The sequence below is a fragment of the Musca autumnalis genome, unplaced genomic scaffold (genome assembly GCF_047663935.1).
Source record: "Musca autumnalis isolate F117 unplaced genomic scaffold, ASM4766393v1 scaffold_3, whole genome shotgun sequence".
NCBI classification, from domain to species: Eukaryota; Metazoa; Arthropoda; class Insecta; order Diptera; family Muscidae; genus Musca; species Musca autumnalis.
Genome location: NW_027411866.1, coordinates 250,591,445 through 250,663,533, shown reverse-complemented (window position 1 = coordinate 250,663,533; position 72,089 = coordinate 250,591,445). Strand labels below are relative to the sequence as shown.

Genomic DNA, 72,089 nt, shown 5'->3' with positions numbered 1-72,089 from the left:
TTGCACGGTCAATGAGGACGCCCCTACCAGAATTAGAGGAGAGTGTCACAGTTCGCCTGACATAACCATCGTGTCACCTGGTCTGACAAATGACGTTACCTGGCAACCCGTCATTTCCCTTGGATCAGACCATCTCCCCATAATTGTCTCCATTAGCAGACCACCCGACTTCATCACCTCTGAACGCCGCACGTTCGTCAATCATAAAAAAGCTGATTGGCCGAGTTTCAGAGAGTTCACCAATCACCGCTTCAGAGAATTGCCCAATCCTTCTGATGTTCGGGTAGCGGAAAGGACGTTCCGGGACATCATCACTGCTGCAGCCGCTTGCCATATCCCTGCTGGTCGAATACCCGAAGTAAGACCAAATTTACCAGCAGAGGCAACGGGATTAGCAAATGAGCGTGATGAGCTTCGTCGTATCAACCCCAATGACCCCAGAGTCAGGGAGCTGACACTGGAAGTTAACAGGCTGCTCGGCGAGCATAAGCGGAACAAATGGTTAAATCATCTGAAGAGCTGCAATATTGGAGCCGGTATAGGTGAATTGTGGGCAACGGTTAAGTCACTCTCGAACCCTGGAAGAAGGGAAGATAGGACCTCAGTCACGTTTGGCGACGTTACGTTGACTGACCCGAAGAGGTGCGCAAGTAATTTCAATCGGCAGTTTGTCGAGCATCCCGAGAGTGACAGGGCGAAGAGAAGAGTATTACGTCGCATCAGATCTCTTCCTGCCGAGGATGAACCACCACAATTTACAATGGATGATGTTGCCAATGCCATCAGGAACGCTAAATCATCCAAAGCGTTGGGCCCTGATGGAATCTCCATGGTAATGTTGAAGCAGCTGGATGAGCCGGGAGTCGAGTATCTCACCAAAGTCTTCAACTTGTCGCCAGCCCCCCTCGTTGTTCCCGAAGTCTGGAAAATAGGCAGGGTGGTCCCACTACGGAAGCCAGGCAAGGATGCCAGCAAAAGTGAATCGTACAGACCGATTTCGCTTTTGTCGCCCGTAGCAAAGACACTTGAGGCCTTGCTCCTTCCTCCCCAGTATCAGAAATAGCCATCAAGTTGCGGATAATCCGCATGGATTCCGTAAGCAGCACAGCACGACGACTGCGCTGCACGCCATTACCACACATATTTGTCAAGGACTCAACCAGAGACGGCCGTGCGATAGAACAGTGATGGTGGCGCTTGACTTATCAAAAGCCTTTGATACAGTCAGGCACTCCACGCTATTTGAGGACATTGAGCAGACAACCCTCCGGCCAAGCTTGAAACGTTGGATAGTCAACTATATGTGTGGACGCCAGTCGTATGTGGAATTCAGTAATAAGAAGTCCAAACCCCGTAGAGTGAAACAGGGAGTTCCCCATGGTGGGGTGATATCTCCGGAACTGTTTAACCTCTACCTCTACTGTATTCCACCCCCTCCAGACGGCATTGAGATCGTGACGTATGCGGATGATTGCACGATCCTGGCGTCGGGTACCTATCCTGATGACATCTGTGAGAGACTGAACAACTATTTAACCGATCTTACCACCTTTTTCCATTCGAGGAATATGCAGATTTCCCCCACAAAATGTACAGCCACTCTGCTCACCACATGGACAGCGCAGTTTGGACGTGAGTTGAATGTCGTGGTCGACGGTAGCAGAATTCCGACCACAAACGGCCCTAAAATTTTAGGGGTCACATTCGACACTACATTCACGTCGTGCGCACACGCCACAGCTATCTGCGACAAGTTGAAAAGTAGGAACAAGGTCCTCAAGTCCCTGGCCGGCAGCACTTGGGGTGCAGATAAAGAAACCTTGTTGGCCACGTATAACGCAATAGGTCGGTCTGTAGTAAGCTATGCGGCTCCAGTCTGGTCCCCGAGATTGTGTGATTCGAACTGGAAAAAGATTCAAACTTGCCAGAATGCCGCCCTGAGAACAGCGACAGGGTGCCTCCTCAAATCTTCAGTGGACCATCTACATGAGGAGGCAAAAATTCTTCCTGTAAAGCAACACAATGAGATGCTTTCGTTGCAGTACCTGCTTGGATGTTATCGTGTGAGCCATCCCAATCACCATCTTGTGGGTAGGCCCGGCCCATTCAGGGAGATCAGGAAGGATATCCATGCTCTAGAGGGAGAGGTCCAACGATACAGGAGAGAACCCCTAGATCAACAAGCATATCAAGCAGGATTAAATAGCATTCACACGGACGAAGTTGCCAAGACCTTAAGCAATTATAGTGTGAATAAAGTACTCAGAGTACATCCTCCATCTGAGGAGCGTCAGCTGCCACGAGAAACCAGAGTAGTTTTGGCTCGGGATATTGCAGTCGCCTAAATTCTTATTGGGCGGAAATCGACCGCGCCGTGCAGGACATCTGCCCAGTATGCGGCATGGGCGCGCACCACACACAACACCTTTTTAACTGCCCCACCAAACCTACCCATCTAACTCCAGTGGATCTGTGGCTACATCCCATCGAAGCAGCCACTTTTCTGGAACTGGAGATAGACCCAGAGCCAGATTGAACAGAGGAACGAACATATGAACATAACAAAAACACTGTTACAACAACAACACGATTTTCGGTATTTTAAAGGTTTTAGCTTAATTGTCACTCTGAAATGGCTGAAATATGGTACTTAGTCTTCGTTGGGTGTATAAAACTTTCCTCCAGAATTTTGTCGGTATAGGTCCACGCCTTCATAACGGTACCTCCCGATTTCCAGTATTTTGAAGGTTGTGGTCTTAATATTCCGCGGATATGGCTGAAATTTGGTACTTAGTGTTCATTTGGGGTATTAAACATTCCGTATGAAATTTGTCGGTATATGTCCACGCTTACATACAGCCCCCATATAACGGTACCTCCCGATTTTCAGTATTTTGAAGATAGTGGCCTCAATATTACACCGAAATGGCTGAAAGTTAGTATTTAGTCTTCATTTGGGATATTAAACATTCCATATGAAATATTTCGGTATAGGTCCACGCCTTCATGTAGCCCCCATAGAGCGGTACTTCCCGATGTTCGGTATTTTTAAGGTTAAGTCCTCAATTTTGTACCGAAATGGCTGAAATTTGGTATTTAGTCTTCGTGAGGGGCACAACACTTTCCCCGGAAATTCGTCAGTACAGGTCCACGCCTTAATATAGCCCCCACAGAACGGTACCACCCGATTTTCGGTATTTTGAAGGTTATGGCCACAATAATCCATCGAAATGGCTAACATTTGGTATGACATTTAGTATTTAGTCTTCGTTGGTGGTATATATAAAACTTTCACCTAAAATTTGTCCGTACAGGTCGACGCCTTCATATAGCCCCCATAGAACGGTACCTCCCGATTTTCGTTATTTTTAAGGTTGTGTCCACAACAACCCCCCGAAATGACTAAAATTTGGTAATCATCGATACTTGAGGTCAAAAATCATTATTTCGGTGAAGCACATTTTTGTTCGTATCAAAGTGTACGAGCATATACCCTCGTAATATTTACAATCCATTACGAGCCCGCACTCCCTTGGAAAACGTGCCAACATACCAATCTGAAAGCAATAAATCAATCTAATCTAATTGAAAGACATACTCGTTGCTAAATTGTTTTATTTCGCCAAGATATGAAGATCGGATTGGATTTAGTGCTGCTACGGAATATGTTGAAATATCAACATTTTTCACTCAGAAGCCCTGAAGCTTATTGTTGTGTATTTAAATTGAAAAGTAAGCACGCGTTTGATAATGTTTAAATAATAATGCTTTATTTAATAAAATATATAACAACAAAGAAGAATATAAATCGAATAAAAATGGAGTCGAACGTTTTGATCTGTTTGATGGTTGAAATCGAAGTGAAGAAGTTAATTATAACTAGTAAGCAAAATGGCAGTTACTAAAACTGTAGCGAATAGTTATTAGTACAAAAGATACATTGATGGAAAGAGAGAATTTATAGAATAGAAAAAGAGTTGCCATGTGTATGAAATAACTATTGAAATACACCACACTTATCAAAGGTATATAAACGGTTGTAGCCAAAGATTCTAAATGAAATTTCAATAATTTTCATGATAGTGGTAATTGATTTTTAATTTATTACTCTAATCTAAATTTCGTCAAAGTTTAGAGTAGTCATAGACATGTTGTGCACCTGCTACATACCTACATGATTCAAACAATGCACTTCAATTTTTTTATTAGAGATAAGATTATATGATAAATATGTATTAAATTGAATTGAACAAAGACATTTGTTAATGATAGAAAAATCTAGGGGTATTGGCTGTAGAGACCATATTCGGTTCATTAAACTCTGTGAATACATTTTTGGATTTATAGGCAGGCTCGGTATTTTAGTTAAACAAGTCCATTATCTAAAATAACAAGTCAATATGCATCGAATACACCGATTTGTAAGTGTCGGTAGCTTTGAATTAAAGGTTATTGTTGCCAAACCAGGATCGTACAGCTAAGTACGTAGGGATACCACATTCGACTTGAATATCTTCGTTTTTGAATTCGTAAAGTTCGTTGACACGTTAATGTCTTTTTGTAAGATACTCAACTCCTGGCCTATCCAGCTAATTCAGCATTACCATGATCTGATCCCAGCGCTTAAGATTGCCTTGCGGATGGCATACGCAACATCAGCTATCGTTGTTGTTGTTGTTGTAACAGTGTTTTTGTTATGTTTATATATTCGTTCCTCTGTTCAATCTGGCTATGGGTCTATCTCCAGTTCCAGAAAAGTGTCTGCTTCGATGGGTTGTAGCCACAGATCCACTGGAGTTAGATGGGTAGGTTTGGCGGGGCAGTTAAAAAGGTGTTGTGTGTCGTGCGGGCCCATGCCGCATACTGGGCATATGTCTTGCACGGCGCGATCGATTTCCGCCCAATACGAATTTAGGCGACTGCAATATCCCGAGCGTAGTTGAGCCAAAACTACTCCGGTTTGTCGTGGCAGCTGACGCTCCTCAGCTGCGATAGATGGAGGATGTACTCCGAGTACTTTATTCACACTATAATTGCTTAAGGCCTTGGCAAGTGCGTCCGTGTGAATTCTATTCAATCCTGCTTGATATGCTTGTTGATCTAGGGGTTCTCTCCTGTATCGTTGGACCTCTCCCTCTAGAGCATGGATATCCTTCCTGATCTCCCTGAATGGGCCGGGCCTACCCACCAGATGGTGATTGGGATGGCTCACACGATAACATCCAAGCAGGTACTGCAACGAAAGCATCTCATTGTGTTGCTTTACAGGAAGAATTTTTGCCTCCTCATGTAGATGGTCCACTGAAGATTTGAGGAGGCACCCTGTCACAGTTCTCAGGGCTGCATTCTGGCAAGTTTGAATCTTTTTCCAGTTCGAATCACACAATCTAGGGGACCAGACTGGAGCCGCATAGCTTACCACAGACCGACCTATAGCGTTATACGTGACCAACAAGGTTTCTTTATCTGCACCCCAAGTGCTGCCGGCCAGGGACTTGAGGACCTTGTTCCTACTTTTCAACATGTCGCAGATAGCTGTGGCGTGAGCGCACGACGTGAATGTAGTGTCGAATGTGACCTCTAAAATTTTAGGGCAGTTTGTGGTCGGAATTCTGCTACCGTCGACCACGACATTCAACTCACGTCCAAACTGCGCTGTCCATGTGGTGAACAGAGTGGCTGTAGATTTTGTGGGGGAAATCTGCATATTCTTCGAATGGAGAAAGGTGGTAAGATCGGTTAAATAGTTGTTCGAGGGTTGTCTGCTCAATGTCCTCAAACAGCGTGGAGTGCCTGACTGTATCAACGGCTTTTGATAAGTCAAGAGCCACCATCACTGTTCTATCGCACGGCCGTCTCTGGTTGAGTCCTTTACAGATATACATATGTGGTAATGGCGTGCAGCCCTGTTGTCGTGCTGTGCTGCTTACGGAATCCATGTTGATGATCGGCAACTTAATAGCTATTTCTGATACTGGGGAGGATCAAGGCCTCAAGTGTCTTTGCTACGGGCGACAAAAGCAAAATCGGTCTGTACGATTCACTTTTGCTGGCATCCTTGCCTGGCTTCCGTAGTGGGACCACCCTGCCCATTTTCCAGACTTCGGGAACAACGAGGGTGGCTAGCGACAAGTTGAAGACTTTGGTGAGATACTCGACTGCCGGCTCATCCAGCTGCTTCAACATTACCATGGAGATTCCATCAGGGCCCAACGCTTTGGATGATTTAGCGTTTCTGATGGCATTGGCAACATCATCCATTATAAATTGTGGTGGTTCATCCTCGGCAGGAAGAGATCTGATGCGACGTAATACTCTTCTCTTCGCCCTGTCACTCTCGGGATGCTCGACAAACTGTCGATTGAAATTACTTGCGCACCTCTTCGGGCCCGTCAATGTAACGTCGCCAAACGTGACTGAGGTCCTATCTTCCCTTCTTCCAGGGTTCGAGAGTGAATTAACCGTTGCCCACAATTCACCTATACCGGCTCCAATGTTGCAGCTCTTCAGATGATTTAACCATTTGTTCCGCTTATGCTCGCCGACCAACATGTTAACTTCCAGTGTCAGCTCCCTGACTCTGGGGTCATTGGGGTTGATACGACGAAGCTCATCACGCTCATTTGCTAATCCCGTTGTCTCTGCTGGTAAATTTGGTCTGCAGCAGTGATGATGTCCCGGAACGTCCTTTCCGCTACCCGAACATCAGAAGGATTGGGCAATTCTCTGAAGCGGTGATTGGTGAACTCTCTGAAACTCGGCCAATCAGCTTTTTTATGATTGACGATCGTGCGGCGTTCAGAGGTGATGAAGTCGGGTGGTCTGCTAATGGAGACAATTATGGGGAGATGGTCTGATCCAAGGGAAATGACGGGTTGCCAGGTAACGTCATTTGTCAGACCAGGTGACACGATGGTTATGTCAGGCGAACTGTGACACTCTCCTCTAATTCTGGTAGGGGCGTCCTCATTGACCGTGCAAAACGTAGAGCTATCAATCTGCTCAGCCAGCGCTGTACCTCTCTGGTCGTTTCCGAGGGCCGAATGCCACATCTCATGATGCGCATTAAAATCCCCCAGGACCAGACGATTATGACCTTGCAATAGCGGGCTAATATCAGGCCTATAATCAGGGATATAGCTATTTCTCGGCGGGATGTATACAGTCAGCAACTCTATCTCGGCAGCTCCACACCTGACTGCTACCCCCATACATTCCATGTACGGGTCATTAGAGACAGGCTCAAGCGAGATAGGTCTTCTGGTGCGATCTTTCCTCAGAACATTGTAACCATCACAATGCTCTAAGCTGTGGTTGTTGTTCAGCTTGGTTTCCTGCACCGCCGCGACCTTGATGTTCTTCCGACTCATAAAATCTACTATCTCCTCGATCTTACCTCGGAGTCCATTGCAATTCAATTGCAAAAAGGCTGAATTTCCGGAGATTGGGACAACAACGGCTGGTGTTAAACGGCTGCGTGTGCGGCTGCTGTTGGGGGACTGCGAGGAAGTCGCTTATTTTGATGATGAGGACAACTCACTGTGGGTTGTGTTCACGCAGCATGCAGCAACATAGTCCCTGTCGTAGTCCCTACCGTGGACGAGTCCAGAGCAACCTCTTAGATGCACCCACTCCTGACATCTATTGCATCTCACCGAAGGTTGGATGTGGGTGAAGATGCGGATGTGACAAACTGAGCACAGATATATTGGTCCTGGGTTTTCCTCCGTCCCGGCTCGGACCAATAGAATTCGGAGCAAGCATTCCGGGATATGCTGCTCCCAATACAGAAAAACGAAACAAAGACAAACATGTACACACTGAGGTGGCAACCGCTGGCCGGAAGATTGGTTTTGTGTTGTTCCGGGTCAATCCGGTACGAAAGAACCCGCTGCCGTGGGATTGATCAGCTATCGTAAACAGAGATAGTGTCTGCTCGGAATCTTACACCTTAGACGTTCATTTAAAAAAAATACTTTCAAAAGGCCAGCCTTAGGAGTGGATTTTAAAAAATATTTTTTCAAAAGTTCAACTATTGTTCAACTATTTTCTCTTCATCCTATCACTATTAACTTGTCAATTAAAACAGCTTGCGCACCTCTTCGGGCCCGTCAAAAAGACTTTGCCAAATGTAAATAAAGTCCTTTATTCTTCACACATTTTACTTGCTTGGCCACCATGTTAGTGATTTTAAGATATATTTCTCTAAATTAATTTTTCCCTCCATGTTTACAGGAGATTTATCCGTTCGAATTTGGGACATTGAAAAGAGTGACAATTATGTATTGAAAATGGATTTGCCCAGTGCAAAGACTTCGACGGTTGGAGATTATCAAACAGCATCGTCATCATCATCGACAATGAACTACTTCAATCAGGAAGGTTTTGAGGGTGCTAGTTCTGTGCTAAACCATGTGGGTGGTGGTGCCGTGAGACATTTGAAGAGTACCGCCACGCATAATACCAATGAATATTTTACCTGTATCACGTATATCAATGATAATCAGACCTTAAATGCTGGTACAAATTTGGGTAATCTTTATACATGGAAACGCAATGTGGGTTATAAAACATCGGCACCTGAGGATATTTGGAAGTTGACAAATATTTCTTATCTGCGTGGTTCCATAAAACAATGTCTTTGGGGTTTTAATGAGCTGGCGAAACCATGTCTGCTGGTCAATTGTGTATCCAATGTGTATGTGCTGAAGGTATGTTTGGGAAGGTGGTATTTTTGAAAAAAGGGGTTTGTGTTTAATATTAATTACTTGCAGGAACAACCATTGATATCCTTTCACAGTCGAGAATTGTGGGCCATACAACAAAGTGCCAGGAATATTTATCTTGAATATCACGACAAGCGTAATTGTACGGTACAAGCTGAGTTTTGTGTTACCTCCTTGGCATTGGATATATCTAATATGGCCTTGAGTAATGGACGTAGTATATCCACATATATCATAGACAAAGAAATTGTGGATGCTGCGGAAACCTCCTCAAGCGATAGTCTCAAAACTGATCAAAATTCCAATCAACTTGTGGTGACGTTGCTGCAAACCTTCAGTGCAGATTGCCTGGCTTTGGGTGTACGCCAACAAAATGTTTTTTGCCTTACCACCAATGATGTGACCATATTTTCAATCGGTGGTGTTGTCTTGCACAAGATTATGTCCAGCAGTACAGAGGGTAAAATAATTGGCATGGATTTAACCGGTTCCTATTTGTCGATCTTTACAATGAATGGCTATATCAAATGTTATGATGTATCGAGGCATGACCCAAGGATTTTATTTCCAGCCAAATCGGCATATGATCTTTTTGAAGATTTTGGAGAAGTTATTATGGTAAAATGTAATTCGGATGGTACACACTTGTCATTGCTGATTGCCAATCGTAGCTTTGTTCCCCAAGCCATTTTATATTGTTGGGATTTTGAAAGGAATCATTTAATGGAATTTGATTTGCGCCAAGATGACAAACTGGAGGGAGAGTCTTTGGATTCATGTACACCCGTATCATTGTGGTGGGATGCTGAGGAACCTAGACTGTTGGCAATGGAAATAAAATCGATGAAGCAACAACAACAGCAGCAGCAAGAGAAAAGTCGAGGAAAAGTGAATGAAACAAAAGCTGGGCAACAACAATATGTTGAGACGGCTGTTTGGGTGTTCTTTTATTCCGATAATAACAAGCTGAATGTTCTGGAAACCAAGGATCTGGCATCGGGGGAGCAGCTGGTTAATATATGCATTCCTTGTGTGGTAAGTTCAAAATGTACCACAATTTAAAGAAAATACGGGAAGAATGAACAAACTTTTCCCTTGCGTTTTTGGGAGAGAGGAATGTAGGAGTTGGGATCAAATTGTCTTACATTTTTGTATAGAACTTTCCATGTCTTATAATTTGTACTTCTTTTCATTCCTCCCTCAGATAACCCTGGATATAAGTGTAATGCGAGAAACCCCTTTGCGTGACTTTAGCGACCTAAAGGACTGTGACACTTCGACACGCCGCATGGTTTTGAATTTCAGCATGCATGTGGCCGAGGGAAATATGGATCTGGCCTATCGTAGCATACGGTCAATCCAATCAAAAGCGGTTTGGTCCAATTTGGCAAAAATGTGTATTGAAAGTCAACGTTTAGATGTGGCTAAAGTTTGCCTTGGTCACCTGGGTAAAGCACGTTCAGTGCGGGCGGTACGTGAAGCTTTAGAAGATGATGATTTAGAAATAGAAGCCAAAACCGCGGTATTGGCTACTGAATTAAATATGCCCGACAAGGCAAGAGAGTTATTGGAGAAATGTGGACGTTATGACCTGTTGAATAAACATCTTCAGGCCACGGGTAAAATGGATGAAGCTTTAAAAATAGCTGAAACTCATGATCGTATACATTTGAAAAATACCTATTATCACAAGGCCAAAGAGCTGGCAGAACAAGGTGATATTGCTGGTGCTTTAGAGTATTTTGAAAAGACCCAAAATCCAGTACAAAATATAACACGATTGCTCTTGGATAATCCCATAGCTTTGAAGGTAAGATGGAGAGAGAAGGAGGCTTTATGATGGCAACATATTAAAACTTTCGTTTCAGCGTTACATGCATAATACCACCGATCCGAACATGCTGAAATGGTGGGGTCAATATGTAGAAAGTTCCGGAGATATGGATGGTGCTTTAGCAATTTATCAGAAAGCCGATGATTGGTATTCTCAGGTAAATACATAATAAGATAACTAATAATAGGATTGATGATTTCAGAGCTGTTTTATATAAATAATTTTTATATAAATAATGTTCCACATTGGTGGATAAAATTACCCACATCGGTGGATAACATTGTCCCCGTTAGTTGATAAAATTATCCGCGTTGGTGGATGAAACGTTGTTGTTGTTGTAGCGACATGAAACCTACGTTGAAGCATAGGTTTGATGGATAAAATTATCCACATTGGTGGATAAAATTATTCACGTTCGAGGATAAAATTGTCCACGTTAGTGAATTAAATTATCCACGTTGGTGAATTAAATTATCCTCGTTGTTGGATAAATAATCCACGTTTGTGGATAAAATCATCCACGTTGATGGTTAAAATTATCCACATTGGTGGAAAAAATTATCCACTTTGGTGGATAAAATAATCCACGTTATTGGGTAAAATTATCCGCGGTAGCGGATAAAATGATACACGTTGAAGTAAAAAATTATCCACTTTGGTGGATAAAATTATCCACATTGGTGAATAAAATTATCCAAGTTGGTGGATAAGGATATCCACGTTGGTGGATAAGGATATCCACGTTGGTGGATAGTGGTAGATAAAATTATTCACATTGGTGGATAAAATTATTCACGTTGGTGGATAAAATTATCAACGTTGGTGAATAAAATTGTCAACGTTGGTGAATAAAATTATCCACGATGGTGGATAAAATTATCCACATTGGTGGACAAAATTGTCCACATTGGAGGATAAAATTATCCACGGTGGTGGATAAAATTGTCCACATTGGAGGATAAAATTATCCACGGTGGTGGATAAAATTGTCCACATTGGTGAATAAAATTATCCACGTTGGTGAAAACAATTATCCACGTTGGTGAATAAAATTATCCACGTTGGTGGATAAAATTATCCACGTTGGTGGACAAAATTATCCACGTTGGCGGATAACATTATCCACGTTGGTGGATAAGGATATCCACGTTGGTGGACAAAATTGTCCACGTTAGTAGACAAAATTATTCACATTAGTGGATAAAATTATTCACATTGGTAGATAAAATTATTCACGTTGGTGGACAAAATTATCCACGTTGGTGGTTAAAATTGTCCACATTGGAGGATAAAATTATCCACATTGGAGGATAAAATTATCCACGGTGGTGGATAAAATTTTCCACATTGGTGAATAAAATTATCCACGTTGGTGAAAACAATTATCCACATTGGTGAATAAAATTATCCACGTTGGTGAAAAAATTATTCACGTTGGTGAATAAAATTATCCACATTGGTGGATAAAATTGTCCACGTTGGTGGATAAAATTATCCACGTTGGTGGATAAAATTATCCACGTTGGTGGATAAAATTGAATACTTTGATGGATAAAATTATCCACGTTGGTGGATGAAATTATCCACGTTGGTGCATAAGATTGCCCACGTTGGTGGTTAAAATTGTCCACATTGGTGGATAAAATTGTCCACATTGGTGAAAACAATTATCCACGTTGGTGAATAAAATTATCCACATTGGTGGATAAAATTGTCCACTTTGGTGGATAAAATTATCCACGTTGGTGGATAAAATTATCCACGTTGGTGGATAAAATTATCCACGTTGGTGGATAAAATTATCCACGTTGGTGGATAAAATTATCCACGTTGGTGGATAAAATTATCCACGTTGGTGGACAAAATTATCCACGTTGGCGGATAAAATTATCCACATTGGTGGACAAAATTGTCCACATTGGAGGATAAAATTATCCACATTGGTGAATAAAATTATCCACGTTGGTGAAAACAATTATCCACATTGGTGAATAAAATTATCCACGTTGGTGAAAAAATTATTCACGTTGGTGAATAAAATTCTCCACATTGGTGGATAAAATTGTCCACGTTGGTGGATAAAATTATCCACGTTGGTGGATAAAATTGAACATTTTGATGGATAAAATTATCCACGTTGGTGGATGAAATTATCCACGTTGGTGCATAAGATTGCCCACGTTGGTGGTTAAAATTGTCCACATTGGAGGATAAAATTATCCACGGTGGTGGATAAAATTGTCCACATTGGTGAAAACAATTATCCACGTTGGTGAATAAAATTATCCACATTGGTGGATAAAATTGTCCACTTTGGTGGATAAAATTATGCACGTTGGTGGATAAAATTTAACACTTTGGTGGATAAAATTATCCACGTTGGTAAAAAAATTTTCCACGTTGGTGGATAAAATTATCAACGTTGGTGAATAAAATTATCAACGTTGGTGAATAAAATTATCCACGATGGTGGATAAAATTATCCACATTGGTGGACAAAATTGTCCACATTGGAGGATAAAATTATCCACGGTGGTGGATAAAATTGTCCACATTGGTGAATAAAATTATCCACGTTGGTGAAAACAATTATCCACATTGGTGAATAAAATTATCCACGTTGGTGAAAAAATTATTCACGTTGGTGAATAAAATTATCAACATTGGTGGATAAAATTGTCCACGTTGGTGGATAAAATTATCCACGTTGGTGGATAAAATTGAACACTTTGATGGATAAAATTATCCACGTTGGTGGATGAAATTATCTACGTTGGTGCATAAGATTGCCCACGTTGGTGGTTAAAATTGTCCACATTGGAGGATAAAATTATCCACGGTGGTGGATAAAATTGTCCACATTGGTGAAAACAATTATCCACGTTGGTGAATAAAATTATCCACATTGGTGGATAAAATTGTCCACTTTGGTGGATAAAATTATCCACGTTGGTGGATAAAATTTAACACTTTGGTGGATAAAATTATCCACGTTGGTGGATAAAATTATCCACGTTGGTGGATAAAATTATCCACGTTGGTGGACAAAATTATCCACGTTGGCGGATAAAATTATCCACGTTGGTGGATAAGGATATCCACGTTGGTGGACAAAATTTTCCACGTTGGTAGATAAAATTATTCACATTAGTGGATAAAATTGTCCACGTTGTTGGATAAAATGATTCACATTGGTGGATCAAATTATCCACGTTGGTGAATAAAATTGGTGGATAAAATTATCCACAATGGTACAAAAAATTGTCCACATGTTTGTGGATAAAAAATATAATGACACACCCAATCCTCTAATTTCTACTCTACCTCTTTACCTCACTTTCAGGTCAAAATTCTTTGCTACTTGGGTAAAATATCCAAAGCCGATACCATTGCCCGACAATCAGGTGATCGTGCCGCCTGCTACCACTTGGCTCGTCACTATGAGAATGTTGGAAAGTTTCAAGATGCCATCATGTTTTACACACGCGCCCAAACATTTAGCAATGCCATACGTATTTGCAAAGAAAATGATTTTCAAGATGAACTCTGGACTGTGGCCAGTTCATCGCGAAATCGTGATAAGGCTGTGGCTGCAGCCTATTTCGAAGAGGTGGGATCTTTTAAACGTGCCGTCGAACTGTACCATCGAGCTGGAATGTTACACAAAGCTGTCGACATGGCCTTTGAATCAGAACAACCGGATATTTTAGAAGTGATAGCTGCGGAATTAACCACCGATTCTGATCCTGAGCTAATACATCGTTGTGCTGAATTCTTTATGGGGGTGGAACAACATCAAAAGGCGGCTCATTTACTGGCCAAGACAAAGCAGTTGAAAAAGGCCATACAAATATGCGCGGAGAAGGGTGTACCCATCACTGAAGATTTGGCAGAAATGCTAACTCCCGTAAAGGGTGAACTGGATGAAGATTCTCGCATTTATATATTGTCACAATTGGGAGAATTGCTACAGCAACAGGGAGATTATCATACAGCTACGAAAAAGTTTACCCAGGCTGGAGATAAAGTGCGAGCAATGAAAAGTCTCTTGAAATCGGGAAATACCGAAAAGATAATATTCTTTGCAAATATGTCGCGGCAACATGAAGTCTATATAATGGCTGCTAATTATTTGCAAGCTTTAAATTGGCAGGATGATAATAACATATTGAAGCACATTGTCACATTTTATTCGAAAGGTCAAGCCTTTGACTCGTTGGCTAACTTCTATGCAATTTGTGCACAAATTGAAATCGATGAATACCATAACTATGAAAAGGCCTTAAAGGCAATGCAGGAGGCCCACGCATGTCTGGTCAAATTGGGTGGTCATAGCCAACAGGCCATTAATAATTTACAAAGGACCATGGCCGATGTAAAGAGTATTTTGGAAATACAAAATGCATTACAAAATGGTGATAATCAAATGGCCATATCGGGTTGTCGCAATATGTTGAGTAAGTTCGCCATTGAAGTTAAATTTAAAAGTACTTGTTTACTTATTGTTTAATTTATCTTTTAGTTAAACCAGAAATGCCACCTATACGCCAATCGGATATTATTGCCTTGCTGATAAGAGCCCTTACAAACACCAAACAATACAATGAAGCTGCCAAGGCACTGAAAGAATTATCTGTTCGAGATCCAGGTTGGTGCTCATCGGGAATTTTAGAAAAATCATTGGTACAACGAATTGCAAAGGAATGTAATTTGGATTTTGATTTGATATGGAAACCAACACAGTCATATGCCATGGACAATGATGATGACAGTGATCAAGAAGAAATACAAGAAGTTTTACGTTAAAAGAGCAGTGGATGGATGTATTTGCAAATCTAGTCATTTTTATGTGATGTTTATTATTTATATAATAAAATACATATGTATTGTATATAAAATTCTTCTTCAGTTCGAAAGTAATTTTTTCCTCTTAGATTTGGGATAATTGTACGAGCGATTTGAAATTTCCATTGTACAACCCCATAAAAAATTTCCCATAAAAGTTATAGGTATATTGGGTTAATCGGGGCAACGAGACCGACTAAACATTTCAACGAAATTCAACTTAAGCCATTTATTGATTGTGATGATATATATACATACATACGAGACAAAAAAACATGTAAGTCAATAGAAGTTGTTCCCTTCCAAATACTAACATGTCGTTTGAACTCGCCACTACAACAGAAAGTGTAGTGCTGGCTGAGCAGATTGATAGCTCTAAGTTTTGCACCGTCAATGAGGACACTCCTATCAGAATTGGCACAGAGTGACGCTGTTCGCCACATATAATCATCGTGTCACCTGATCAGACAAATGACATCATGGGAAAGCTAATTGGCCTAGTTTCAGAGAGTTCACTATTCACCGCTTCAGAGATCTGCCCAACCCTTGTTTTTGTGGTAGCAGAATGAACGTTCCGAGACATCATCACTGCTGCATCTGCTCGTCATATCCCTGCTGGCACTAAGTGAGACCAAACTCCCAGCAGAGACGACGGTATTAGCAAATGAGCGTTATGAGCTTCTTCGTGACAACCCCAGTGCCCTCCGGGCCAGGAAGCGGACACTGGAAGTTAACAGGTTGGTCAGTGAGCATAAGCTGAACCAGAGCCGGAATTAGTAAATTGCGTGCAACGGTTAACTCACTCTCGAACCTTGAAAAAAGGAAGATAGGACCACAGTCGCGTTTGTCGACGTTAAGCTGACTGATCCGGAGAGATTATTTCAATCGACAGTTTGTCCACAATCCCTAAACAGGAAATACACCCAGAGTCAGATTAAACAGAAAAACGAACATACAATCATATGCAAATATTTTTCATTCTTTGGAAGATACAAAGTTCTGCGTTGCACCTCAGACAAAAATGTTCATTATTACATTGCAATCAGTTTGCAAGGGTCAGACTTTTGGCGCTTTGGGGATTTTTTCCCGGACGCCACCGCATTGCTTGCACACTAAATACCTGGACGAGGCCAACCGAGTTCAAATTTTCAACGACATATCCCCGAGCATTTCCGTCATGTAAAACATCTCCACAAGCTGTGTCTAGTATATGATATTAAATGCACTTACCTCATTTAATTCTTTAATAAAAGTTTCCAATTAACACCAAAGTTTTAAAGTTTCTGTATGTCGAAAGAAGAATGTGTGCGAAAGAAACACGTTCGAACTCTTGTGTGTTTTTCAAATTTATTTAAGTTTTGAAGCAAAAGCAAATGTAAAATTATTTCGGAAACTAATGGTCTGTTCCTTTACTTTTGAAAATGGTAAAACCGGCAGAAGTAGCAAAAGTTGTGAACTGCTCTCATATGAATTATGTGGTGCCAGAAGTAAAGGAACGCTTTTCGAGTAAAAAGTGGTAAAACTTGAAGATTCTTGCACGTAAAGGAACAGAGCTTAAAGTTCGGACGTGTTTCATTCGCACACATTCTTCTTTCGACATACAGAAACTGGCTGTTAAAATTGTTGAGTTCACCGATTACCTTACCACATGTCCATTTAAGTTTATTCTTTGAAAACAAAAAAAAAAAAATATTTCACGACGACAAAACAAAACCGTTCTTGATCAGTAAACAACTTTTTTGAGAACCGTTAATATTGACAGCACTTAATTCAGCTACTGGCAGCACTAATCTTTTCTTCGACATGGTTGTTATCAACGCTAACATAAGTTCCGTTCCAGTACTTTTTTGAAAATGAATCCAACATACACATTTTTCCAAAATGTACGGGAACTGAAAAATGACAGGAACGTCAAAAAATCTAGAACAAATGTCAAAGTCGACGTGTGAGCCAACCAGAAGCCGGCAAACATGTTGCATATTTTTGCTCGCTTAGAGGTAGTTTACACCATTTATCAATGTCATATGGCACGAAATAAAAACATTCCATATCTACCCACGCAGGCAATGTGGAGACGTAATTTTATTACTTTTTTGCTGGTGTAGACGCACAAAGTAAATGGCGTAAGGAAAATCCCCAATATTGCACATATTAGCGACTATATAATGATGGAAATGTGTAAAACTTTTTAGTTTAACCATATAATAGCTTTGTTCCAATACTTTTTAAGGATAAAGGCCTCTGCACAGACGGTCCGTTGTGAGTCGCGTCACGCGTTAAAAACAACAAAGAATGAAAAATGTATAAGTGACGCCATGCTTGTTCTCGAATTTTTCATGTGGTTGCTGTAATGCGACACTCAACGGACAGTATGTGCCGCGGCCTTAACAAATCCCTGAAATTATTGGTCTGTTCCAGTACTGCAAGAATTTACTAATTTTTACTACTTTTTTCCGATAACATAAAGAAACAAATCTTATCGTGGTAAGAAATAGTAGCTTCTTGCAGGTTCTGGAGCAGAGCAAATATTATAACAAAATGCAAAAAACCCCAGATATATTCGAAAAAAACTAGAGTTCTACGTCAATTTTTGTAACCATTTTTTTGTGGCTTTTAAAAGACCAGTGGCTTTATGTGGGTTAAGGCAAAGCGTTCGACAATACAAAACCACTGGATTTACTAAAGCATAGTACACACCGGCCAACAAAACTGACAGTCATCGAGGTCTATTTTGTTAATGTCAAAGTCTAGCTGAATAATTACTTTCCTAGTCACTAAATTATACCTTAAATGTTGTATTTCAATCATTTTTAGCTAACAAAAAGTTTTTATTTGCCAGAAAATTGCCGTAAAAGTACGTTGACTGTCAGTTTTGTTGGACCGTGTGTACTATGCTTAAAGCTGGGTAAACATTGCCAGTTTTGAGTGACAGCTTTGTTGTTGCTTGCTAAAGTGGCCGTTCATTTTTGTCATTCATCATGCAACCACAAAATATTTTGTGGTTGCTGGACGGTTGGACAGTTATCAATAATTGCAAAAAATCATTCAAACCTGACAATGTGTACTGTACTTAAATCCAGTTATATGTAAACGTTCTGTAGAGGAACAGAACTAGTGTCTACTCCCCTAAAGTGGGGTACACACGATCAGTTTTGACTGTCAGTTTTGCTCATATAATCGGTTGCTTGCCAGTGTGGCCGTTCATTTTTGCCAGTGATCAGGCAACCACAAAATATTTTGTGGTTGCTGGACGGTTGGACAGTTATCGATAATTACGAAAAATCGACAGTCAAAACTAATCGTGTGTAGCCTGCTTTAAAGCTGCCAGAATTTCTGACAGGCATTTGATTTTTGTTTCTAAATTTATACGCGAATTTGAAACGATGGTCACGAAATGCAACTGCAATAAAGGAAACGAGAAAATTTGCTATGATTTTTAATGTATACTAGTCATTCATGTTTTGCAGTTTTTCTAAAAATGTTTGGGTTTTTAATACATTTTAAATTTTATATTTTTCCTGTCATAATTAATTTATTTCGATAAATGCTCTCAAAATTTGGGAAATGAAGTAATTATATCGTAATTTGGGGTCGAACAACGAATTACCGTCAGTCTGAACAAGGCATAAGAAATAGTAGCTTCTTGCAGGTTAGAGCTGGCAAACCATCGATATTCCCAACATTAGATATTTTCGATATAATGTTTTAAAATATCGATTGCTATCGATGTTATCGTTAAGTTGTCATCGCCATTAATTTGGAGATGAAAATGGCAGAAATGTCAATGATTTTCTTGAAATTATGCAAAAGTAGTTCACAGAAATGTAAAGGAGAAAAAACAACTGCTTTTATCTTATAAAAAATGTAAAAAATAAATTTTATTTTCCGAAAAATGAGTACGTGTGACTACGGACTTACTTTCATACTGTTACGAATGTAACTGATAGGTTTAAGTTAATTTAGTTTAATTTCCGTTAATTTAAAAATTTGAATTGTAACGTAAAGTTTTTATTACGCAGTTAAGGCCTGCGTACATAAGCTGCCTTGCCTGATTGCCTTGCTTTCCTGCTTCATTTCTGACATAATAAAAATAAAAGAATAAAGAAGGCCGAGCAAATTTCGAACTGGGTTGCCCTTTTCTTTTTTATTCTTTTATCAGAAGCAAGCAAGGTAAGCAGTCAAGGCAGCTTATGTACTCACCCCTTTACTTTATTTAAGCAACAACAACTACCATGTAGAACTCTCTTCATTATTCTAGATGCTACTTTACCTTTCATTAATGTGCTTTTATTTTGTTTTGCCATAGTCATGTAATTATTGTTTAATTTGTCACTTCTTTATTTCTTGCATCTGTTTGTTGTTGTAGTTACGTCATTACTGTGCTTGTCGTCCAATTGTATTCCCCCCATGTATGTATGTGAGTATGGTTGTTCGCTTATGGGTACTTTACACGATATGTTTTTTACATATGAATTGTCACTTCTCCCGTACAAAATGTATATGCAAAGTGACAACTCATATGTAATAAACATATCGTGTAAAGTACCCATTAGTGCGAATGTGCGTCTGTGTGTTCGCTGCACAGATTCGAGGTGTTGCCATATGTGTTCTAGAGGACTCTAGAACAGGGAGACTTTAGGGTATAAATACAGGGGAACTGGCAATGACGAGTGAGTCGTGTTTTAAGCGTTGAACTGAACAGATCGGTAAAAGAGTAGCTGCGTGCTAACTAGAGACTTGCTGTGTGCTTAGTAGTTAAAGTCGGTTCTGAATAAGTGTAATAAAGTAAATAAAGCATTGTAGAAACGTAATCTAAAACGAACCCTGTTTTATTTGGTACAAATCGTATCGGGGAATAAAACAACGTCTACACGGACATTAGTTAAATCTAATTCCGTAACAATACATACACATAACCGAAAAGCAGTGAAATTTCTATTTATTTCAATGGATTTCAGGTTAGGGGTTTTTATTCCGATAATATTGATAGGCAAAACTATCTATCGATATTTAATTTCTAAATATTAATCGATATTATCGATAGTGCCATCGATTTTTTGCCAGCTCTATTGCAGGTTCTGGAACAGAGCAAATATGTTGTGGTTGCTTAACAGTTACCTGCGTGAAGTTAGCGACGTCGCTAACTTTCGATAACAGAGAGTTTTTGAAATTCACAGGGTGACACAGAACGTCCAAAATTCACATTTAGTACTATTTTTTCAACCCTGCTGGCGAAAAAAGTTAACGACGAATATTATAATTAAATAATTTATGGTCTGTTCCAGTACTGCTACTAATCTACTAATTTTTACTATTTTTTCCGATAACATAAAGGAAAAATTGTTATCGTAGTAAAAAGTAGTAGCTTCTTGCAGGTTCTGGAACAGAGCATTAATAAAATTATGAATGGAAAACTCCAAAATAATAAAGCTAATTATAAATAATAAAACTTAAGTAATTTTCAAGAGTTTAATGTACATCAACGTTACCAAACAATATCAAATTACGCATAGTTTAGAACTTAGATTTGACCGGTGGTCAGGACAGAATATCGCCTCTGGAATCTTCCCTATACAAACCTCGTCCAAACTGAATACATGGAATTAAAGATAGAGTCCCAGAGAACATTTCCAACAAAGTTGTCGATTTTCCGTTTACCAACTGGAGGTCAGGACAGAGTATCGCCTCTGGAATCTTCCCTATACAAACCTCGTCCAAACTGAATACATAGAATTAAAGATAGAGTCCCAGAGAATATTTCCTCATACTAGGAATGTTCAATTTCAGTTTTTTGTAGAACAATCTTGTCAATTTTCCGTTTTCCAACTGGAGGTCAGGACAGAGTATCTCGTCTGGAATCTTCCCTATACAAACCTCGTCCAAACTGAATACATGGGATTAAAGATAGAGTCCCATAGAACATTTCCTCATACTAGGAATGTTCAATTTCAGTTTTTTGTAGAACAAAGTTGTCGATTTTCCGTTTTCCAACTGGAGGTCAGGACAGATTATCGCCTCTGGAGTCTTCCCTATACAAACCTCGTCCAAACTGAATACATGGGATTAAAGATAGAGTCCCATAGAACATTTCCTCATACCAGGAATGTTCAATTTCAGTTTTTTGTAGAACAAAGTTGTCGATTTTCCGTTTTCCAACTGGAGGTCAGGACAGAGTATCGCCTCTGGAGTCTTCCCTATACAAACCTCGTCCAAACTGAATACATGGGATTAAAGATAGAGTCCCAGAGAACATTTCCTCATACTAGGAATGTTCAATTTCAGTTTTTTGTAGAGCAAAGTTTTCAATTTTCCGTTTTCCAACTGGAGGTCAGGACAGAGTATCGCCTCTGGAATCTTCCCCATACAAATCTCGTCCAAACTGAATACATGGAATTAAAGATAGAGTCCCAGAGAACATTTCCTCATACCAGGAATGTTCAATTTCAGTTTTTTGTGGAACAAAGTTGTCGATTTTCCGTTTTCAAACTGGAGGTCAGGACAGAAAATTGGCTGTGGAATCTTCCATATACAAACTTCGTCCAAACTGAATACATGGAATTAAAGATAGAGTCCCAGAGAACATTTCCTCATACCAGGAATGTTCAATTTCAGTTTTTTGTAGAACAAAGTTGTCGATTTTCCGTTTTCCAACTGGAGGTCAGGACAGAGTATCGCCTCTGGAATCTTCCCTATACAAACCTTGTCCAAACTGAATACATGGAATTAAAGACAGAGTCACAGAGAATATTTCCTCATACCAGGAATGTTCAATTTCAGTTGTTTGTAGAACAAAGTTGTCGATTTTCCGTTTTCCAACTGGAGGTCAGGACAGAATATCGCCCCTGGAATCTTCCCTATACAAACCTCGTCCAAACTGAATACATGGAATTAAAGATAGAGTCCCATAGAACATTTCCTCATACCAGGAATGTTCAATTTCAGTTTTTCGTAGAACAAAGTTGTCGATTTTTTTCATACATTAAAGGTGGATTTAAATAAACATTCTGATCCAATCTCAACAGTGATCCTCATAACAAATTTCATTTATCGATTCTCCCAATACCATTGCTTCAATATTTAGTATTATTTAATACTTGTAGTAACTTATTGTACGACCACCTCTAACAATGAAACTGACAAATCAATAATATATCAGAATTTCACTTCTATTCCTTAGCCCAATACCAAATTTACTGCAATTTTGTACTTTTCACGCACTAATGATATAATTCCATCTTCATTGCTACACCCAACGTCAAATTTAATAGCATTTAGTACATTTCGTATTTCTCAATAAATCACCCAGCCTTCAGCCCAATTTAAGAATTTGTATGCATTTCAAATAATCCATATCTAAACACCAACACAATCCCTCATACAACAATTCGATACATACAATATCCCTTCATGCAACACCAAGCTGGTACCAAATTTAGTACTGATAGTATGTATAAGTTTCAAAAATGACTTCCTTTTATTCAAAACTATATCCCAACCGCGATTTAGTATTTTTCGTATACATTAGTACGAATTTCCAAAACGTCCTCTCTATCTCCACTGTAAACGTCAACTGCTATACTAATACCGAATTTCACAATTTCAGCTCTACCCCTTTACACAATAACAATTTGGACCAAATTCTGTGTCATTTAGTAATTTTTGTACACTTATTGTACGTATATCCACAACAACATCCATATCTCAACCCTACACACCAACAGCGGCTTAATGCCAAATTTCCGAATTCCACCTCTATTCATAATACCATTAATACTTTTCGTATGAAAGTACGAATTTCAATGACTATCTCCAACAGTAATTGCGAATTTTAGGATTCCGCCTCTATCCGTCCACCCATATTTAAATCGTACCAAATTTATCGTTCACCCAAATATAAATTGTACAAAATTTAGTACCATTTAGTACTTTCCGTCCCCATAAGTACGAATTTCCAAAACTACCTCAATGCTACACTCCATAAGTAATCTTAATTATAAATTTTACGATTCCAGCTCTATCTGCTCACCCAAATCCAAAAATGTTAATTACTTTCCGTAAACTTAAGTACGAATTTCCGAAACAACCTCTATCCTACACTCCATAAGTAATCTTAGGATTCCAGCTCTATCCATCCACCTAAATTTAAATTGTACCAAATTTAGTACCATTTAGTACTTTCCGTATCCATAAGTACTAATTTCCAAAATTTCCTTACTCCTACACTCCAACAGTAACCTTAACTCGAAATTTCAGGATTCCAGCTGTATCCGTCCACCCAAATATAAATTGTACCAAATTTAGTACCATTTAGTACTTTCCGTACCCATAAGTACGAATTTCCAAGACTAAGTCAATCCTACAGTCCATCAGTAATCTTAATTCCAAATTTCAGGATTCCAGCTCTATTCGTTCCCCAAAATCCAAATTGTACCAAATTTAGTACTTTTCGTAACCATAAGTACGAATTTCCAAAACTTCCACAAACCTACACTCCAACAGTAACCTTAATTCGAAATTTTAGGATTCCAACTCTATCCGTTCACCCAAATATAAATTGTACCAACTTTAGTACATTTAGTACTTTTCGTACCCATAAGTATGAATTTCCAAAACTACTTCAATCCTACACTCCATCAGTAATCTTATACGGCGTTTATATTATAGTTTTTTGCAGGGTTAACCTTCTTTATGAGGATTTGTTTGAAGTATATACAATGGAAATGACATTTGAAACCCAGACCCACTGGGTTAACCTTGTTATATATAAACGGCCTATTAAATCAAAATTTCAGGATTCCAGCTCCATCCGTTCAACTAAATTTAAATTGTACCAAATTTAGTACCATTTAATACTTTCCGTACCCATAAGCATAAATTTTCAAGACTAACCCAATCCTACACTCCAAAAGTAATTAAATTCCAAATTTCAGGATTCCAGCTCTATCCGTTCACCCAAATCCAAATTGTACCAAATTTAGTACCATTTAGTACTACTCGTACACATAAGTACGAACTTCCAAAATCATTTCCTTATATCAACACCACTTCCCAACCTTGATTCCCATACCAAATATGAAGATTGTAGCTATATCCGCTCAAAATATACAATTGGTACCAAATTTAGTAACTTTTCGTACACTTATAGGTCGAATTTCCAAAAACCCTTTGGTACATCTTTCTAACTCTCCATCAGTTACTCTCATTCCAAATTTCAGAATTCTAGCTCTTCCCGTTTGCCTAATACAAAGGGTACCATATTTAGTACCTTTTAGTACTTTTCGTACCCTTCTAGGTCGAATTTCAAAAAACCCAGCCTTATCTCACCCCTACACACCGACAGCAACCTACAGTCAAAATTTCAGCTTTCTAGCTTCAGCGGTTTCGTCTGGGCGATGATATGTCAGTCACTCAGTCACTCACTCACTAAGCTCTTTTATATATATAGATAATTAGCTTTATGATTTTTGGAGTTTTCCATTCATAATTTTATTAAATTATTAAATTATAATATTCGTCGTTAACTTTTTTCGTCATCAGGGTTGAAAAAATAGTACTAAATGTGAATTTTGGACGTTCTGTGTCACCCTGTGAATTTCAAAAACTCTCTGTTATCGAAAGTTAGCGACGTCGCTAACTTCACGCAGGTCTTATTCCGCCATGGTATCAATAATCGATAAGGGGAGTACCAATAATCGATATTTCGGAAAAATCGATAAATGTCAAACTGTTAAGCAACCACAACATATTTGCTCTGTTCCAGAACCTGCAATAGAGCTGTCAAAAAATCGATGGCACTATCGATAATATCGATTATTATTTAAAAATTAAATATCGATAGATAGTTTTGCCAATCGATATTATCGAAATAAAAACCCCTTTCCTGAAATCCATTGAAATAAATAGAAATGTCACTGCTTTTCGGTTATGTGTATGTATGAAAGTAAGTCCGTAGTCACACGTACACATTTTTCGGAAAATAAAATTTATTTTTTACATTTTTTATAAAATAAAAGCAGTTGTTTATTCTCCTTTACATTTCTGTGAACTTCTTTTGCATAATTTCAAGAAAATCATTGACATTTCTGCCATTTTCATCTCCAAATTAATGGCGATGACAACCTAACGATAATATCGATAGCAATTGATATTTTAAAACATTATATCGAAAATATCTAATGTTGGGAATATCGATGGTTTGCCAGCTCTAACCTGCAAGAAGCTACTATCTATCATCTGTTTTTTGCGTCATTTGCTTACGCACACAATCGCACATACACACTTATACAATAACACAAACACACGCACACAATATATTTATTTAGAGAAATAGGAATTTCACAACACAAATGTGTATCAAATAACTTAAATTAATTCTAAAAACAAAAAAAAAACATAATTTTTGCAAGTTTTTTAAACATTTATTTTCACTTTTGTCATCGTTTGTGTATTTTTGTTTTTCTACAACACATACAAACTAACAAAGACATCATAAAACAGTTGCATTTTTTTGGTAGTTTATGCTTATAATAGTATGGTGTTTTCGTGCGTTGTTTAGAATAAATGACGCAGCTATCGTCATTTATTTTTCTATGGTAAATGACGCAAAATTTTGCCTGTTTTAGCAAATAAATGACGAAACAGCTCCAAATGACGAAAAAGTTGCTAATGTAAATTAGACATTATGCCTTGTTCAGACTGATGCTTGGTTTACATTTACGAAATCCACTCGATTTCAACTGTCAAATCCAAAGGTTAAACGTCAAATGAAATCCAGATGAGATTTCATTTGACGTTTGAGCTATGGAATTGACAGTTGAAATCGAGTAGATTTCGTAAATGTAAACTTAGCATGACGGTAATTCGTTGTTCGACCCCAAATTACGATATAATTACTTCATTTCCCATAGAAAATTTTGAGAACGAACAACGATTTGTGTACATTGTTCAATTTAAATTACTCTTCAAACGACGATAAAATACGTCCCATCTCTAACAAATGAGAGCATTTATCGAAATAAATTAATTATGACAGGAAAAATATAAAATTTAAAATTTATTAAAAGCCCAAACATTTTTAGTAAAACTGCAAAACCTGAATGAAAAGTAAACGGTTTAACGACTAGTATACATTCAAATCAGAGCAAATTTTCTCGTTTCTTTTATTGCAGTTGCATTTCGTGACCATCGTTTCAAATTCGCGTACAAATTTAGAAACAAAAATCAAATGCCTGCCAGAAAGTCTGGCAGCTTTAAAGCAGGCTACACACGATCAGTTTTGACTGTCGATTTTTCGTAATTATCGATAACTGTCCAACCGTCCAGCAACCACAAAATATTTTGTGGTTGCCTGATCACTGACAAAAATGAACGGCCACACTGGCAAGCAACCGATTATATGAGCAAAACTGACAGTCAAAACTGATCGTGTGTACCCCACTTTAGGGGAGTAGACACTAGTTCTGTTCCTCTACAGAACGTTTACATATAACTGGATTTAAGTACAGTACACATTGTCAGGTTTGAATTACGATTTTTTGCAATTATTGATAACTGTCCAACCGTCCAGCAACCACAAAATATTTTGTGGTTGCATGATGAATGACAAAAATGAACGGCCACTTTAGCAAGCAACAACAAAGCTGTCACTCAAAAGTGACAATGTTTACCCAGCTTTAAGCATAGTACACACGTTCCAACAAAACTGACTGTCAACGTACTTTTACGGCAATTTTCTGGCAAATAAAAACTTTTTGTTAGCTAAAAATGATTGAAATACAACATTTAAGGTATAATTTAGTGGCTAGGAAAGTAATTATTCAGCTAGACTTTGACATTAACAAAATAGACCTCGATGACTGTCGGTTTTGTTGGCCGGTGTGTACTATGCTTTAGTAAATCCAGTGGTTTTGTATTGTCGAACGCATTGCCTTAACCCACATAAAGCCACTGGTCTTTTAAAAGCCACAAAAAATGGTTACAAAAATTGACGTAGAACTCTAGTTTTTTTCGAATATATCTGGGGTTTTTTGCATTTTGTTATAATATTTGCTCTGCTCCAGAACCTGCAAGAAGCTACTATTTCTTACCACGATACGATTTGTTTCTTTATGTTATCGAAAAAAAGTAGTAAAAATTAGTAAATTCTTGCAGTACTGAAACAGACCAATAATTTCAGGGATTTGTTAAGGCCGCGGCACATACGGTCCGATGAGTGTCGCATTACAGCAACCACATGAAAAATTCGAGAACAAGCATGGCGTCACTTATACATTTTTCATTCTTTGTTGTTTTTAACGCGTGACGCGAATCACAACGGACCGTATGTGCAGATGCCTTTATCCTTAAAAAGTATTGGAACAAATCTATTATATAGTTAAACTAAAAGGTTGTTAAGCCTTTACCTAATTAACTGCGTGTTGCGTGTGCGTTCAAAAAACAAAAACAAAATACATGTATTTGTTTTTGTTTTCAATTTGAAATTCATGTATTTTGTTTTTGTATTTTTGAACGAACGCGCAGTTAATTAGGTAAAGGCTTTACACATTTTGCACATTAATCCCCGAAATGCGTTCCCGTACACCAAAAAGTTACAAATTGTTCACTTCTCTTTGAACAATAATGGCGCTGAATAGCTTTCTCTTTAGAAACTTTTTACGCGACAAAATTAAGGGGTAGTTTACACTATATGTAAATGTCATATGACATAAAATTTTCCATCATTATATAGTCGCTAATATGTGCAATATTGGGGATTTTCCTTACGCCATTTACTTTGTGCGTCTACACCAGCAAAAAAGTAATAAAATTACGTCTCCACATTGCCTGCGTGGGTAGATATGGAATGTTTTTATTTCGTGCCATATGACATTGATAAATGGTGTAAACTACCTCTAAGCGAGCAAAAATATGCAACATGTTTGCCGGCTTCTGGTTGGCTCACACGTCGACTTTGACATTTGTTCTAGATTTTTTGACGTTCCTGTCATTTTTCAGTTCCCGTACATTTTGGAAAAATGTGTATGTTGGACTCATTTTCAAAAAAATGCTGGAACGGAGCTTATGTTAGCGTTGATAACAACCATGTCGAAGAAAAGATTAGTGCTGCCAGTAGTTGAATAAGTGCTGTCAATATTAACGGTTCTCAAAAAAGTTGTTTACTGATCAAGAACGGTTTTGTTTTGTCGTCGTGAAATGTTCTTTTTTGTTTTGTTTTCAAAGAATAATACTCAAATGGACATGTGGTAATCAGTGAACTCAACAATTTTAAAACGTTGGCGTTAATTGGAAACTTTTATTAAAGAATTAAATGAGGTAAGTGCATTTAATATCATATACTAGACACAGCTTGTGGAGATGTTTTACATGACGGAAATGCTCGGGGATATGTCGTTGAAAATTTGAACTCGGTTGGCCTCGTCCAGGTATTTAGTGTGCAAGCAATGCGGTGGCGTCGGGGAAAAAATCCCGAAAGCGCCAAAAGTCTGACCCTTGCAAACTGATTGTAATGCTATAATGAATATTTTTGTCTGAGGTGGAACGCAGAACTTTGTATCTTCCAAAGAATGAAAAATATTTGCATATGATTGTATGTTAGTTTTTCTGTTTAATCTGACTCCGGGTCTATCTCCTGTTTAGGGATTGTGGATGTTTCGATGGGATGTAACACAGATCTATTGGAGTTAAATTACGGGCGATAAAAGTGAAATCGGTCTGTACAATTCACCTTTGCTGACATCCTTCCCTGGCTTCGGTAGCGGTGGATGGGTAACGATATAGGTGGCTAGCGACAGGTTGAAAACTTTAGTGAGATACTCGACTCCTGACACATCCAGCTGATTCAGCATTACCGTGGAGAATCCATCAGGGCCAAACGCTTTGGGTGATTTAGCGTTCCTGATGACATTCGCAACTTCATCGACAAACTGTCGATTGAAATAATCTCTCCGGATCAGTCAGCTTAACGTCGACAAACGCGACTGTGGTCCTATCTTCCTTTTTCAAAGTTCGAGAGTGAGTTAACCGTTGCACGCAATTTACTAATTCCGGCTCTGGTTCAGCTTATGCTCACTGACCAACCTGTTAACTTCCAGTGTCCGCTTCGTGGCTCGGAGGGCATTGGGGTGTCACGAAGAAGCTCATAACGCTCATTTGCTAATACCGTCGTCTCTGCTGGGAGTTTGGTCTCACTTAGTGTATAAAACCAGAAGGTATATGACGAGCAGCTGCAGCAGTGATGATGTCTCGGAACATTCATTCTGCTACCACAAAAACAAGGGTTGGGCAGATCTCTGAAGCGGTGAATAGTGATGTCATTTGTCTGATCAGGTGACACGATGATTATATGTGGCGAACAGCGTCACTCTGTGCCAAATCTGATAGGAGTGTCCTCATTGACGGTGCAAAACTTAGAGCTATCAATATGCTCAGCCAGCACTATACACTTTCTGTTGTAGTGGCGAGTTCAAACGACATGTTAGTATTTGGAAGGGAACAACTTCTATTGACTTACATGGTTTCTTTTTTGTATGTATATATATATATATACACTCCACGTCAGTAGAATAGAACACCTACATTTTTGGTAATGTTAGCTTAGTTTTGGGATAAACTAATGGATCTGCGTTTTCAATCCTGTGGGGATGTAAAGTCTATGATGTTCCGTATCAACCATATAAAAAATTATGTTTTTAGCTCTTCGCGAAATGATTTTCTGATCTATTTTCCGATAGTACTATGAAAAATAGGCATTTATTTTTGGTCATCAGGATAGAACAGTCACTTTATTTTCGCGAATTTTTGAGATATTAACGCCGAATTTTCTTTCAGTCGATAAAGCAAGGCTTTCACATCATTTTTCACCAAAGAAAACCTATAAATTATTCCGCGGACACCTAAATAACAGCGTTAAAGGGTTTAAATTGACCGATATTGGAAACATCTCGGAATGTCAATAGGAGTCGCGCAGTATTGTCATATTTCTTCACAATAATATAGAATATGACACAGACAACCTCGACGGATACAATCGAGTGCTTCGGATGCTGATAAGATGGAATATTTTCAAAATAATTATGACAAACGTCAAAATTCTTCTAAAAACCTCGATGTTTTGTTCAATAAAATGGTTTTTCCGCGAACAAGTCTGCCGTTCAAAGGTTTGGAAATATGCTTCAGATTTGGAGGAAGATAATCTGATACGAAAACAACCGTTATTTTAATGCACTGAGGGAAATTTTAGTAATTTTTAAAACAACATACGAAACCTAAAACCTCAATTTCCATGACTGTGTTTTCCCGCGAAAACGGGGCTTTTACATTTGCGATTTCAGTTTAAAAAAACTACTAATTCGTAAAATCCGGTGTGGAGAGCATAACCTGGTCCATTTATATTGGAGCATAACACTGTTGAGAACAGTCGCGGACACAGAAATAAGAACACATATACAATTCAAAATCCAAAGGGTGTGTTCAATTTGAAAAATGTGCTAAAATTTCCCTCAGTGTATTAAAAAAGCGGTTATTTTCATATCAGATTATTTTCCTCTAAATCTGGAGCATATTTCCAAACCATTAAATGGAAGACATGTTCGCGGAAAACCCATTTTATTAAACAAATCATCATGATTTTTAAAGAAATTTTTAACTTTTTCATAAATATTTTGAAAATACTCCATCTTATCAGCATCCGAAGCACCCGATTGTATCCGTCGAGGTTGTCTGTGTCATATTCTATCTTATTGTGAAGAAATATGATATAATTGCGCGACTCCTATTGATATTCCGGGATGTTTCCAATATCTGTCAATTTAAACCCTTTAACGCTGTTATTTCGATGTCCGCGAAATAATTTATAGGTTTTCTTTGGTGAAAAATGATTAGAAAGCCTTGCTTTATCGACTGAAAGAAAATTCGGCGTTAATATCTCAAAAATTCGCGAAAATAAAGTAACTGTTCTATCCTGATGACCAAAAATAAATGCCTATTTTCCATAGTACTATCGGAAAAATGATCAGAAAATCATTTCGCGAAGGACTAGAAACATAATTTTTTCTGTGTTTGATATGGAACATTATCGACTTTAAATCCCTACAAAATTAAAAACGTAGATTCATTCGCTTCGGGATAAATAAGCCAACATTAACAGAAATTTAGGTGTTCTATTCTACTGACGTGGAGTGTATATATATATATATATATATATATATATATATATATATCATCACAATCAATAAATGTAGTAGGTCTCGTTGCCTCGATTAACCCAATATACCTATAACTTTTATCGAAAATTTTTAATGGGGCTTGTACAATGGAAATTTCACATCGCTCATACAATAACTGTGAATCCTGAGAATCAACTATTCCAGGAGGCATTTTGCCCCAAATCTTAGAGGAAAAAATAGCTTTCGAACTGAAGAAGATTTTTATATACGATATGTACATATATTTTTTGTTTAAATAATAATAAGATAAAAAACATCACATAAAAATGACTAGATTTGCAAATACGTCCATCCACTGCTCTTTTAACGTAAAACTTCTTGTATTTCTTCTTGATCACTGTCATCATCATTGTCCATGGCATATGACTGTGTTGGTTTCCATATCAAATCAAAATCCAAATTACATTCCTTTGCAATTCGTTGTACCAATGATTTTTCTAAAATTCCCGATGAGCACCAACCTGGATCTCGAACAGATAATTCTTTCAGTGCCTTGGCAGCTTCATTGTATTGTTTGGTGTTTGTAAGGGCTCTTATCAGCAAGGCAATAATATCCGATTGGCGTATAGGTGGCATTTCTGGTTTAACTAAAAGATAAATTAAAAAATAAGCAAAAAAGTACTTTTTAAATTTAACTTCAATGGCGAACTTACTCAACATATTGCGACAACCCGATATGGCCATTTGATTATCACCATTTTGTAATGCATTTTGTATTTCCAAAATACTCTTTACATCGGCCATGGTCCTTTGTAAATTATTAATGGCCTGTTGGCTATGACTACCCAATTTGACCAGACATGCGTGGGCCTCCTGCATTGCCTTTAAGGCCTTTTCATAGTTATGGTATTCATCGATTTCAATTTGTGCACAAATTGCATAGAAGTTTGCCAACGAGTCAAAGGCTTGACGTTTCGAATAAAATGTGACAATGTGCTTCAATATGTTATTATCATCCTGCCAATTTAAAGCTTGCAAATAATTAGCAGCCATTATATAGACTTCATGTTGCCGCGACATATTTGCAAAGAATATTATCTTTTCGGTATTTCCCGATTTCAAGAGACTTTTCATTGCTCGCACTTTATCTCCAGCCTGGGTAAACTTTTTCGTAGCTGTATGATAATCTCCCTGTTGCTGTAGCAATTCTCCCAATTGTGACAATATATAAATGCGAGAATCTTCATCCAGTTCACCCTTTATGGGGTTTAGCATTTCTGCCAAATCTTCAGTGATGGGTACACCCTTCTCCGCGCTTATTTGTATGGCCTTTTTCAACTGTTTTGTCTTGGCCAGTAAATGAGCCGCCTTTTGATGTTGTTCCACCCCCATAAAGAATTCAGCACAACGATGTATTAGCTCAGGATCAGAATCGGTGGTTAATTCCGCAGCTATCTTCTTCTTTATTTGCGGATCCGTTATTCGGATATAAAGCGGTCATACAATAGTATACATTACATTTATATATATCATATGTACATGTTATGTTATTTTATTTTATGAAATTATAAACAGCTCTCGATTTTTAGCAGCATGTAGCAGATTTGTTTCATCTCTGTATCCTGTCCACTCTTGGATGTTACTTAGCCAGTATATCTCTCTTCTGCCTCTTGGTCGTTGTCCTTCTATGTTGCATTTAATAATGCATTGTATAAATCTGTATTTGTCATTTCTCATCAGGTGTCCAAGGTATGCGATTTTTCTCGATTTGACCGTGTGTAAGAGTTGCCTGTCGACATGCATTCGTCTGAGAACTTCTTGGTTTGAAATGTGCGATGTATAGGGTATCTTAAGTATTCTTCTATAGACCCACATTTCAAATGCTTCAATTCTTTTTTGATCTGCACTTTTGATGGTCCAAGTTTCTACGGCATATAATAGTATAGACCAAATATAACATTTGACGAATCGTATCTTGGTTGCGAGACTTAATTCGTGATTTGTAAGTGTTTTTTTTGTATTTAAAAAAGGCGTTTCTGGCCATCTCCACTCGGCGCTTTATTTCGTTCGAAATATTCCATTGGTCGTTAATTGAAACGCCAAGGTATTTAAAAGTTTTTACACGTTCGACAAGTTCATCTTTAATACTCAGTGACGTTTCATAACTTGCATCTTTCCGACTAACAATCATGTATTTTGTCTTTTTTGTATTTATTTTGAGGCCATATGTTTCACTTACGTACGTGAGCTTGTCTAGGAGCTGTTGTAGCCCAGATATACTGCCGGCAATAATTGTGGTATCATCAGCGTACCGTATGTTATTTATAATTTTACCCTGAACTCTTATTCCAATTCGTTCTCCTTCGATTGACTCATGAAATATTTTTTGGGAATATATATTAAAGAGGAGCGGTGATAGTATGCACCCTTGTCGGACTCCTTTTGATATGGGAATGTCGTCAGTCAGTTCACCATTTATTTCGATTCTTGCAGTTTGGTTCCAATATAGATTCTGTATGCACCTAATTTCGTTTTCTTCTATTCCTATTTCCCTCAGTATATTAATCAATTTGTCGTGTTGGACGGTATCAAATGCCTTTTCATAATCGATAAAGCATATATAAACATCTTTGTGGACGTCTCTGCATTTCTGTACAAGTAATTGGATGGATAGTAGGGCTTCTCTGGTACCCATACCTTCCTTGAAGCCGAATTGGGACTCTCCCATAACTCTTTCACATTTGGAGTAAATTCGTTTGTGAATTATTCTTAGGAAAATTTTTAATATGTGACACATAAGGCTTATAAGCCTGTAGTCACAACACTTTTTTGCATTAGATTTTTTTGGTATTGCAATAAAAGTAGACTTCAACCAATCATTTGGATATTGGCCAGTACCATACACATGATTAAAAAGTCGTGTAATGAGTGAGATGTTGTTTCCATCAATTAATTTTAAGATTTCGGAAGGAATTTCGTCGGGTCCTGTTGATTTTTTATCTTTTATCGATTGAATCGCATATTCTACTTCGGCTGTAGTGATTGGGTTTCCCGTTATATAATTAATTGTGTTCTGATCATTTCCATCGATCCTTTATGTGTAATGTCTCGAAAATTGGCTGATTGTTGTCATCCATTAGTAATGCTGGTGATGCCTTCCTATACACTCCTGCGGACTCTTTTAGTTTTTTATGTAGATTATAGTCATCATGAATGTTTTGCAGATGTTCAATTTCTCTACATTTTTGATTGAGTAGATCATTTTTTGCAGCTCGGGTAGCAGTGCGAATTTCCTTGTTGATTTCCCAGTAACGTTCATAGTCAACGTTTTTGTATTTCCTTCGTTCCTCATGAAGCTCCATAATTTCTTCGTTCATCCATTCTTGTTGTGTTCTTCTTGTACAGTTTCTAAGATAATTTTTTGTTATTTCGCACATTGTGTCCTTGACTTTGTTCCATATATTTTCTACATCGTTTGAATCGATGACTTCCAGTTTGTTATTAATTTGCTTCTTCACTTCATTTCTGGTATATGGGTTATTTAGTATCTCAGTATTTATCTTGTGAGACTTTTTCTTCCTTTTTTTAATTCGTGCAATTTTTAGCCGAATATTGAGCATCAACAGGTTGTGGTCGGATGGTACATCAGCTCCTGGGTATGTTGAGCATTTCGTTACACAAGATTTAAACCTGCTGTTGATCATTATGAAGTCAATTTGATTTCGAACGATATTCCTTCTGTTATCTACTGGTGATCTCCATGTATAAAGTCTCCTGGGATGTAATCGGAATGTTGCGTTTGTAATGGTCATCTTAAACTCTTGACAGAATTGAATTAATCTGTCTCCTCTCTCATTCCTTTCTCCAAGTCCATACCTTCCAGTTACTCCATTTACTTCATCATTCCCCACTTTGGCATTAAAGTCGCCTTGAACTATAGTTATTTCATGTGATTTCGTCATGTTTAATAATTGACTTATTTCTTCATAGAAATGTTCAACCTCGTCGTTACTTCCATCACATGTAGGGGCATATACCTGGATAATATTTAAATTCAGGGGCTTTGCTGAGATTTTAATCATCATAGTCCTTTCAGACATTGGGACAGAACCAATCACGCAGTCTGCAATGTCTTTTTTGACGATAATGCCTACACCCTTCCTGTGTATCCCTTCCATATTTCCTGAGTGGTATACTACAACATTTTGGGATTCAAAATGGCCGCATTCTGTCCACCAGGTTTCACTGACACCTAGTATATCAATCTTAAGCCGATTCATTTCATTAATTGTGTTGTTTAATTTGCCAACTTCGTATAAACTTCGGACATTCCAAGTTCCAATATTCAGTTTATGCTTGTTTTTACCTCCGGGGATTCTTAGCACCCTCGTTTGGCCGGAGACTGAGGGCCGTGTGTTTTGGTTTGTGTTGTTCATATTGTATGATTTTCAAGGGAGATTACTTCAGTGGTTTCCCGTTGCCTTCTGAAGGGTTTACAGTTTTCCATCTAGTTTTCAGCCGCTCCGCATGGAGTTCAGACGCTGTTTGCTGCCGCTTTACTTAAAGTCAGACGCAGCTATCACTTCTAAAATATCCGGTTGTTCTGATTCAAAGGCCATGTCGACAGCTTTGTGTAACATTCCAGCTCTGTGGTACAGTTCGACGGCACGCTTAAAAGATCCCACCTCTTCGAAATAGGCAGCAGCCACAGCCTTATCACGATTTCGCGATGAACTGGCCACAGTCCAGAGTTCATCTTGAAAATCATTTTCTTTGCAAATACGTATGGCATTGCTAAATGTTTGGGCGCGTGTGTAAAACATGATGGCATCTTGAAACTTTCCAACATTCTCATAGTGACGAGCCAAGTGATAGCAGGCGGCACGATCACCTGATTGTCGGGCAATGGTATCGGCTTTGGATATTTTACCCAAGTAGCAAAGAATTTTGACCTGAAAGTGAGATGAAGATTTAGAGTAGAAATTAAAGGATTGCATGTGGCATTATATTATTTATCCACAAACACGTAGACAATTTTATCCACCATCGTGGATAATTTTACCCACCAATGTGGATAATCTTATCCACCAATGTTAGAAATTTTATCCACCAACGTGGACAATTTTATCCATCAATTTTATCCAACAACGTGGATAATTTTATCCTACAATGTGGATAATTTTATCCACCACCGTGGATTATTTGATCCTTCAATGTGGACAATTTTAACCACCAACGTGGGTAATTTTGTCCACCAACGTGAATAATTTTATTCACTAATGTGAATAATTTTATCTACCAACGTGACAATTTTGTCCACCAACGTGGATAATTTTATCCACCAAAGTGTTCAATTTTATCCACCAAAGTGTTCAATTTTATCCACCAACGTGGATAATTTTATTCACCAAAGTGGACAATTTTATCCACCACCGTGGATAATTTTATCCTCCAATGTGGACAATTTTGTCCACCAAAGTGTTCAATTTTATCCACCAACGTGGATAATTTTATTCACCAAAGTGGACAATTTTATCCACCACCGTGGATAATTTTATCCTCCAATGTGGACAATTTTGTCCACCAACGGGGCAATCTTATGCATCAATGTGGATAATTTTATCCACCAACGTGGATAATTTTATTCACCAACGTGGATAATTTTATTCACCAACGTGGATAATTTTATCCACCAACGTGAATAATTTTATCCACCAATGTGATTAATTTTATCCACTAACGTGAATAATTTTATATACCAACGTGGATATCCTTATCCACCAACGTGGATAATTTTGTCCACCAACGTGCATAATTTTATCCACCAACGTGGATAATTTTATCCACCAAAGTGTTCAATTTTATCCACCAACGTGGATAATTTTATCCACCAATGTGACAGCTTTGTTGTTGCTTGCTAAAGTGGCCGTTCATTTTTGTCATTCATCATGCAACCACAAAATATTTTGTGGTTGCTGGACGGTTGGACAGTTATCAATAGACATCGGATTTTGCATATTTGCATATTTTTTATTAATAAAGATACGAAAACTCTGATTGGACCAAAATTCGTTTTGAAGAAAACTGAATGCAATGACAGGCTCATATTTTTTATTTTTTTGCATATTTGCATATTTTGCATATGCACAAAATATGCAAAAAATATGCAAAATATGCAAAAAATATGCAAAATATGCAAGTAATTTTTTTGACAAAAATCATCAAATTAAATTTGGAAACTCTTCAAAAAGTGTTCTAAATTAAGTTTGTTGCCGTTAAACGTCGATTTCTCAGCAGATTATCATGTTATTAATTATTATTCCGCCACAGCAATAAATCTGGACTAAAAGACTTAGAAAATTTCCTATAACCCAACCTTCTTATTACAACATAAGTTGCTTTCTAATACATATTTGTTCAAAAACTCAATAAGAAATGTCAAAATGTACGTATCCAAATATGTTGATAGTTTCTGCTTGGCCAAAATTGTCTGACAGAATAACAAATGAGCTAGAAATTAAGACTAAGAAAATATTGAATATTACATAAAATCTTTCATATTTTATTAAAAACATATAAAAAATATATACGGTGACAACATGAATATTTCCCTCTGAATTTTCCACACGGAAAATAATTTTAAAAAGTTAAATTCTTTTAAAATCAATATTTGTTAAAAGTTGAAAACTACTAGATTCGCTTCATTATGGCGTATTCTAGTCGCATCGACAAAAATATTCCCGTTTTGGGCATAAATAGGAAATAAAAAATTGTGAAATTGGGGAAAGGAAACAAATTCTGCACGGAATTTTTATTCATGATTGCACTGATAACTATATGTTAATACCCTAAGGGTATTATGTCTTAGTTAATGAATTTGCAACATGCAAAATGAAACGAAATAGACCCACAGTACCTTTTGATGATCTGCATAGATTCGCACTTATCCATCTCGCCATGTCTTTTTGAAAACAACAACAAACAGGTCACATTTATAGACCAATTCGCATAAAAATTGGGGATTCTTTGGCCCTAGGGCGATCGCTATTTCGGTAAGAATCGATTCAGATTTGGATATTGCTCCCATATATACAGTACATTCGCGATAATCCCTACACCACAGGTTTCGGTGGTGTCCGAATTATCAAATTGTTCGGATTAACGAATTGTAAGGGAAATAAATTATTTTATATGATTAAATCACTCGTGGAAGTTATATAATAATACTTTTTTAAATTGTAATTGCTAATACACTTAAATGAAAGTGCTCTACGTGTAAAAAATAGTGAGATTTTTCTACTCGACAATCCGGACATTTTTATTGGCATTGCCCGTATTTGTTCCAGAAAAAGCCAATCAGATTGTGAAAGTAGTGCTTGAAATATGGCGTTTTTAAAGTAAGCTAACCTAGAGACAGATGTGGAATTTCATCGTTTTGTAAATTAATATTCCTTGAAATCTTTACCTTTTAGGTGTATAGTGCATTTGGCAACTTTAATGACAATATTGCGCGAATATTTTTCTTAATATATTTATCTATATCCTATACAACAAGACTAATGTGTCATGAAAGGTTTGTCCTTGTACTGGAATCGTAAATGGTGCTCTAGTACTTTTTCCCATTTTGCGCTAAAAAACGAACCCTTTTTCCAAAAACTAGAAAAAATTGCGCTTTTATCTAAACAAAAATAGCGATGACTAAGTCCAGCTCCTTTGTTTTTTCTGCAAGACAATTTTGGCCGATTAGAAACTATCACCATATTTGGACACGTTGATTTGACATTTCTAATCGAGTTTTTGAAATTTTTTCATTATCTAGTATCTACATTTGTATAGGAAGCAAATTATGTTGTAATAGGAATGTTGGGTTATTTGACATGTTCTCACCTTGTGAAAACTGATTTAAGTCTTGTTAGTCTAGATTTATTGCTGTGGCGGAATATCTGGAGAGTCTCAATAACATAATAATTTGCAAAAAACTATGTTAAACGCCAAAAAACTTAATTTAGAATGCTTTTTTGATGATTTTCCAAATTTAATTGACGATTTTTGTCAAAAAAAAAACACTTGCATATTTAGCATATTTTTTGCATATTTTGCATATTTTTTGCATATATTTTGCATATTTTTTGCATATTTTTGATATGACCCCAAATATCGAAAAATTGACCCTCAAAACGCCTAGATCCAAAATTTGAGTCCAATCGGATAAGAAATAAAAAACATGCTAAAATCCGATGTCTAGTTATCAATAATTGCAAAAAATCGTCATTCAAAACTGACAATGTGTACTGTATTTGACAGTTTGACATTTATCGATTTTCCGAAATATCGATTATTGGTACTCCCCTTATCGATTATTTATGCCATCAATAATCATCGAACAAAAAAGAAGTTATCGATAATAACTAGAGTTTGGTCATCTAGTTCCTAGTTCCTGGTACTAGTTCCAAAGCGTATGAGTAACATCATTAAATATAACGTGTGATAGTAAGTATACGCAGTTTGTTCAAAGAAAAAAGGTGGGCCATTGGAACTGCGAAGTGAACGAGATAGTTCCATATAGTTCCTTTGGCACAACTCTAAAGAGCAGTACACATTGTCAGTTTTGAATGTCGATATTTCGCAGTTATCGATAACTGTCCAACCGTCCAGCAACCACAAAACATTTTGTGGTTGCATGATGAATGACAAAAATCAACGGCCACACTAGCAAGCACCAACAAAGCTGTCATACAAAACTGACAATGTGTACCCAGCTTAAAGCTGGGTTGGTTGCTGGACGGTTGGACAGTTATCGATAACTGCGAAATATCGACATTCAAAACTGACAATGTGTACTGCTCTTAATAATAACATCGATGATTTGCCAGCCCTATCAAGTGATACCTGCCTCTGGGACATAACCAGTCCAGAATATATGATGCGCGACATTAACACAAAAGCATATGGAGAACTACTAAATGTTATGAAGAAATACAAGAAGGATTGTTCTATTGACGACGTCAAGAAGAAAATAAACGTAATCCGCTCATCGTACAGAAGAGAATTGAAAAAAAAAAATAAAGCAATCTGAATCTTCTGGAGCTGGAGTGGACAGCGTTTGGCTCATAATCTCGAATTTCTTTTAAAATATTCACATGTGAATATTGTTTTCGGGAGGCTATCCATTTTTTACCCATTTCCTTCTTCTTGTCACTTTATTTTCTTCCTCTAAAAGCGAAATGATCAAAAATGCACATCCAATCTTTTTGTCATCCATATTTATTAATAAAAGTTGTTATTTATATGATTTTATAGCTATGTGAACACAGTAATTTTTCAACTTGACTGTTGGTTTGTCATCCAACTTGAATGACTGTTTGGCCGCTACGAACAGCACAACAAAACTGAAGCAATCGATATTTGACCAAAAGCTGTCAGTCAAAACTGATCGTCTGAACCCCACTTAACTTCACGCATGTCTTGATACCATCATCATTGAATAAAAAAGAAGTTATCGATAATAACATCGATGGTTTGCAGGCGCTATCAAGTGATACCGGCACAAGATAGGCATTTTTCACTCGTACTACACGGAATACACGAAACAATGTGGAAATATTTAATATTAATTTGTCTTTTATTTCACAATGGAAGTGCAGTTCTCGAATCAAATGCAGATACTCTAGTTTTACTAGATAATTTGGCTATACGTGAAACACATTCCATGTTCTTTAAATCCCTGCAAGGTAGGTGTGGTGGTGGCGTTACGACGGCTGTGCTATGACGTGGTAATTTTCTCTATTTTTATAATTGATTTTAGATCGTGGATTTAAATTGACCTACAAATTAGCTGATGACTCCGGACTGCTATTGTCCCGTTATGGCGAATATTTGTATAAAAACCTGATTATTTTCGCTCCTAGCGTCGAAGAGTTTGGTGGTGAAATAAGCGTTGAAAAGCTGGCCCAATTTGTTGATGATGGTGGCAATGTCCTTGTGGCCGGCAGTGAACAATCAGGTGATGCTTTGAGAGAATTTGCCTCGGAATGTGGTTTTGAAATTGATGAGGAGGGTGCTTCTGTTATGGACCATTTGCATTATGATGTTTCGGACAAGGGTGATCATACAACCATCTTAACTGCCTCCAAGAACTTGATCAATTCTCGCACTATTGTCGGCAATAGTCGCGATGATGTTAAGAAACCACTGGTGTACAAGGGTACTGGTCTATTGGCTGATAAGGAAAACTCTTTGGTTTTACAGTTGCTGACAGCTGAAAGTACTGCCTACAGTTACAATCCCGATCAACCCATTAGAGACTATCCCCATGCTGTTGGACGCAATACTTTGTTGATTGCTGCTTTGCAGGCTAGAAATAATGCCCGTGTTGTATTCTCTGGATCTTTGTATTTCTTCTCCGACGAAGCCTTTACCAATTCCGTAACCTATGCTCAATCCGGCGAAAGCTTTAAACAATCTGGTAATCGTGATGTATCCAATGCCATTAGCAAATGGGTATTTGGAGAAACTGGCGCCTTACGTGTTGCCGCTGTCAAACATCATCTTGAAGGTGAAACTCAACCACCAGCAGAAGCCTACACCATTACTGATCCCGTTGTTTATTCCATAACAATTGAAGAATTGGTTGAGGATAAATGGCAACCATTTAATGCCAATGATATACAGCTGGAATTTGTTCGCATTGATCCATTTGTTCGTACCACGCTAAAACACATTGGTGGTGGTAAATATCAAGCTAAATTTAAAATACCCGATGTCTATGGTGTTTACCAGTTCAAGGTGAACTATGATCGTATTGGTTATACCCAATTGTATGATACAACTCAGGTGTCGGTGCGTCCTTTGGAACATACACAATATGAGCGTTTCATTCCAAGCGCTTTCCCCTACTATTGCAGTGCATTCTCAATGATGGTGGGCGTATTTTTGTTCTCTTTTGTATTTTTACACTTCAAAGATGACACAACACCCGGAACTGGTGCCACCAAGAAGGGTGAAAGTAAGAAGAGTCAGTAAATATGTATTTTTTATATAGAGAAACAAATTTGCAGTAACTCGGAACGATTCAAAGCAGTAACTCAAAAAAATGCATAAACTTAAAGCATTTTATTCATATATTCATTTCATTTTGCGAAAAGATGAAAATATATCATTTCAAATAAAGACTTTGTAACATAAAATGTTTGTATTGTATTTTTGGAAAAAATAGCTCGATGAGCTGCGCACAAAACAAAACCAATGATCCCAGAGTCGGGGAATTGACAACAGATGTGTGGTGAAAAGTAGTAGATCATTAACCCACTCGGCGCTGAATTTTTTTTTATTGAATTCAGTTTTAGTTTCATTTCTAAGCATTTTTTATAAACTAACTTTTTTTCTTAAAACTTATAGTTTTTTCCAGAATCGGGTTTTTTCCAGAATCGGACAGTGGCAAAATCCACTGCAGTAAATTTGTATGGGAAATTGAACCCTTTATGAAAAAAAGCTGGCTTCTATAGACTCTTTCTGAAAGAATGCGGGCTTTTATAGACCCTTTCTGAAAGATAGCGGGCTTCTATAGACCCTTTCTGAAAGAAAGCAGGCTTCTATAGACCCTTTCTGAAAGAACGCGGACTTCTGTAGACCCTTTCTCAAAGAAAGGGTGCTTCTATAGACCCTTTCTCAAAGAAAGGGTGCTTCTATAGACCCTTTCTCAAAGAAAGGGTGCTTCTATAGACCCTTTCTCAAAGAAAGGGTGCTTCTATAGACCCTTTCTCAAAGAAAGGGTGCTTCTATAGACCCTTTCTCAAAGAAAGGGTGCTTCTATAGACCCTTTCTCAAAGAAAGGGTGCTTCTATAGACCCTTTCTCAAAGAAAGGGTGCTTCTATAGACCCTTTCTCAAAGAAAGGGTGCTTCTATAGACCCTTTCTCAAAGAAAGGGTGCTTCTATAGACCCTTTCTCAAAGAAAGGGTGCTTCTATAGACCCTTTCTCAAAGAAAGGGTGCTTCTATAGACCCTTTCTCAAAGAAAGGGTGCTTCTATAGACCCTTTCTCAAAGAAAGGGTGCTTCTATAGACCCTTTCTCAAAGAAAGGGTGCTTCTATAGACCCTTTCTCAAAGAAAGGGTGCTTCTATAGACCCTTTCTCAAAGAAAGGGTGCTTCTATAGACCCTTTCTCAAAGAAAGGGTGCTTCTATAGACCCTTTCTCAAAGAAAGGGTGCTTCTATAGACCCTTTCTCAAAGAAAGGGTGCTTCTATAGACCCTTTCTCAAAGAAAGGGTGCTTCTATAGACCCTTTCTCAAAGAAAGGTTGCTTCTATAGACCCTTTCTCAAAGAAAGGGTGCTTCTATAGACCCTTTCTCAAAGAAAGGGTGCTTCTATAGACCCTTTCTCAAAGAAAGGGTGCTTCTATAGACCCTTTCTCAAAGAAAGGGTGCTTCTATAGACCCTTTCTCAAAGAAAGGGTGCTTCTATAGACCCTTTCTCAAAGAAAGGGTGCTTCTATAGACCCTTTCTCAAAGAAAGGGTGCTTCTATAGACCCTTTCTCAAAGAAAGGGTGCTTCTATAGACCCTTTCTCAAAGAAAGGGTGCTTCTATAGACCCTTTCTCAAAGAAAGGGTGCTTCTATAGACCCTTTCTCAAAAAAAGGGTGCTTCTATAGACCCTTTCTCAAAGAAAGGGTGCTTCTATAGACCCTTTCTCAAAGAAAGGGTGCTTCTATAGACCCTTTCTCAAAGAAAGGGTGCTTCTATAGACCCTTTCTCAAAGAAAGGGTGCTTCTATAGACCCTTTCTCAAAGAAAGGGTGCTTCTATAGACCCTTTCTCAAAGAAAGGGTGCTTCTATAGACCCTTTCTCAAAGAAAGGGTGCTTCTATAGACCCTTTCTCAAAGAAAGGGTGCTTCTATAGACCCTTTCTCAAAGAAAGGGTGCTTCTATAGACCCTTTCTCAAAGAAAGGGTGCTTCTATAGACCCTTTCTCAAAGAAAGGGTGCTTCTATAGACCCTTTCTCAAAGAAAGGGTGCTTCTATAGACCCTTTCTCAAAGAAAGGGTGCTTCTATAGACCCTTTCTCAAAGAAAGGGTGCTTCTATAGACCCTTTCTCAAAGAAAGGGTGCTTCTATAGACCCTTTCTCAAAGAAAGGGTGCTTCTATAGACCCTTTCTCAAAGAAAGGGTGCTTCTATAGACCCTTTCTCAAAGAAAGGGTGCTTCTATAGACCCTTTCTCAAAGAAAGGGTGCTTCTATAGACCCTTTCTCAAAGAAAGGGTGCTTCTATAGACCCTTTCTCAAAGAAAGGGTGCTTCTATAGACCCTTTCTCAAAGAAAGGGTGCTTCTATAGACCCTTTCTCAAAGAAAGGGTGCTTCTATAGACCCTTTCTCAAAGAAAGGGTGCTTCTATAGACCCTTTCTCAAAGAAAGGGTGCTTCTATAGACCCTTTCTCAAAGAAAGGGTGCTTCTATAGACCCTTTCTCAAAGAAAGGGTGCTTCTATAGACCCTTTCTCAAAGAAAGGGTGCTTCTATAGACTCTTTCTCAAAGAAAGGGTGCTTCTATAGACCCTTTCTCAAAGAAAGGGTGCTTCTATAGACCCTTTCTAAAAGAAAGGGTGCTTCTGTATACCCTTTCTGAGAGAAAGACGGCTTCTGTATACCCTTTCCCTTTCTATAAACCCTTTCTGAAAGAAGGAGGGCTTCTATAAACCCTTTCTGAAAGAAGGAGGGCTTCTATAAACCCTTTCTGAAAGAAGGAGGGCTTCTATAAACCCTTTCTGAAAGAAGGAGGGCTTCTATAAACCCTTTCTGAAAGAAGGAGGGCTTCTATAAACCCTTTCCAAAGGAAAGGCTTCTTCTATAAACCCTTTCTGAAAGAAGGAGGGCTTCTATAACCCCTTTTTGAAGGAAAGGGGGCTTCTATAGAAGCCTTTCTAAAAGAAAAGGTGCTTCTGTATACCCTTTCTGAGAGAAAGACGGCTTCTATAAACCCTTTCTGAAAGAAGGAGGGCTTCTATAAACCCTTTCTGAAAGAAGGAGGGCTTCTATAAACCCTTTCTGAAAGGAGGGCTTCTAAAAACCCTTTCTGAAAGAAGGAGGGCTTCTATAAACCCTTTCCAAAGGAAAGGCTTCTTCTATAAACCCTTTCTGAAAGAAGGAGGGCTTCTATAACCCCTTTTTGAAGGAAAGGGGGCTTCTATAGAAGCCTTTCTAAAAGAAAAGGTGCTTCTGTATACCCTTTCTGAGAGAAAGACGGCTTCTATAAACCCTTTCTGAAAGAAGGAGGGCTTCTATAAACCCTTTCTGAAAGAAGGAGGGCTTCTATAAACCCTTTCTGAAAGGAGGGCTTCTAAAAACCCTTTCTGAAAGAAGGAGGGCTTCTATAAACCCTTTCTGAAAGAAGGAGGGCTTCCCTAGACCCTTTCCGAAGGAAAGGCTGCTTCTATAAACCCTTTCTGAAAGGAGGGCTTCTATACCCCCTTTCTGAAGGAAAGCGGGCTTCTATAGATCCTTTCTGAAAAAAGCGGGCTTCTAAAGATCTTTTCTGAAAGAAAGCGGGATTTTAAAGATCTTTCGGAAAAAAAGCTGGCCTCTATAGACCCTTTCTGGAAGAAAGCCGTGCTTCTATTCACCCTTGCCTGAAGAAAGGGTGCTTCTATAGACGCTTTCTCAAAGAAAGGGTGCTTCTATAGGCCCTTTATAAAGAAATGGTGCTTCAATAGACCCTTTCTCAAAGAAAATGGGCTTCTATAGACCCTTTCTCAAAGAAAATGGGCTTCTATACACCCTTTCTCAAAGAAAAGGTGCTTCTATAGACCCTTTCTCAAAGAAAGGGTGCTTCTGTAGACCCTTTATGAAAGAAAGAGGGCTTCTATTGACTGAAAGAAAGCGGGGTTCTTTATACCCTTTCTGAAAGAAAGCGGGCTTCTACAGACCCTTTCTGAAAGAAATTTTGAAATGATTAAGGTTTATCTATCTCAGTCCCTAGAAAAAATGCTCACCTATATATCCCAAATGTATGAATGTGCTAAAATTGAATTAGAAAAAACAATTATCTTATTTTTGTTGTTGTTTTCATCTTATAAAAGCAATTTTGTATTTTAACTAAAAATTGGTGTATATAAATTATGCATATTTTGTTTTGTTTTTTGTTTCTTCTTATTTACGTTTATGTTCTTCTCGTAGGGATAGTGTGTGTTGTTGTTGTGTGTTTTGTTAAGTATATGTATATGACGTATGATTTGTTGGTTCATGTAGTTCATCTTTTGTTGTTAAATGTGCCATAGTAGCAGTGGTTTGTTTTGTTGTTTGCAGATCATTATCATTCATCATCATCATCGTCGTCGCTTATCAAATACTTGGTTTGTTGTTGGTTTAGTTAGTAAAAGTTGTTAGCAAGAGAGTGTCTTTATTTGGTTTGTTTCAACTGTTAATGCCGCCACAGGACATGCATGCACACTCGTCGTATGGTAGAATGCGTTTGTCGAAGCGTCTGGCGGCGGCTGGGCAGCAGCCACTTATGCAGTAACAGTGAAACAGTAACCAAATGTTTTGTTTTTTTAAGAACAACAGCTTTTATAGGCTGGAGCTTTTTCATTATTCCTGCGATCGATTACCACTCGTTCAGGATTTTCGGCAGATTCTCGTCCAGCTGTTTTATCCAAAATGGCTTCAGCTAATTCGCAGAATGCACTTTCAATATTGATATTTGATTTGGCTGAGGTTTCTTTGAAGCGTATACCATGCTCACGGGCAATCTGGAAAGATAAAGATTAAATTATTTTTTATTTATTTCTTAACACTGAAGCCTTCCTGGCCTAATAAATGATCCTGAAAATTTTGAATAATTCTGTTGTATAATAAATTCCATGATTTATTGATTTTGGGTCCCCAGATTTATTTACTTTAAATATAGGATAAATTATTAAAGAAAGTTATATGTTGTCGGATATGTGGTCTCGTGTACGGACTTTATAAACAAATCTAACAATTGCATTCACCATTTGTTTGAGTTTATGAATAAGAGGACCTGTTGTGCCAGAGACGACCCCTATTTCGTATATAACTTGCGACAATAATAGTAAATGGTCTAAATGATTTTCACTCGAGGTGGAAAGAATAAATTAGTGGACTCTACCATAAATAACACCAATGTGTGCTTTGAATGTAAGCCTGGCATCCGACATTAAATCAACAATCTCAACCAGTTCACTTCTCACAAAAATATCTAGACTAAAATATCATAGCTTTCGTTTTAGAGGTGTTGACCTGCAACGAATTTAAAGATGTCCACTGGTAAAAGCTTATCCAAGTAAAAAATTAAAGAACCTTCCAAGATGCTAATACCTGAACCACTTCCACAAAATAACAAAAACGTTGTTGTTGTTGTAGCAGCATAAAAACCTATGTGGAAGCATAGGTTTGATGCTGGGTTGGCAGCCGCTGGACGAAACACTAACACTATGGTTTCGGGTCAATCCGGTACGAAAGAACCCGCTGCCGTGGTCGGCTTATATGAAAGGGCTATAATGGGCCCAAGATCAGCCTTGCTTACATACTTACATAGCTGGCCCATTACAGAACATTTGTTCTATAGGCCGAACTAAGAAAAGATCTCCAATTCTCTCTATTTGTTGCTTCGCTTTCTGGAATACAGCGCCTTTTCATCTCATCATCCACTTGTTTGCGCCATCTATTCCTTGGCCTGCCAATTCTGCGTGCACCGCCAAGCGGTCCGTGTTTATACACCTTTTTAGCGGGGTCATCATCGCTCATTCTTATGATATGGCCTAGCCAACGCAATCGCTGCATCTCGATACGTTTAACAATATTGATGTCGTTGTATAGCAGATACAGCTCGTGGTTCATGCGAGGTCGATATTCACTGTTTTCTCTCAAACACACCAAACACTGCCATGTCTGCTTGCGCAAGTGCCCAGGCTTCGGAGCCATACATCAGCACGGGTAGTATCAGTGTTTTGTAGAACGTTATTTTTGTTTGACGAGATGTGGCTTTGTTTTTAAACTGCTTACTTAAACCAAAGTAGCATCTGTTGGCCAATACAATTCTTCTTTTTATTTCACAACTGATGTCGTTTGTTGTGTTTACGGAGGTGCCGAGGTATACGAAGTCTTTTACTACCTCAATGTTATAGGAACCAACTTCCACAGTCGGTCCGAGCTCAATGGACGCATTGCGCGTCGACACCATCAACTTGGTCTTCTCACCGGTTACCGCCAGACCCACTTTAGCAGATTCTCCTTCGACCTTCATAAAGGTATCAGTTACTTCTTTTACTGATCGGCCTATGATGTCTATATCATCAGCATAAGCAAGTAACATGTGACTATTGGTGTAGATTGTGCCACTTCTTTTGACGTTTGCCTCTCGTATAACCTTTTCCAGCAGGATGTTAAAGAGATCACACGAAAGGCTGTCTCCTTGTCTGAAACATCTTTTGGTACCAAACTCTTCGGAGAGGTTCTTTCCTATTTTAACTGAGGACCTCGTGTCAGTTAAAGTCATTTTGCAAAGCCGGATTAGCTTTGCGGGGATACCAAATTCAGACATGGCTTGGAATACCTTTGAACGCAGCGGGCTGTCGAAGGCTGTTTTATAATCGACAAAAAGGTGGTAGGTGTCGATCTGCATCTCTTGGGTCTTTGGGATTTGCCGCAGGGTAAATATATGGTCAATGGTGGACTTGGCGGGTCTAAAGCCGCATTGGTATGGTCCAATTATCTCGTTGACCATAGGCTTTAATCGTTCGCACAATATCCCTGACACGATCTTGTAGGCAATAGGGAGTAGACTTATGCCCCTATAGTTAGAGCATACAGTCTTATCTCCCTTCTTGTGGACGGGGCACAGGATACTCAGGTTCCAATCGTCGGGTACTCGTTCTTCCTGCCAGATGGTGCTAACTAGCTGATGCATACACCTTATCAGCATGTCGCCTCCGGTTTTGAACAGCTCGGCTGGTAGGCCATCTGCTCCTGCCGCCTTATTATTCTTCAGCCGGTTTATTGCTGTCCTTACCTCATCTTGGCTGGGCGGTATACATTCAATACCATCTTCTGGGATTGGATCTGTGGTATCTTCGCCGTCTTCACTGCTATCGGATACCAACAGTTTGGAAAAATGTTCTACCAAATTACCTTGTTGGTCTCTACAGGAGGACATGCCTGTACCAAAGCCATCAGTTTGATGCTTGACTCTTTGGTAGAATTTTCGGACTTCATTCTGGCTCCTGTACATCTCGATTTGTTCACACTCCCGCTTTTCCATCTCTCTCTTTTTCCTGCGGAAAAGACGTTTCTCCTCTCTCCTTTTCTCCCTGTATCTCTCTCGTGCGCTACGCGTTGCTACGGATTGTAAAGTAGCCCTATATGCCGCATTTTTCTCTTCGGTGGCAGCACGACACTCCTGATCATACCATGGATTCCTTGGTGGAGGCCTCTGGTATCCAAGTATGGATTTTGCGGCTGTTTGCATGGAGTGGGCAATGCTTTGCCATTGCGCTGATATGTTATCGGGATGAGGAGTGCTTTGATTAAGCAATTGGGCTAGTTGAGTGGAATATGCTGTGGCTATCTGTTGTGATTGCAGCTTACCGATGTCTAACTTTCGTGTTGTGTCTGTTCGTACTTTGTTTGCTACGTTTAAGCTGGTGCGTACCTTTGCTGCAACAAGCTAGTGGTCCGAATCAATGTTTGCGCCTCGGAACGATCGTACATCCAACACGCTCGATGAATGTCTTCCATCTATCACAACATGATCAATTTGATTTCTTGTTTTCTGATCTGGAGACAGCCAGGTGCCCTTATGAATATCGAGATGATTAAATCTGGTACTGCTAACTACCATGTTTTTTGCAGCTGCAAAGTCTATCAGCCTCATACCATTGTCAGATGTTTCACTGTGGAGGCTGAATTTCCCGACTGTTGGGCCAAAGATATACTCTCTTTCCAATTTTGGCATTAAAATCGCCTAGAACAATTTTAATGTCATGGGCAGGACAACGGTCATATGTTTCTTCTAGGCGCTCGTAGAATATATCTTTGGTCTGTTCGTCCTTGTCTTCGGTTGGAGCATGAGCGCAGATAAAGCTGATGTTGAAGAATTTTGCTTTTAATCGAATTGTAGCAAGTCTTTCATTCACTGGGGTGAAGCTGGAGACCAGATGTTTTAACCTCTGACCAACTACAAAACCGCAACCGCTTTCCCAGTCCATCGTATTTCCAGTATGGCAGTAATGTCGGCCTTGTAATTTTCCAGTACATCTGCCAGGGCGTAAACTGCACCTTCTCTGTAAAGAGTGCGAACATTCCAGGTGCAGATTCGCAGATCATGGTCCTTAAAACGTTTGCGGTGGTCGTCAACTTTAGATGGGTTTGTTTTTCTTTTCTTTCGTTTTTTCATAGTAGGCTGCTTTTTTCTAGGGGGGTGAACGCGCGGCACATGTTAGCTCACTACCTTTAACGGGTGTTAAAGGCAGCTCCCCAGGTGACACCACGGGGAGGTCAGTGTCCACTTGAGATGAAAGAGGGACCAAGATAAATCCTGGGCTTTGCCATGTTAAAACCGGTCAGGACCGTTGCTTGGTATCTTCCATCCCCTACGTCACCCCAAGATCAGCCTTGGCGAATCCAAAAAAAATAAATCAACCAAATTAAACTCAATCCCATTTAAAAATACAAATTATGTTCTACCAAATAGTTAGGAGTGAAGAATGTTATAGGCCGACCTAGAAAAATTTAACTCCCTACTTAGTTTCACAACCATAGTTCCATGGCTAATACAGTTGAACGCTTTAGATAGGTCAAGCGATACCATAACACTTATCCTGTTAGCATTTTTATTCTGACGTATTGAATCGGTGAGATGTATCGGTAAATTCGAGGTGTTATGTCCTTTTCGAAATGCATATCGAGAAATGAATATCATGGGTGAAGAATATTCCAGCACCCGTTTTTAGAATAAAAAAAATCATTAAATACAAAGTGAATGTCATTTCCCAAGGTAGAGGCAAAGGACGCATTCACCATATTTACTAGTGTTGGGCAATCTCGTTCAATTGAGCGATCCGGATCACTGTCCTCATTCAAAGACGAATGAGTAACATCATAAAAACCAACGTGTGAAATTAAGTATACGCAGTTTTGTCAAAGAAATTACCGGTGTCCATTGAACGAGATACGTGATCCGGGTCGTTCAATTGAACGAGATTGCCCAACTCTAATATTAACATCTACGTTTATACAGACATATTGACCTTTAGAATGAAAAGCAAGGGACCTAAGATCGACGCTTGATCGAATATAGTGAGACAATCCTAGATCTAACTCCGCTCATCTCAACATATTGCGCTCATCTCAACATATTGCGCTCATCTCAACATATTGCGACTAACATATTGTCGGTGTCCTGCTTTTTTTTTCTTTTCCTTTATTTATTCCTCGTGGGAACATAGGGCATCAACAATACATTTATACAATGATCTATTATGCACAATTGTTTTTATATAATCCCATGATTTATCGATATTTGCCAATTCCTTGAGTACTGTTCTTCTCCAGGACATTTTTGGGCGACCCGGTCTTCTACTGCCCTGTGGATTCCAATATAGGGTCATTCTCGAGATCGTATTATGCGTCTTCCTCAAAGTGTGGCCAATCCAGTTCCATTTTTTTATCTGCATTGCAATAGGTGTTTCATCGGCTAATCTCCATAAGCATTCATTAGAAATAGTATTTGGCCAAAATATACCACATATGATTCGGAGACATTTGTTGATGAAAGTCTGAAGTCTCTGTATAATTTGCTCGTTATAGAACCAAGTTTCGCTGCCATATAACAATGTAGATTTTAGGCAAGCTTGTTATCTGTGTGTTTTCCACGTTTTTCTCAGCCGACCAAATGCGCTTCTTGCCTTATTAAGTCTGTTTGAGACATCTTCATCGATACTGCCAGCTATGTTCACAATGCTTCCTAAATAGCAGAATGATTCAACGTAAGGAATCGGTTGATTGTCAATTTTGATCGAATCGTCGTCGCGGTTGTTAAGTCGCATTGCATACGTTTTTTTAATGCTGATTTCTAGTCCAACTTCTCTTGCTAGTCGAACTAGATCATTTATTTTGTCCAGCATGTCGCAGGCCTTGTGTGACAGTAGACAGATATCATCTGCATACGCTAGGTCCTCGAGCTGCCTATTCAGACCCCATGTTATGCCTCGCCTCTTCCGGCACACCTTTAACATTATGTCATCCAACACTATTGCAAAAAGTAGTGGTGATAATGGACAACCTTGACGTACACCAACGTTTGTTTTGAATGGGATACTTAGTGTCCCATTATGAAGTACTTGTAAGTCGGCGTTCTAGCGATCTCCATATAGCTGCTCTTTTGATAGTGTCGAAGGCCTTTTTAAAGTCGACGAAGAGCAAGTATTAGGGTGTCCGCCATTCCGCAGACTGTTCAATAATTACTCTTAACGTGTTTAATTGGTCTAGGCAGCTGCGGTGTGGACGAAAACCAGCCTGTTCATCTCTAAGCTTGCCTTCGACGTTAGCTTGTCTCGTCAGGATTACTGTTGCAAGTACTTTGTATACGCTGTTTAGCAGTGTGATTCCTTCTCCAGTTTTCGCAAGTACGAAGGTCGTTTTTTTTCGGGATTTTGACAATTATTCCTTTTGTCCATACTGCTATACTGCCAGCTATGTTCACAATGCTTCCTAAATAGCAGAATGATTCAACGTAAGGAATCGGTTGATTGTCAATTTTGATCGCATCGTCGTTGCGGTTGTTAAGTCGCATTGCATACGTTTTTTTAATGCTGATTTCTAGTCCAACTTCTCTTGCTAGTCGAACTAGATCATTTATTTTGTCCTGCATGTCGCAGGCCTTGTGTGACAGTAGACAGATATCATCTGCATATGCTAGGTCCTCGAGCTGCCTATTCAGACCCCATGTTATGCCTCGCCTCTTCCGGCACACCTTTAACATTATGTCATCCAACACTATTGCAAAAAGTAGTGGTGATAATGGACAACCTTGACGTACACCAACGTTTGTTTTGAATGGGATACTTAGTGTCCCATTATGAAGTACTTGTAAGTCGGCGTTCTAGCGATCTCCATATAGCTGCTCTTTTGATAGTGTCGAAGGCCTTTTTAAAGTCGACGAAGAGCAAGTATTAGGGTGTCCGCCATTCCGCAGACTGTTCGATAAGTACTCTTAACGTGTTAAATTGGTCTAGGCAGCTGCGGTGTGGACGAAAACCAGCCTGTTCATCTCTAAGCTTGCCTTCGACGTAAGCTAGTCTCGTCAGGATTACTGTTGCAAGTACTTTGTATACGCTGTTTAGCAGTGGGATTCCTCTCCAGTTTTCGCAAGTACGAAGGTCGTTTTTTTTCGGGATTTTGACAATTATTCCTTTTGTCCATGCAGCGTCCACGTATTCCTCGCACCAAAATTTTGAGGTGTAGTAGTGGATGATGTTAGCGGTCACTTCAATGTCCGCTAAGAGTAGTTATGAGGGTATGTTGTCCTCTCCGGCTGCTTTATTTTTCTTTAGTTTAGCAATAGCTAGCATTGACTTCCTCGCTTCTTTCTGTGTCATTAACATTTTCAAACGCTGTGGGTTCGTCAGCATCTTCGGTATTCGTAAGTCCTTCAAAATATTCCCTCCATCTGTTGAGTTGCGCTTCTAGAGTTGTCAGTAGAGTTCCATCTCTGCCCCGCACTGGTTGATGTGTATTTTGTTTTTTATTGTGATTTTATTTATAAGTTGATGCAATTCTATGGTGTTGTTTGCACCCGCAGCGGCGTCTGCTTCTTTTGCCAAATTTTCCATATACTTTCTCTTGTCTTTTCTTGCCGATCGCTTAACAGCTTTAGCAATCGCGTTGTATTGAGGTTTTTGTGAACTGTCCTCGTTCACCCGCGCTTTCTGTTCATTTCTTTGTTTTATCAAAATTCGGGTTTCTTCGCTTATCCATGGTTTTCTGTTTGACTTTTGTACGTTCTTTCATCTTATACGTTCATTCATCTTTGTGCTGAATTCCGTTGATTTTTCTGGCCGCTTGAGTTTGCCAGTGTCCCATCGTTTAGTTTTTTTTTTTTATTTTGTGCGAGTTCCTGTGGGCTCTTAGTTTAATTTCTATTTTCGCAGTGAGCAATTCGTGGTCGCTATCGATGTCCGCGCCTCTCTTTGTACGCACATCTAACAGGCTTGTCCTCCACCTTTTACTTATACAAATGTGATCTATTTGGTTTCTCGTCTTTCCATTAGGGGAGGTCCAGGTGTACTTGTGTATATCCTTATGTGGGAATATCGTTTCACCTATTATCAACTCAAATGTCTGGCACATATTCACTAAACGCTCGCCGTTGTTATTCCTGATGCCTAGCCCATGTGTACCCATGACGTGGTGCAGCCCCATGTTCGCGCACCCTACTTTCGCATTGAAGTGGCCCATTAATACCATTACGTCTTTTCTGGCTGTAGAGTTGCATATTTTTGTCAATTGCTCATCGGTATCATCGGCTTCCTCCGTAGGCGCATAGCATTGTATGATTGTGATGTAAGTTTTTTTAATAGCACTACTTAATCGGGCAGTTATGATCCTGTCATTAACGGGACACCATGATATAAGGGCATTTTTCATTCGTTTGACTATTATTATTCCCACACCTTTTTCGTGCCTATTCATATGACCGCTGTGGATGATTGATTAACATGGTAGAATCATTACAAGGTAGGACATAGCAAACAGCTGATTACAATTTTTTTCTATTGGTTTGCTTATTCTTTCAAATCAGTATACACAAATTGTGTATGGTTTTGAAAAATATGACAAAATATTTTATTTATATTAAAATTCAGTCGAAATGAAAATTGTTATTACAACATTTATTATTTATATTTATTACAACATTGTGTTGAAATATACTTTTGAACATATACAGAAGCAGACTCTGTAAAGAAAACTTAGCCTCCCATTCATTTTTCGCGTTTTAGTCCATGATCCAAAATATCAAATAAACAGTACAACCTGTTGCATATTCAGTTATGGCAATTCTGACAGAATAAGCAAATACACCCAGGCCTTGTTTTTCACAATTTGTTCGAACCTGACCTACCTTCCAAATTATTGTACCATGACAATAATCTAGAAGGTAGGTCAGGTTCAAAAAAATTATGAAAAACAAAGCCTGGGTGTATTTGCTTATTCTGTCAGAATTACTATAAATAAATACATATGTAACAGGTTGTGCTGTTTATTTGATTTGTTGGGACATTAACTAAAAACGTGAAAAATGAATGGGAGGCCTCAGATGATACATAATTATAATCACTTTTCAAACACCTGCATGACCCTTTTTTGATTAAGCATTTTTCAATCTTCCAGATGATTAGTAGACAGCGGAATTTTATGCAACCCCTATTTTTGGTCCGATTCATGTCAAATTTTGAGACTGGCCATATTTTTGGCTTCTGATTACATTGCAATCGAAACATATGACATATGCAAAATTATGCAAAATGCATAAATTTTTGCATATGCAAAATTTATGCATTTTACATATTTTCTTATGCAACAAATATTTCAATAATAGGTACAAAAATGTTTGTGTGTACAATTTTTCTGTTTAAAATTCTCTTCAGACAAGTCAATAAAATAGAGAAATGTATAACCACAGCAACAACCTTCAAAATACCGAAAATCGGGAGGTATCGGTCTATGGGGGCTATATGAAGGCCTGCACCCAAACTGACAAATTTTAGGTGGAAAGTCTTTTACCCCCAGGGAAGACTTAATACCAAATTTCAGCCATTTCGGAGGGATATTGAGGGCACAACCTTCAAAATACCGAAAATCGGGAGGTACCGTTCTATGGGGGCTATATGAAGACGAGGACCTATACCGACAAATTTCAGGTGGAAAGTTTTATACCCACATCGAAGACTTAATACCAAATTTCAGCCATTTCGGAGGGATACTGAGGGCACAACCTACAAAATACCGAATATCGGTAGGTACCGTTCTATGGGGGCTATATGAAGACGTGAACCTATACCGACAAATTTCAGGTGGAAAGTTTTATACCCACAGGAAAGACAAAATGCCAAATTTCAGTCATTTCGGTGGGATATTGAGGCCACAACCTTCAAAATACCAGAAATCCGGAGGTACCGTTCTATGGGGGCTATATGAAGACGTGGACCTATATCGAGAAATTTCAGGTGGAAAGTTTTATTACCTCCAAGGAAGTCTTAATACCAAATTTCAGGCATTTCTGAAGAATATTGAGGCCACAACCTTAAAAATACCAGAAATCCGGAGGTACCGTTCTATGGGGGCTATATGAAGGCGTGAACCTATGCCTAGAAATTTCAGGTGGGAAGTTTTTTACCCCCAACGAAAACTAAATACCAAATTTCAGTCATTTCGGTGGAATATTGAGGCCACAACCTTCAAAATTTGGGAATTTGGGAGGTACCGTTCTATGGGGGCTATATGAAGACGTGGACCTATGCCGACAAATTTCAGGTGGAGTGTTTTATACCCCCAACGAAGACTAAATACCAATTTTCAGTCATTTCGGTGGGATATTGAAGCTACAACTTTCAAAATACCGAATATCGGTAGGTACCGTTCTATAGGGGCTATGTGAAGACGTGGACCTATGCGGACAGATTTCAGTTGTAAATTTGCATACCCCTAACGAAGACTTAATACCAAATTTCAGCCATTTCGGTGGGATATTTAGACCACAAATCCTTGAATATATTTTTGCATATGGTTTTGCATATGCTCATTTTATGCAGATATGTACAAATATGTCAAAATATGCACGAAATGCAGAATAAGCAAAATATGCAAAAATTTCTGGGCATAATTCGTTTTATTTTGTAATAAAACGAGTTTCTGTCTAATCAGATTTTCTCTACGACCATCCTAACCATATATGCATTTGCATAGGATTCCGCAGTCTAATGATTAGTATGTGACAATAAATAAAAAAATGGTCACATTCTAAACACATCAATGATTTATTTGTGATTGCTACGCATTTGTTGTTGTATTTTAAAATTGAACCATTTTTAATCATTACAGGGAGCCACTTTCGTGTCCCTTTCTGATCATACAAGCGACTTAATCAGTTTTTGATCACCAAAAGGACTCCAAAAAGACTCCGCAATGTGATTTTTGAAAAAACAGTCTTCCAAATGCTAGTTAGGTAATAATTTGAAAGAATAAGCAATCCAATAGAAAAAAATTATAATCAGCTGTTCGCTATGGCCTCCTTTGTACTGATTGTTTATTTATTCCATTCAATAATACCAAAGCCTTCAAGGCCAAAAAATAGTATTAACAATATATCCATATACTGGATTTTCTGATTATTGGGATTGTACTGAGCAAAAAAGTCCACTAGACCATATGTCTACGGTGAAAATCGAGCCCCCGGATTTTGACTTGACGTTTTTTTCAAGGTTTTTTTTTTGGATATTTTGGCATATATATAACAGCCAAACCACTGAGATTTTCGATCCAACACAAAGACAAAAATTGTAGCCAAGACAATAATTAAGAACTCTCTAGTACATAGCAAAAGCATTAGAATGCTCCTTCAGGCAGTTATGGCCCCGAGAATGTGCACATTTTTCGGAAAATATCGATAAATTACACTGTGCTACAAAATTTGACTCAAAGTCAGTGGGTGGAAATTTCCTTTTGGAGATGAAAGCCATTGGGGAGTGTACTAAGAGCGCAAAAGGAAATTTTCAGGATAGGTCAAGTTTCTGAGTTATGGTTTGGTCAAAATATCCTTGAAAAAATTCAAGTCAAAACCGGGGGCTCGATTTTCACCGTAGAAATATGGTCTAGTGGACTTTTTTCCTCAGTACAATCCCAAGAATCAGAAACTCCAGGCGCACACTATCACTTCTTTCCTTCCATACAAATCGCCCCGGCCTATTCCCCAGCCATAAATAACTACCAAAAAGGAAAAAAAATAAATGGGTCTATCTTGTATTGCCACTAAACTTGAGTTGCGTTGTCAGTTGTCTGCGCGACTGAGACGAAATGTTGTACCATTAATGTCAACTCAACTGGGTGGTCGATAAACATGTTATCGATCAATGTTTTTTCAAACTTGTGACCTCTATTCTCCAAAAAAAAAAAAACATTTCAAAAATAATTGCGCTTTGGATAACTCTTTTGTGTATTCAACAATTGCATGGCTCAATCTACATTGTCGAAAGTATGAAAGGAAGTTGTCCACTTGATAGAGGACAAATTGTGCCAAAATTGGATTGGATTTGCTGCTGTCCGCTCCAAAGGCGATAGATTCACTTATTGTGATGGACTACCACCAGTGTCGATGAAGTTTATTTTATTTTGAGGCATTTTCTTTTTCAACTTTGCTTTAAAGTGAATCCAGACTCTGCCACTCTTCATACGTTCGTGTTGGAGGTTCATGGCTGTTTAAACTGTCCGAAATGGACCTCCACGCTTCATCCGCTGTGGCTTTGGTTTCACCAAAACTCCCGAACTCCTCGGGCTAGTTTGGATTTTCACTCAGTTTATCAATTAATATTTTTTTATTAATATTAATAATAAAACTGCTGCTTTGTCGTTATTTTCACCATATTGATACACAAAATTAATTAATGATGCAAAGAATCAATAATTGTTAATAAAATGTTTATTTTTCCTTCTATTTTACTTCTTGTTTCTTCGAAAATGTTCACTGCAACTGAAAATTTGTGGTTGCTGAAAAACAGCCGCTTCGTCAACTGAGATTCGCAACTTCAGTTGAGAATTGTCATACGTGGATCAATTTTGACAACTGGCAACGCCACTCAACGATAATTGTTATCGAAGATCGACCCCAAATATTCGATGCAAATAATGGCCATTAGCAACAAGCTGTACAAGATAATAGACAAAGTAAAATACAAATAAGTGACTCCCAGTATCCTAGACACAAACGTAGTACCCACAAAAAATGTCTAGCGCGCAGACAGTCACATTTAATTTGCACAGCAACAAGCCCTCCATAAGAAAAAAATTTGTATTCCTCAATAGTACTTTCATGTGTAGTTACAGCAGTTCCCAATCGATTATCTTGGATTGAGTCCCAAAATAGCTTAACCGTTTGAAGCGAAACGCATTATTTGACTGTGAGAATATCCTAAGTTCAACTGGTAAGTAATTCCAAAGTCTGGCCCTACGTTTTAAAAATGATGTCTCAAATGTAGAATTATCAGCCATGTCACAGATTCCGATCGGAATGGTTTCAATTCCGTAATTTCATTTCAATCGTTTTTGTTCTAGCTTCCTCAGATTTCGATAGATTTCGTGAATTCCGAAAATCTTATTATTTGGCATAAATATGGCAACATTAGAGGAATCCCGTAATATTTTCACTAAAACCCATAGGATATTTCTGGTATATAGATTCAATATTTTCTACATTGGCTGTTTAAAAATTGTATAGATCCTGCTCTTGCCCGAAGTAATGTCTGAAAATATTTGGTTTGTGCTCTTCAAGTCTTCTTCAATGGGTGTAAAGCAATTGTATTGAGGTGGACTCTTTGTACGACAGAGTGATTTGCTAGATGCTGTTCATTGGATACTGCAATAAGAAAAGCAAGAATAGTTTGCCACAGATTCTAACGGTTATTTGAATATACCAACATGCATGGAATTTAATATGTATTGCTGAATGAGAGGAACTTTATGAACTAAATGAACTATATAAACGCAAAAGCTGGATATAGTTCCTTGTCCGGAATAGTTCCATGGAACTAGTTCGTTCCGGAACTACACAACTCTTTTGTTCACAATAATATAATTTTATTTTTCCCTTTAACTGATTTCCTAACTCTTGTGCCAGACACTGAAAATAACACATGAAAATATTTTAGTTTTTAGGTGAGAGCGGATGTGAAGGAGCTCCCTTTCTCCCTTCTTACCCATAAGCTCAAAACGTTTTCATGAAAATTTTCATAGTCTGGCACAAGACTTATTTTCTATTGTTATTTGATTTTCATTATACCCTCAGCCTTAAGGCTAGAAAGGGTATATACACTTTCATACGGGCAAAATGTGCCTCATCGAAATCATGGTTTTAGACCCCAAGTATGTTTGGACGAAATGTGTTTTAGACAATTTGGAGTTGATTTAGCAATGTCCGTCCGTCTGTCTGTCTGTCTGGCTGGTGCGCACGATAACTCTCGAACGGATGAACCGATCCCGTTCAAATGTTGGCTTTCGTAATATTTTGCCCAAACTTAGTTTAAGTTCGAAGATGGGCTATATCGGTCCACTCCTTCCGGTACCTCCCACACAAAAGTTCGAAAATGTTCGGAAAATTTGTGCGCACGATAACTCTTGAAGGGAGTAACCGATTTGGTCCATACATTGTCTATCGTGAAACCTGTACCAGACATAAATGAGGTTTCAATATGGACTCAATCGGTCCACTCCTTCGGGTACCTCCCACACAAAATTTCGGAAAAGTTCAGTTTAGGGCCATCTCTCGAATTGCTTTGATTTTTGTTTTAGCAACTGCCCCCTATACGACGGTACAAGCTTCATTAGCGGCAAGTCCATACTTCCTGAGAAAATAGCATGAAAGTTGCAAAAAAAAAACCCTATGACACCGTGTGAGGTGGTTGGAGCCTAAGATAACTCTAGAACGGATCTGCCGATTCGGTCCAAAATTTGGTCTTAGTAATATTTTGTCCAAACATAGTTTAAGTTCGAAGATAAGCCATATCGGTCCACTCCTTCAGGTACCTCCCCCACAAAATATCAAAAATGTTCGGAAAAATTGTTCGTACGGTAACTTTTGAAGGGAGTGGCAGAATTGGTCCATACCTTACACATCCTAATATATCTACCAGATATATTAGGATGTGTAAGAGGTATCTATCTGGTACCTCCCACACAAAATATCGGAGAAGTTCACTTTAAGACCCGATATCGAATCACTTCGATTTTTGTTGAAGCAACTTGCATTCGCTCCCTCAATTACGATGGTAAAAGTTTTTTTTAGGGGCAAGTCCATACTTCTTGAGCAAACAGCCCGAAACGTGTAAAAACCCCCTATGGCACCATATGTTGTGGCTGGAGATCCACTTCCATAACGGTCAATGTCGATCCATTCCTTTTTAATCCTTAATCCTAATCAACATTTTTTTCGTTTCATACGCCCAACATTTTTAAAACCCTCTAAATACATACGTTTTTTTTTTTTGGGAAAAAATGGTTTTAATATACACAGGCTGAGGGTATATCTCTGTCGGCCAAGCCGACTGATACTTTTTTACTTGTTTTTTAGATAATTGAAAATAAATTGTCATTGACCCATACTCAGCCACCGTGTCAGTTTAGGGCATTGGGAACAATGTGTACTGCTGCTGGTTTCGCAACGATAATGTAAGATGGACCGATACGTATTCTCCACTAATCCTACAATCTAAGAGCTGTCAATCTGCTCCGAAGGCAGTGTTCCGGATACAAAAATGGGTTCTCAGTGGAATGTCAATGTAATAGCCTAGACAGACGGCAGTCTTAATTTGCATTAACAGCCTTAATTCAAATTAATTTGAACATTATCCCCTTTCTTAATGCACAAAATCAAAGGAAATTTAAACTGAATTAAGCAATTTCAATATGGCAATGCTGTTGAAAATCAATTGTCTTTTGTCAAATTTCCATGTTTAAGAAAATAAAAAGGGAAAGCAAATCAGCAATTTTCGCGTTTCTTCAAAATAAGTAGTGGTCTTTCGCGAGTAGAATAGCAGCTAATCGTTTTTCACGCCTTTTAACAAATCTCTTTTTCAAATTTTTATTTTCACAAAAAATGTCATTACCCAACATACCAATTCTATCGAAAATTATATCTTTCTCAAATGTTTTTTAAAGTTTTGCAATATTTTTATAATATTAAAAAGACTCAAAAATATCGCGAATAAATTAAATTTATTTTTGCTTCATCGTGGTGAAAAGGTACATGGTACAAAGTGTATTTGTTTCGCATATTTTGGCGAACTTTTGTAAAGCTTTATGAAATGGTCTGCTGGGTACAAACAAACAACACAAACAGCTGTTTCATAAATGCAGATACTATCGTCTGTCAGGGCGAAAAATTAATTCAAATTAGGATATTTTTAATGCAAATTAACTCTGCCGTCTGTCTAGGGTATAACTGGACATTTGTTGGGTCAGTATTGAAGGAGATTGACTAAAAGTTAGGGTGAGAAACTATTAAATATTATAACTCAAGCTTTTAAAGACCCCACTTGTAGATGCGCGGTTTTCGAATAGTTCGCTGATAACAAGTCAGTAACAAATGTCTTCTTCTTTATTTGCCAATTCGGTTTTCGAATTATAGGCGACCAAAACAATATTACAAAAAATCGTATTTGCTTAGGATTTTATAATTTCACATATTTTTCAGGATCTCTGCAAAGGCATCTCTGTCTCTAGCATCACTTAAAAGTCTTCCAGAATCCCGAATTCCCGTCCATACTTGGATATTGTCTAGCCATATAGTTTCTTTTCTGCCTCTTTCAGCACTGTCAGACAACAGCTTATATTGCTGCCTAACAGACAACATATTTGCCTTACAATGAAGATGTTCCACATTTGGACGAAAACTGTTGCAATTCGGAGACCGTTTTTCATCTCGGAAAAAATGTGCTCTAAATTTATGTTGACGCCATTTTCCTATTGGGTCAGAATTAATTTAACAATGCAGAATATGTGTGCTTCGAATACAACAATTCTACAACCAACCAAACTCTTATCACTGGTCCGATTGATTGATATCTTGATTTATCTGAATAAAATGTATGAAAACAGCTGTCGAAAAATCGTGATAGAGACATTAACACCATAATATACGCTAGTTTAAACTAGAATCTTAGACTCTTACTCTGCAAAATGTGAATATGTATATTTTCGTAATTAGAGTAAAAAAAACGTGCATTTCATTTGGTGTGCTGCCCCAAACTTAATAGGCATTGACTTGAGTTTCATGGATATCTAACCTTGTCAACTATGCCCTTTTTCTTTTTTGTTTATAAATCATTTGAACTTTCTAGGTCAAGTTTTGCAATACAGATACATTTACAAAGAGTCGTTGAATTTTACGATTGTCAAAAATTATTGATAAGAAATTGTTGACTACGTATTAAAGTTATTTAATTTTAGTACTGATGACTAAAAAGTGATTAATTTTATATCAAAGGTAACTTATCACGCCTACATTTATATATGTACACATGTATGTATGTCTGAACTTACCGCTTCTCCACGTTCTTTACTAACAATGCGCTTATCTGTCATATCGCATTTGTTGCCCAAAATCATTTTTTCCACGTCTTCATTTGCATGCTATTTTAAAGAAAAAAAAGCATTTTTATTAACAATAATAATAATAAAATATGATATGCCGCGATGTGCGTGTGTGTGTTTTATGCTTACCTCGTCTATATTTCTCAGCCATTTGACTATGTTTTCAAAACTTTTTTCATTTGTTATATCATATACCAGCATTATACCCATTGCGCCTCGATAATATGATGTTGTGATTGTATGGAAACGCTCCTGTCCCGCAGTATCCCATATTTGCAATTTGATTTTTTTACCCCTGAGTTCGACGGTTTTAATTTTAAAATCAATTCCTGTAAAAAAGTGATAAGGCGATATTAATAAATTATATAAATATCTAGTATATATGTGGATGCAAATTCTTAACTCCATTACTCTCATATACCAAATACATTTTAGTTATCCCCCAAAGTGATCTGTGTCAGGTTTGTTTTTATTTAATATACTCTTCAATCCCTTTTACAGTTTCTTTGATATACCATTTACCTTTCTGTGTATGTATTGCCGACAATGTTTATACTAAATTAACAAAAATCAGCTGAGAAATTGTTTAATTAAAATATTTGCAACGCTTTTGATTAAAAATTACACAAAAAACAAAACCTGGCAACCCCTATTTCTAGATAGGTTTATTAAAACATCGACGAATGCGTCATTTTTTTTATGTAATTAATTAACTACGATGTTGATCCATTCTACTTGTAGAGCAATGTCCATTTTCGACCCCCCTGTAACTCGCCTCATATGAGACAATCAACAAAAATAGAACAATGCGTGTAAAAAAGGAAGAAAAAGGGGGTTTGTCACACCAATCACAATCATCATCATATACATATACTACAATTAGGACAATGATGACAAATAAATGTCAAAAATAACTGTCGGGAGAGGGAGTAATGGGAAGATGATGACAAGTAGAACATAACACCCATATAGACATTAATAACACTTTGCAAATGTTTTTCCACAATACACAATAAATTCGCTGCTTCTTTTTTCTTCTGTGTTACACCACGCCCTTTTAAGTAGATAAAAATCCTCCTTTACGATCTAAGCACATCTCGAACAAAGAACGCCCCGTAGATGATGAACCTTCACTCTCTAGATTGGAACTTGGACTTAAGCCGGCTCGGCGACTGCAACAACACTTACCAATGGTCGATATAAATGTGGAGGTGAATGCATCGTCAGAGAATCGGAACAGTATACAAGTTTTTCCAACACCTGAATCTCCAATTAGCAACAGTTTGAATAAAAGATCATAGGTTTTCTTGGCCATTATTAAGTAGTTTGTTAAACAAATTTATATGTGTCCCTTCTTTGTAGTTTTGTTTTTTCTTCTATTTTTCGAGAAGAGGTTAAATTCTTTCTTTATTTTGCGATGTTTCTTTATTATGCTACGTTATTTTTGGAGTTGATATAGGTTTGTTTTTTTCTTTTTCTCCTCTTTAGGGGTGCTTAGATCGATTTGGTGGTTCTTAAATCGATAACAAAAGAATCAAAGTATGCAAAATCGGTATTTATCTATTGAGGCAAGGCAACATGTTAACTTTTCTACTTATAGTATGGTTATATTGGTTATATTAGAGCTGTGTTCCAGAACTAAAAACTTTTTACAATTTTTACGACTTTTACACATTTTACTCGAAAAAGCGTTCCCGTACACAAAAAAGTTGTAAAATGTTCACTTCTCTTTAAACAAAAATGGCGCTGAATGAAGCTCTCTTTAAAAACCTTTTACACGACAAATTTGGGCGAGTAAAAAAATAGTAACATGGTTGCCGGCGTCTGATTGGCTGATACGCCGACTTTGACATTTGTTCCAGTTTTTTGACGTATTTTCCATTTTTCCGTTCCCGAACTATTTCAAAAAACTTGTATGTGAGAACAAATTTTTTTGCAGTTCTTTCTTTTACGAGTTTTACCATTAAAAAGTACGGGAACGAAGCTTATAATTGACATTTGAAAGCCAAACCCATTGGGTTAATCCGGTTAAGTGTAATAGCACGTTTATATATAACCGGATTTGACAAACCCACTGGGTTTCAAATGTCAATTACGTCAAACAAATCCTCATGTAGAAGGTTAACCCTGCAAAAGGCTATAATATAAACATGGCCTAACCGGGGTATTAACAAAATAAACAAAAACAAAATGCATGTATTTTGTTTTTGTTTTTTTTTTTCGAACGCACACGCAACACGCAATTAATTAGGTAAAGCCTTTAGAGAGAAAAATGTGTGTGTGTTTTTGAAACGACATGGTGACACATGCAACCAAGATCTATTTAACAGGTCACGTAAGTAGCACAAATACAAATCTGTTTTGGCCAAAAATTCTTCAATATGTCAAAATGTTTGTTTACGTTTTCATACAATTTATTCACAATAACAAAAAATTTGACAGATTGAAACCAATCAGCTGGCCGATTTACGCCACCTTATTACTTCATCATGCATGCAACCTTACACGATATGTTTTTTTTTACATATGGGTAGTCACATTTGTATACAAAATGTATATGGAGAGTGACAACACATATGTAAAATAACATATCGTGTAAAGGCCTCGTCACATAAGAGGATTTCTGGCTTAATTCATTAAGTTGCTTTTTCTTCCGGCTTTAAGTCAAAAGTCAAAGCATACGAAAGTCGTGTTTCAGCACATATTCAGCCGCGTGCAAATGCCGCACTTTACGCGGCTGAATATGTGCTAAAACACGATTTTCGTATGCTTTGACTTTTGACTTAAAGCCGGAAGAACAAGCAACTTAATGAATTAAGCCAAAAATCCTCTTATGTGCTTTGACTTTTGGCTTAAAGCCGGAAGAACAAGCTACTTAATGAATTAAGCCAGAAATCCTCTTATGTGACGAGGCCATAAAGGCCTGGGTACATAAGCTGCCTCGCCTGGTTGCCTTGCTTTCCTGCTTCATTTCTGACATAACAAAAATAAAAGAATGAACAAGAAAAGTGCAGCCTAGTTCGAAATGTTGTTGTTGTTGTAGCAGCATAGAAACCTACGTGAAACACAGGTTTGATGATGGGTTGACAGCCGCTGGACGAAACACTATGGTTTCGGGTCAATCCGGTACGAAAGAACCCGCTGCCGTGGGATTGAGTTTGAAATTGGCTCGGGCTCCTTTATTCCTTTATTTTATGTTATGTCAGAAATGAAGCAGGAAAGCAAGGCAACCAGACTAGGCAGCTTATGTACCCAGGCCTTAAAGTACCCATTAAGCCGAAAACAAATCCAAAGTTTGAGCAAGGTTTTGCGTCAGAATAAAGAAAAATTTAAACTTGGCAGTACTTTGTATTTTAATCTTCTACAAGAAATTACACAAAAGTTTACTCAGACGTTGGACGTATTAAGTCTGTCTGGTTACTTTTCCAGCAAGAATTGTCCAGCAAGAACTTTCTCAAATGGTCTGTTCCAGTACTGCAAGAATCTACTAATTTTAACTATTTTTTTCGATAACATAAAGGAAAAATTGTTATCGTAGTAAAAAGTAGTAACTTCTTGCAGGTTCTGGAACAGAGCAAGAGTGTACAATTTTTATTATCTTTTGCAAGAAAATTGTACACCTTCCCAGCAAAAACCGGCAAGCGATCAGCTGATTTGCCAAAAAAGAACAATTTGTCCGCCAATGAAGGAAAAAAGGAAGCAAAAATGTAGTATTTTATTAAAAACAAAAAAGAAAATTACCCAAAAGAGGATTTTTTTCCAGTTTGCAACTTTGTCCTAAAAAAATAATACAATTAGACTTGCTATTTCCGCAATAAAATTGTTTTTAATTTTCACAAACATAAATCAACGAAAAATTAAAAACAGATGATTGATTGTTTTCAGGAAGAAGAGGAGTTACAAGTTCTTGCTAGAAGAAATTTGTCCAGAAAGAATTTGCAAACTCTCAGTAAAAGAACTGTCAAAATGTCTCTCTCAAATCACTCTCTTTTGCTGACTTTTTGTGTTAAAAGACGACTTCCAGCAACTATTGGTACAAATTTGGTCTGTTCCAGAACTGCAAGAATCTACTAGTTTTTACTATTTTTTCCAATCACTCAAGGGAAAAAATGTTATCGTAGTAAAAAATAGTAGCTTCTTGCAGGTTCTGGAACAGAGCAATTGATAAAAATGTTAGGGAAAGTGTTTATTGAATCTTGCAATAAACACTTTCCTTCCCAGCGAAAAAGTTTGGAAGTAGTGCAATGCAGAGTTAAGCTGAAAACACATACAACGTTTGGGAAAAGTTTTGTGTCGGTTTGGCCGTTTTTACACTGTTGGGCATGATGTCGAAAAATTCAAATTAATATGAAATATATGCCGGCAAACACATCAACTCCGGACTTTGGTGTCGGCATCGCCCTGTTGTTGTTGTTTTTTTTTTTTTGTCAACGCCCAACGCAAAACTTTACTCGAACGTTGTATTTATGATTTCACAACATCTTTGAATGCAGTCCACACGGAGTTATGACAAATGCACTCCGTTCGATACATTTTAGAAGCACTCGCTTAAAGATCCCTACAGGCCAATTTGTTGATCCCTATAAATGACGTCGCAGTCTTTTTTTTTTTCAAATATAAAAATGAGTGTCTAAAATTCTAAGAGTTTGTTTAAAAAATAAAGATATACAAATTAAAGTCGGAACATAGCGGTAATTCACGAGACGGAAATTAATTTTGAAGTGGAGTTGGAGTAAATTTCGAAATCTTTAGTGGGATTCTGTAACTCATTTACCGACAAAAATCGGTAAAATTAAATAGCAAAATTATGACTAAAAACATAAAGGAAAGTTGGCATCACTGTTTGTGTCGGTAGAAGCTAGCGACTACTTTTTATTCATCGTTAACTTACCGAAAAATTTCGTTAATTATCGAAATTATAAGCATTTTAATTTTACCGACAATTATCGATAACAGCAACAATGAGGTATGCTGGGTACACATTAGCTGTGTTCCTTTACTTACCTGAGGTTACCATTTTAACCATTTGTTACCATTTTTAACCTGCAAAGCGTTCCTTCCAGACAACGAAGCCGACCGATTTTTTCGGCTCGCTCGCTTACGTCTGTGCAAGACAATCGGCGGCGGCGCGCCGACTTATTTACCGACTCGCGGCTAAATTTCAGCTTAGTTAACATGTAGTTTAAACATAGTCCCGGTACACTCTAGAATGAATTTCATTAAAAAATTTCATGAAATTAGACGTTCTTAGATCAAATTCCCCACTACAGAAATTTCATAAAATTACTCAGAAAGCAAAATTTCATGAAAATTTTCAATGAAATCAGTCTAGTGTGGACCGGGACTATGTACATCGCGAAATTTCATGGATTTTTGCTGAAAATTACCGGCGCGCGCCGTTTCTACCGATTTGACGACTGGCGATTTTTAGCCGATTTGAGCCGACAAAATCGGCGGCGGCTCGACTCGAAGAAAACGAGCGGCGGCGGCGAGCCGCCGATTTTCAGCCGACTGGCTTCCTCCTCTGGTTCCTTCACCCCGAAAAGTGGCAAAACTGGAACAATTTTTAAGAGAGTGAGAGGGGAGAGAGAGAGAGCGAAAATGGCTTTCTCTTCTACCACAGGCTACCAGCAAAATTTCTGCAGGTAGAAAATGGCAGAACTGATTTTTCGACTTTTGTTTGACGATTATTTCACAAAATGGACGAAAAACCGAAGAAAAAGTCGAACACTGACAACCATGGTAGAACAAATACAAGGTAAAGTTAATACTACAACAAATACAACTCGAACAACAACCACAAAGGAATTTGTTTTTGTTTGTAAACCTTAGTGTCAACGTAAATGTAAACAAAACAAGGAAATGTCTATAAATTATTGGAATTTAAAAAACTAATCATTTTTCACATTTGATTGAATATTTTGGAAAACATGAATGAAAACTCGTTAGATTTTCAATTTGAATGTTTCCATATCATTCCACTAAATGCATAATTTCTCGCAGAAAGTAGAATACTTGCAAAAATGTTTCGGGTCGCTGGTAATTCATTGAAAAAAGAGAAGATGTTTCAATCATTTGCTTTTGAAAACAAAAAAGCACATGTTTATTAGGGCTTTATTCTTTTCAAGTTTAACAAAATACCACACATATTAACAAATATTGTACCGCCTCTATAAGCGGTGTTTTAGTGTGCGGCATGTCGTTCGGACCTGGAGGAGGTTACATGTCAATGATATGAAGCCGTCTTAATGGGAAATAGTTTTTTTTCTGATGAATAAATTTGTTCTTCAAAAATATATATCCCTAATATACATCGAACATAGAAATAAATACATAAAATGTCGAATGGAATTTGACGCTAACACTACAACCCAGTTCAGTCAGCTGGGTATTGCTGCTACCTTTTCTTGTTCTACCATGACTGACAACACTAAATTAAAAACTGTGAAATAAAAGACGAAAGTTGATTTTTTATGTTTTTTTCTAACATTGCTGCCGGATCTTTCCGTTCCTTTACTTTTCTGGTAAAAATGTTCATGAGAGAGCAATTTTGAACAATTTTGACACTTTTCTCTTTTACCACTCTTACCATAAAAAAAGTAAAGGAACAAAGCTATTGTCAATTTTGAATGACGATATTTCGCAATTATCGATAAATGTCAAACCGTCCAGCAACCACAAAACATTTTGTGGTTGCATGATGAATGACAAAAATTAACGGCCACACTAGCAAGCAACAACAAAGCTGTCATTCAAAACTGACAATGTGTACCCAGCTTAAGCATTTTAATTTTACCGACAATTATCGATAACAGCAAAAATGAGTTAGAACGTTTTCACACGATAAGGTTTGCCTGCTCAAAAATGCGTTGTCCGTTTTGGTTCTCATTCGAAAATTGTGTCAGTGTTGAAACAAAATGTGGAAGTAAGTGAACGAAAACGTACATAAAGTACTTTTTTGATAAATTCGTTTAAGAAATATTTTTTATTTAATTTGTATTATACAAACATTACTTCAAGAACATGTTATGATTTTTTAATTAATTTCTTTTATAGTTTTCGTAATTGAGATTATTTTAAATGTTTTGAAAGAAACAGAATTGTTTGTATAAAAGGGGACGAAAAATCCATCAAGAAAAATTGCCTAATGTAAATCTGATCATGGTATAAGTAATAACTGTTTCCTCACATATTTTTATAAAATTAAGAATGTGTGCGAAATGTGCAAGAAAAAAATGCAAACAAATACTCATTTTTGTGTTAAATGCTGTAAGAAGTGACAATACACACATAAACCTTTTTGGTACATTTATGTAAAACCGTACTTCTTTTTGTTCAAAAAGTACGCTTGTATAAAATGACTTCAAAAACGCAACACTAGATGTGAAAATTACGAATGAGAGTCAAAACGGAAACCACGTTTTTGAGCAGTCAAACCTTATCGTCAGTTTTGTTGGCCCGTGTGTACTATGCTTTACAGAATCCCACTACTGAGCTAGAGTGGGAGGTAGAGCTGGCAAAAAATCGATGGCACTATCGATAATATCGATTGTTATTTAAAAATTCAATATCGATAGATAGTTTTACCTATCGATATTATCGGAATAACAACCCCTAACCTGAAATTCATTGAAATAAATAGAAATTTCGCTACTTTTCGGTTATAAGTGTGTGAGAAAGTAAGCCCGTAGTCACACGTACACATTTTTCGGTAAAGTAAAATGTATTTTTTTATATTTTTAATAAAATAAAAGCAATTGTTTATTCTGCCTCACATTTTTGTGAACTACTTGTGCAAAATTTCAAGAAAATCATTGACATTTCCGCCATTTTCATTTCCAAATTAATGGTGATGACAGCTTAACGATAATATCGATAGCAATCGATATTTTAAAACATTATATCGAAAATATCTAATGTTGGGAATATCGATGGTTTGCCAGCTCTAGTGGGAGGTAGAGCTGGCAAACCATCGATATTCCCAACATTAGATATTTTCGATATAATGTTTTAAAATATCGATTGCTATCGATGTTATCGTTAAGTTCTCATCGCCGTTAATTTGGAGATGAAAATGCCGGTATTGTCAATGATTTTCATGAAATTATGCAAAAATAGATCACAGAAACGTAAAAAAGAATAAACAACTGCT

General features: G+C 37.8%; 4 protein-coding genes across 5 annotated transcripts in view; 2 read left to right on the top strand and 2 right to left on the bottom strand.

Annotated features, from left to right (window-relative positions):
* Positions 1-15,458, top strand: part of LOC141399307 (intraflagellar transport protein 140 homolog) — an 18,978-nt gene extending 3,520 nt beyond the window's left edge. Inside the window, exons 4-9 of the mRNA XM_073977801.1 lie at positions 8,236-8,711; positions 8,775-9,761; positions 9,931-10,536; positions 10,595-10,717; positions 13,904-15,017; positions 15,083-15,458. Coding sequence (XP_073833902.1) covers positions 8,236-8,711; positions 8,775-9,761; positions 9,931-10,536; positions 10,595-10,717; positions 13,904-15,017; positions 15,083-15,366 — 3,590 coding nt within the window. The 3' untranslated portion in view covers positions 15,367-15,458. The remainder of the gene's footprint in view (positions 1-8,235; positions 8,712-8,774; positions 9,762-9,930; positions 10,537-10,594; positions 10,718-13,903; positions 15,018-15,082) is intronic.
* Positions 15,459-31,826: 16,368 nt separating this feature from the next.
* Positions 31,827-33,020, bottom strand: LOC141397376 (intraflagellar transport protein 140 homolog). The gene is made up of 2 exons (XM_073973526.1): positions 32,282-33,020; positions 31,827-32,215 (listed from the first exon to the last, which is right to left on the bottom strand). The coding sequence occupies exons 1-2, from the start codon at positions 32,958-32,960 to the stop codon at positions 31,932-31,934; spliced, it is 963 nt and encodes a 320-aa protein (XP_073829627.1). The 5' UTR covers positions 32,961-33,020; the 3' UTR covers positions 31,827-31,931.
* Positions 33,021-40,528: 7,508 nt separating this feature from the next.
* On the top strand, positions 40,529-42,754 carry Ost48 (dolichyl-diphosphooligosaccharide--protein glycosyltransferase non-catalytic subunit Ost48). Its single transcript, XM_073977802.1, has 2 exons — positions 40,529-41,299; positions 41,374-42,754. Exons 1-2 carry the CDS (start codon positions 41,083-41,085, stop codon positions 42,588-42,590), a joined length of 1,434 nt encoding a protein of 477 aa, XP_073833903.1. The 5' UTR covers positions 40,529-41,082; the 3' UTR covers positions 42,591-42,754.
* A 3,858-nt stretch (positions 42,755-46,612) lies between these two features.
* On the bottom strand, positions 46,613-65,480 carry Rab10 (RAS oncogene family member Rab10). Of its 2 annotated transcripts, none has more exons than XM_073977803.1 (4): positions 65,126-65,480; positions 64,067-64,266; positions 63,887-63,976; positions 46,613-47,310 (listed from the first exon to the last, which is right to left on the bottom strand). In XM_073977803.1, the coding sequence occupies exons 1-4, from the start codon at positions 65,250-65,252 to the stop codon at positions 47,113-47,115; spliced, it is 615 nt and encodes a 204-aa protein (XP_073833904.1). In that variant the 5' UTR covers positions 65,253-65,480; the 3' UTR covers positions 46,613-47,112. The 2 variants fall into 2 exon arrangements, with proteins under 2 accessions (XP_073833904.1, XP_073833905.1); XM_073977804.1 differs by lacking the exon at positions 65,126-65,480 and adding an exon at positions 65,021-65,120.
* Between the last annotated feature and the right edge of the window lie 6,609 nt (positions 65,481-72,089).

Bases quoted from the DNA above. Each gene is read 5' to 3' on its own strand.
- Rab10 (XM_073977803.1), bottom strand. From the start codon at position 65,252: ATGGCCAAGAAAACCTATGATCTTTTATTCAAACTGTTGCTAATTGGA. The intron at 63,977-64,066 runs GTAAGCATAAAA...TCTTTAAAATAG, and splicing joins GGCTGAGAAATATAGACGAG to CATGCAAATGAAGACGTGGA. The intron at 47,311-63,886 runs GTAAGTTCAGAC...TTATCTTTCCAG, and splicing joins GTAAAGAACGTGGAGAAGCG to ATTGCCCGTGAGCATGGTAT.
- Ost48 (XM_073977802.1), top strand. From the start codon at position 41,083: ATGGTTTGCAGGCGCTATCAAGTGATACCGGCACAAGATAGGCATTTT. The intron at 41,300-41,373 runs GTAGGTGTGGTG...AATTGATTTTAG, and splicing joins GTTCTTTAAATCCCTGCAAG to ATCGTGGATTTAAATTGACC.
- LOC141397376 (XM_073973526.1), bottom strand. From the start codon at position 32,960: ATGGGGGTGGAACAACATCAAAAGGCGGCTCATTTACTGGCCAAGACA. The intron at 32,216-32,281 runs GTAAGTTCGCCA...TTTATCTTTTAG, and splicing joins GGGTTGTCGCAATATGTTGA to TTAAACCAGAAATGCCACCT.